Below are 69,967 nucleotides of genomic sequence, written 5' to 3'. Positions count from 1 at the left end.
TCACTCTCTCGCTCCCTGCTCGGTAGTCACTCTCTCGCTCCCTGCTCGGTACTCACTCTCTCGCTCCCTGCTCGGTAGCCACTCTCTCGCTCCCAGCTCGGAAGTCATTATCTCGCTCACTGCTCGGTAGTCACTCTTCCCCTCCCTGCTCGGTAGTCACTCTCTCTCCCAGCTGGATAGTCACTCTCTTTCTCCCTGCTCGGTAGTCACTGTCTCTGTGCTCGGTAGTCACTGTCTCTCGCTCCCTGCTCGGTAGTTACTCTCTTGCTCCCGGCTCAGTAGTCACACTCTCTCCCTGCTCAGTGGTCACTTTCTCTGCGCTCGGTAGTCACTCTCTCTCCCTGCACAGTGGTCACTCTCTCGCTCCCGTCTCAGTAATCACTCTCTCGCTTCCTGCACTGTAGTCACTCTCTCTCTCCCTGCTCGGTAGTCACTCTCTCTCACACTGCTCGGTAGTCACTCTCTCTCTCCCTGCTCGGTAGTCACTCTCTCGCTTCCTGCTCGGAAGTCACTCTCTCGCTCCCTGCTCGGTAGTCAATCTCTCGCTCCCTGCTCGGTAGTTACTCTCTTGCTCCCTGCTCGGTAGTAATTCTCTCGCTCCCGGCTCAGTAGTCAATCTCTTGCTCCCAGCTCGGTAGTCACTCTCTCGCTCCCTGCTCGGTAGTCACTCTACTCGCTCCCTGCTCGGTAGTCACTCTCTCGCTCCCGGCTCGGTAGTCACTCTCTCGCTTCCATCTCAGTAGTCACTCTCTCGCTTCGGTCTCGGTAGTCACTCTCTCACTCCCTGCTCGGTAGTCACTCTTTCTCTCCCTGCTCGTTAGTCACTCTCTCGCTCCCTGCTCGTTAGTCACTCTCTCGCTCCCTGCTCGGTAGTCACTCTCTCGAAACTTGCTCGGAAGTCACTCCCTTGCTCCCGGCTCAGTACAAACTCTCTCTCTCCCTGCTCGGTAGTCACTCTCTCGCTCCCTGCTCGGTAGTTACTCTCTCGCTCCCTGCTCGGTAGTCACTCTCTCTCCCTGTTCGGTAGTCACTCCCTCGCTCCCTGCTCGGTAGTCACTCTCTCGAAACTTCCTCGGAAGTCACTCTCTTGCTCCCGGCTCAGTAGAAACTCTCTCTCTCCCTGCTCGGTAGTCACTCTCTCGCTCCCTGCTCGGTAGTCACTATCTCGCTCCCTGCTCGGTAGTCACTCTCTCGAAACTTGCTCGGAAGACACTCTCTTGCTCCCGGCTCAGTAGAAACTCTCTCTCTCCCTGCTCGGTAGTCACTCTCTCGCTCCCTGCTCGGTAGTTACTCTCTCGCTCCCTGCTCGGTAGTCACTCTCTCTCCCTGTTCGGTAGTCACTCCCTCGCTCCCTGCTCGGTAGTCACTCTCTCGAAACTTGCTCGGAAGTCACTCTCTTGATCCCGGCTCAGTAGAAACTCTCTCTCTCCCTGCTTGGTAGTCACTCTCTCGCTCCCTTCTCGGCCGTCACTCTCTCGCTCCCTGCTCGGTACTCACTCTCTCGCTCCCTGCTCGGTAGTCACTCTCTCGATCCCAGCTCGGAAGTCACTATCTCGCTCCCTGCTCGGTAGTCACTCTTCCCCTCCCTGCTGGGTAGTCACTCTCTCTCCCAGCTGGATAGTCACTCTCTTTCTCCCTGCTCGGTAGTCACTGTCTCTGTGCTCGGTAGTCACTGTCTCTCGCTCCCTGCTCGGTAGTTACTCTCTTGCTCCCGGCTCAGTAGTCACACTCTCTCCCTGCTCAGTGGTCACTTTCTCTGCGCTCGGTAGTCACTCTCTCTCCCTGCACAGTGGTCACTCTCTCGCTCCCGTCTCAGTAATCACTCTCTCGCTTCCTGCACTGTAGTCACTCTCTCTCTCCCTGCTCGGTAGTCACTCTCTCTCACACTGCTCGGTAGTCACTCTCTCTCTCCCTGCTCGGTAGTCACTCTCTCGCTTCCTGCTCGGAAGTCACTCTCCCGCTCCCTGCTCGGTAGTCAATCTCTCGCTCCCTGCTCGGTAGTCACTCTCTCGCTCCCTGCTCGGTAGTCACTCTCTCGCTCCCTGCTCGGTCGCCACTCTCTCGCTCCCAGCTCGGAAGTCACTATCTCGCTCCCTGCTCGGTAGTCACTCTTCCCTCCCTGCTCGGTAGTCACTCTCTCTCCCCGCTCGGTAGTCACTCTCTCTCTCCCTGCTCGGTAGTCACTGTCTCTGTGCTCAGTAGTCACTGTCTCTCGCTCCCTGCTCGGTAGTCACACTCTCTCCCTGTTCGGTGGTCACTTGCTCTGCGCTCGGTAGTCATTCTCTCTCCCTGCTCGGTGGTCACTCTCTCTCCCTGCACGGTGGTCACTCTCTCTCTCCCTGCTCGGTAGTCACTCTCTCGCTTCCTGCTCGGTAGTCACTCTCTTGCTCCCTGTTCGGTAGTCATTCTCTCGCTCCCGGCTCAGTAGTCACTCTCTCACTCCCAGCTCGGTAGTCACTCACTTGCTCCCGGCTGGGGAGTCACTCTCTCGCTCCCTGCTCGTTAGTCACTCTCTCACTCCCTGCTCAGTAGTCACTCTCTCGCTCGCGGCTCTGTGGTCACTCCCTCGCTCCCTGCTCGTTAGTCACTCTCTCACTCCCGGCTCGGTAGTCACTCTCTCTCCCTGCTCGGTAGTCACTCTCTCTCCCTGCTGGTAGGTCACTCTCTCACTCCCTGCTCGGTAATCACTCTCTCGTTCCCTGCTCGGTAGTCACTCTCTCTCCCTGCTCGATTGTCACTGTCTCTGCACTCGGTACTCACTCTCTCTCCCTGCTGGTCGGTCACTCTCTCACTCCCTGCTCGGTTGTCACTCTCCCTCTCCCTGCTCGGTAGTCACTCTCTCGATCCTTGCTCAGTACTAACTCTCACGGTCCCTGCTCACTAGTCACTCTGTCTCCCTACTCGGTGGTCACTCTTTCTCCCTGCTCGGTAGTCACTCTCTCACTCCCTGCTCGGTGGTCACTCTCTCGCTCCCGCTCAGTAGTCACTCTCTCGCTCCCTGCTCGGTAGTTACTCTCTCGCTCCCTGCTCGGTAGCCACTCTCTCGCTCCCAGCTCGGAAGTCACTATCTCGCTCCCTGCTCGGTAGTCACTCTTCCCCTCCATGCTCGGTAGTCACTCTCACTCCCCGCTCGGTAGTCACTCTCTCTCTCCCTGCTCGGTAGTCACTGTCTCTGTGCTCGGTAGTCACTGTCTCTCGCTCCCTGCTCGGTAGTCACACTCTCTCCCTGTTCGGTGGTAACTTTCCCTGCACTCGGTAGTCATTCTCTCACCCTGCACGGTGGTCACTCTCTCGCTCCCGGCTCGGTAATCACTCTCTCGCTTCCTGCACTGTAGTCACTCTCTCGCTTCCTGCTCGGAAGTCACTCTCTCGCTCCCTGCTCGGTAGACATTCTCTCGCTCCCTGCTCGGTAGTTACTCTCTTGCTCCCGGCTCGGTAGTCATTCTCTCGCTCCCGGCTCAGTAGTCACTCTCTCGCTCCCTGCTCGGTAGTCATTTTCTCGCTCCCTGCTCGGTAGTTACTCTCTTGCTCCCAGCTCAGTAGTCACACTCTCTCCCTGCTCGGTGGTCACTCTCTCTCCCTGCACGGTGGTCACTCTCTCGCTCCCTGCTCGGTAGTCAATCTCTCGCTCCCTGCTCGGTAGTCACTCTCTCGATCCCGTCTCGGTAGTCACTCTCTCACTGCCTGCTCGGTAGTCACTCTCTCCCTCCCTGCTCGGTTGTCACTCTCTCGCTCGCGGCTCTTTAGTCACTCTCTCGCTCCCGGCTTGGTAGTCACTCTCTCGCTCCCGGCTGGGGAGTCACTCTCTCGCTCCCTGCTCGTTAGTCACTCTCTCACTCCCGGCTCGGTAGTCACTCTCTCTCCCTGCTCGGTGGTCACTCTCTCTCCCTGCTCGTTGGTCACTCTCTCACTCCCTGCTCGGTAGTCACTCTCTCGTTCCCTGCTCGGTAGTCACTCTCTCGCCCTGCTCGGTTGTCACTCTCTCGCTCCCTGCTCGGTACTCACACTCTCGCTCCCTGCTCGGTAGTCACTCTCGCGCTCCCTGCTCACTAGTCAATCTGTCTCCCTACTCGGTGGTCACTCTTTTTCCCTGCTTGGTAGTCACTCTCTCACTCCCTGCTCGGTGGTCACTCTCTCGCTCCCTGCTCGGTAGTCACACTTTCGCTCCCTGCTCGGTACTCACTCTATCGCTCCCTGCTCGGTAGCCACTCTCTCGCTCCCAGCTCGGAAGTCACTATCTCGCTCCCTGCTCGGTAGTCAATCTTCCCCTCTCTGCTCGGTAGTCACTCTCTCTCCCCGCTCGATAGTCACTCTCTCTCTCCCTGCTCGGTAGTCACTGTCTCTGTGCTCGGTAGTCACTGTCTCTCGCTCCCTGCTCGGTAGTTACTCTCTTGCTCCCGGCTCAGTAGTCACACTCTCTCCCTGCTCAGTGGACACATTCTCTGCGCTCGGTAGTCACTCTCTCTCCCTGCACGGTGGTCACTCTCTCGCTCCCGGCTCAGCAGTCACTCTCTCGCTCCCTGCTCGGTAGTCACTCTCTCGCTCCCTGCTCGGTAGTTACTCTCTTGCTCCCTGCTCAGTAGTCACACTCTCTCCCTGCTCGGTGGTCACTCTCTCTCCCTGCACGGTGGTCACTCTCTCGCTCCCTGCTCGGTAGTCAATCTCTCGCTCCCTGCTCGGTAGTCACTCTCTCGCTCCCTGCTCGGTTGTCACTCTCTCGCTCGCGGCTCTGTAGTCACTCTCTCGCTCCCGGCTTGGTAGTCACTCTCTCACTCCCGGCTCGGTAGTCACTCTCTATCCCTGCTCGGTGGTCACTCTCTCTCCCTGCTCGTGGGTCATTCTCTCACTCCCTGCTCGGTAGTCACTATCTCGTTCCCTGCTCGGTAGTCACTCTCTCTCCCTGCTCGGTTGTCACTGTCTCTGCACTCGGTAGTCACTGTCTCTCCCTTCTCGGTGGTCACTCTCTCGCTCCCTGCTCGGTACTCACACTCTCGCTCCCTGCTCGGTAGTCACTTTCGCACTCCCTGCTCACTAGTCACTCTGTCTCCCTACTCGGTGGTCACAATTTTTTCCTGCTTGGTAGTCACTCTCTCACTCCCTGCTCGGTGGTCACTCTCTCGCTCCCTGCTCGGTAGTCACTCTCTCGCTCCCTGCTCGGTACTCACTCTCTCGCTCCCTGCTCGGTAGCCACTCTCTCGCTCCCAGCTCGGAAGTCACTATCTCGGTCCCTGCTCGGTAGTCACTCTTCCCCTCCCTGCTCGGTAGTCACTCTCTCTCCCAGCTGGATAGTCACTCTCTCTCTCCCTGCTCGGTAGTCACTGTCTCTGCGCTCGGTAGTCACTGTCTCTCGCTCCCTGCTCGGTAGTTACTCTCTTGCTCCCGGCTCAGTAGTCACACTCTCTCCCTGCTCAGTGGTCACTTTCTCTGCGCTCGGTAGTCATTCTCTCTCCCTGCACGGTGGTCACTCTCTCGCTCCCGTCTCAGTAATCACTCTCTCGCTTCCTGCACTGTAGTCACTCTCTCTCTCCCTGCTCGGTAGTCACTCTCTCTCACACTGCTCGGTAGTCACTCTCTCTCTCCCTGCTCGGTAGTCACTCTCTCGCTTCCTGCTCGGAAGTCACTCTCTCGCTCCCTGCTCGGTAGTCAATCTCTCGCTCCCTGCTCGGTAGTTACTCTCTCGCTCCCTGCTCGGTAGTCATTCTCTCGCTCCCGGCTCAGTAGTCAATCTCTTGCTCCCAGCTCGGTAGTCACTCTCTCGCTCCCTGCTCGGTAGTCACTCTCTCGCTCCCTGCTCGGTAGTCACTCTCTCGCTCCCGGCTCGGTAGTTACTCTCTCGCTACCATCTCAGTAGTCACTCTCTCGCTTCGGTCTCGGTAGTCAGTCTCTCACTCCCTGCTCGGTAGTCACTCTTTCGCTCCCTGCTCGTTAGTCACTCTCTCGCTCCCTGCTCGGTAGTCACTCTCTCGCTCCCTGCTCGGTAGTTACTCTCTGGCTCCCTGCTCAGTAGTCACACTCGCTCCCTGCTCGGTGGTCACTCTCTCTCCCTGCACGGTGGTCACTCTCTTGCTCCCTGCTCGGTAGTCAATCTCTCGCTCCCTGCTCGGTTGTCACTCTCTCGTTCGCGGCTCTTTAGTCACTCTCTCGCTCCAGGCTTGGTAGTCACTCTCTCGCTCCCGGCTGGGGAGTCACTCTCTCGCTCCCTGCTCGTTAGTCACTCTCTCACTCCCGGCTCGGTAGTCACTCTCTCTCCCTGTTCGGTGGTCACTCTCTCTCCCTGCTCGTTGGTCACTCTCTCACTCCCTGCTCGGTAGTCACTCTCTCGTTCCCTGCTCGGTAGTAACTCTCTCACCCTGCTCGGTTGTCACTCTCTCGCTCCCTGCTCGGTACTCACACTCTCGCTCCCTGCTCGGTAGTCACTCTCGCGCTCCCTGCTCACTAGTCAATCTGTCTCCCTACTCGGTGGTCACTCTTTTTCCCTGCTTGGTAGTCACTCTCTCACGCCCTGCTCGGTGGTCACTCTCTCGCTCCCTGCTCGGTAGTCACACTTTCGCTCCCTGCTCGGTACTCACTCTATCGCTCCCTGCTCGGTAGCCACTCTCTCGCTCCCAGCTCGGAAGTCACTATCTCGCTCCCTGCTCGGTAGTCACTCTTCCCCTCCCTGCTCGGTAGTCACTCTCTCTCCCCGCTCGATAGTCACTTTCTCTCTCCCTGCTCGGTAGTCACTGTCTCTGTGCTCGGTAGTCACTGTCTCTCGCTCCCTGCTCGGTAGTTACTCTCTTGCTCCCGGCTCAGTTGTCACACTCTCTCCCTGCTCAGTGGTCACTTTCTCTGCGCTCGGTAGTCACTCTCTCTCCCTGCACGGTGGTCACACTCTCGCTCCCGGCTCAGCAGTCACTCTCTCGCTCCCTGCTCGGTAGTCACTCTCTCGCTCCCTGCTCGGTAGTTACTCTCTTGCTCCCTGCTCAGTAGTCACACTCTCTCCCTGCTCGGTGGTCACTCTCTCTCCCTGCACGGTGGTCACTCTCTCGCTCCCTGCTCGGTAGTCAATCTCTCGCTCCCTGCTCGGTAGTCACTCTCTCGATCCCGTCTCGGTAATCACTCTCTCACTCCCTTCTCGGTAGTCACTCTCTCGTTCCCTGCTCGGTTGTCACTCTCTCGCTCGCGGCTCTGTAGTCACTCTCTCGCTCCCGGCTTGGTAGTCACTCTCTCGCTCCCGGCTGGGGAGTCACTCTCTCGCTCCCTGCTCGTTAGTCACTCTCTCACTCCCGGCTCGGTAGTCACTCTCTATCCCTGCTCGGTGGTCACTCTCTCTCCCTGCTCGTGGGTCATTCTCTCACTCCCTGCTCGGTAGTCACTCTTTCGTTCCCTGCTCGGTAGTCACTCTCTCTCCCTGCTCGGTTGTCACTGTCTCTGCACTCGGTAGTCACTGTCTCTCCCTTCTCGGTGGTCACTCTCTCGCTCCCTGCTCGGTACTCACACTCTAGCTCCCTGCTCGGTAGTCACTCTCGCACTCCCTGCTCACTAGTCACTCTGTCTCCCTACTCGGTGGTCACTCTTTTCTCCTACTTGGTAGTCACTCTCTCACTCCCTGCTCGGTGGTCACTCTCTCGCTCCCTGCTCGGTAGTCACTCTCTCGCTCCCTGCTCGGTACTCACTCTCTCGCTCCCTGCTCTGTAGCCACTCTCTCGCTCCCAGCTCGGAAGTCATTATCTCGCTCACTGCTCGGTAGTCACTCTTCCCCTCCCTGCTCGGTAGTCACTCTCTCTCCCAGCTGGATAGTCACTCTCTTTCTCCCTGCTCGGTAGTCACTGTCTCTGTGCTCGGTAGTCACTGTCTCTCGCTCCCTGCTCGGTAGTTACTCTCTTGCTCCCGGCTCAGTAGTCACACTCTCTCCCTGCTCAGTGGTCACTTTCTCTGCGCTCGGTAGTCACTCTCTCTCCCTGCACAGTGGTCACTCTCTCGCTCCCGTCTCAGTAATCACTCTCTCGCTTCCTGCACTGTAGTCACTCTCTCTCTCCCTGCTCGGTAGTCACTCTCTCTCACACTGCTCGGTAGTCACTCTCTCTCTCCCTGCTCGGTAGTCACTCTCTCGCTTCCTGCTCGGAAGTCACTCTCTCGCTCCCTGCTCGGTAGTCAATCTCTCGCTCCCTGCTCGGTAGTTACTCTCTTGCTCCCTGCTCGGTAGTAATTCTCTCGCTCCCGGCTCAGTAGTCAATCTCTTGCTCCCAGCTCGGTAGTCACTCTCTCGCTCCCTGCTCGGTAGTCACTCTACTCGCTCCCTGCTCGGTAGTCACTCTCTCGCTCCCGGCTCGGTAGTCACTCTCTCGCTTCCATCTCAGTAGTCACTCTCTCGCTTCGGTCTCGGTAGTCACTCTCTCACTCCCTGCTCGGTAGTCACTCTTTCTCTCCCTGCTCGTTAGTCACTCTCTCGCTCCCTGCTCGTTAGTCACTCTCTCGCTCCCTGCTCGGTAGTCACTCTCTCGAAACTTGCTCGGAAGTCACTCCCTTGCTCCCGGCTCAGTACAAACTCTCTCTCTCCCTGCTCGGTAGTCACTCTCTCGCTCCCTGCTCGGTAGTTACTCTCTCGCTCCCTGCTCGGTAGTCACTCTCTCTCCCTGTTCGGTAGTCACTCCCTCGCTCCCTGCTCGGTAGTCACTCTCTCGAAACTTCCTCGGAAGTCACTCTCTTGCTCCCGGCTCAGTAGAAACTCTCTCTCTCCCTGCTCGGTAGTCACTCTCTCGCTCCCTGCTCGGTAGTCACTATCTCGCTCCCTGCTCGGTAGTCACTCTTCCCCTCCCTGCTCGGTAGTCACTCTCTCTCCCCGCTCAATAGTCACTCTCTCTCTTCCTGCTCGGTAGTCACTGTCTCTGTGCTCGGAAGTCACTGTCTCTCGCTCCCTGCTCGGTAGTCACACTCTCTCCCTGTTCGGTGGTCACTTTCCCTGCGCTCGGTAGTCATTCTCTCTCCCTGCACGGTGGTCACTCTCTCGCTCCCTGCTCGGTAGTTACTCTCTTGCTCCCTGCTCAGTAGACACACTCTCTCCCTGCTCGGTGCTCACTCTCTCTCCCTGCTCGTTGGTCACTCTCTCACTCCCTGCTCGGTAGTCACTCTCTCTCCCTGCTCGGTTGTCACTGTCTCTGCACTCTGTAGTCACTGTCTCTCCCTTCTCGGTGGTCACTCTCTCGCTCCCTGCTCGGTACTCACACTCTCGCTCCCTGCTCGGTAGTCACTCTCGCGCTCCCTGCTCACTAGTCACTCTGTCTCCCTACTCGGTGGTCACTCTTTTTCCCTGCTTGGTAGTCACTCTCTCAATCACTGCTCGGTGGTCACTCTCTCGCTCCCTGCTCGGTAGTCACTCTCTCGCTCCCTGCTCGGTACTCACTCTCTCGCTCCCTGCTCGGTAGTCACTCTCGCGCTCCCTGCTCACTAGTCACTCTGTCTCCCTACTCGGTGGTCACTCTTTTTCCCTGCTTGGTAGTCACTCTCTCAATCACTGCTCGGTGGTCACTCTCTCTCTTCCTGCTCGGTAGTCACTGTCTCTGTGCTCGGAAGTCACTGTCTCTCGCTCCCTGCTCGGTAGTCACACTCTCTCCCTGTTCGGTGGTCACTTTCCCTGCGCTCGGTAGTCATTCTCTCTCCCTGCACGGTGGTCACTCTCTCGCTCCCTGCTCGGTAGTTACTCTCTTGCTCCCTGCTCAGTAGACACACTCTCTCCCTGCTCGGTGCTCACTCTCTCTCCCTGCACGGTGGTCACTCTCTCTCTCCCTGCTCGGTAGTCACTCTCTCGCTTCCTGCTCGGAAGTCACTCTCTCGCTCCCTGCTCGGTAGTCACTCTCTCGCTTCCGGCTCGGAAGTCACTCTCTCGCTCCCTGCTCGGTAGTCACTCTCTCGCTCGTTGCTCGGTAGTCACTCTCTTGCTCCCTGTTCGGTAGTCATTCTCTCGCTCCCGGCTCAGTAGTCACTCTCTCGCTCCAAGATCGGTAGTCACTCTCTCGCTCCCGGCTGGGGAGTCACTCTCTCGCTCCCTGCTTGTTAGTCGCTCTCTCACTCCCTGCTCGGTAGTCACTCTCTCTCCCAGCTGGATAGTCACTCTCTTTCTCCCTGCTCGGTAGTCACTGTCTCTGTGCTCGGTAGTCACTGTCTCTCGCTCCCTGCTCGGTAGTTACTCTCTTGCTCCCGGCTCAGTAGTCACACTCTCTCCCTGCTCAGTGGTCACTTTCTCTGCGCTCGGTAGTCACTCTCTCTCCCTGCACAGTGGTCACTCTCTCGCTCCCGTCTCAGTAATCATTCTCTCGCTTCCTGCACTGTAGTCACTCTCTCTCTCCCTGCTCGGTAGTCACTCTCTCTCACACTGCTCGGTAGTCACTCTCTCTCTCCCTGCTCGGTAGTCACTCTCTCGCTTCCTGCTCGGAAGTCACTCTCTCGCTCCCTGCTCGGTAGTCAATCTCTCGCTCCCTGCTCGGTAGTTACTCTCTTGCTCCCTGCTCGGTAGTAATTCTCTCGCTCCCGGCTCAGTAGTCAATCTCTTGCTCCCAGCTCGGTAGTCACTCTCTCGCTCCCTGCTCGGTAGTCACTCTACTCGCTCCCTGCTCGGTAGTCACTCTCTCGCTCCCGGCTCGGTAGTCACTCTCTCGCTTCCATCTCAGTAGTCACTCTCTCGCTTCGGTCTCGGTAGTCACTCTCTCACTCCCTGCTCGGTAGTCACTCTTTCTCTCCCTGCTCGTTAGTCACTCTCTCGCTCCCTGCTCGTTAGTCACTCTCTCGCTCCCTGCTCGGTAGTCACTCTCTCGAAACTTGCTCGGAAGTCACTCCCTCGCTCCCGGCTCAGTACAAACTCTCTCTCTCCCTGCTCGGTAGTCACTCTCTCGCTCCCTGCTCGGTAGTTACTCTCTCGCTCCCTGCTCGGTAGTCACTCTCTCTCCCTGTTCGGTAGTCACTCCCTCGCTCCCTGCTCGGTAATCACTCTCGCGAAACTTCCTCGGAAGTCACTCTCTTGCTCCCGGCTCAGTAGAAACTCTCTCTCTCCCTGCTCGGTAGTCACTCTCTCGCTCCCTGCTCGGTAGTCACTATCTCGCTCCCTGCTCGGTAGTCACTCTTCCCCTCCCTGCTCGGTAGTCACTCTCTCTCCCCGCTCAATAGTCACTCTCTCTCTTCCTGCTCGGTAGTCACTGTCTCTGTGCTCGGAAGTCACTGTCTCTCGCTCCCTGCTCGGTAGTCACACTCTCTCCCTGTTCGGTGGTCACTTTCCCTGCGCTCGGTAGTCATTCTCTCTCCCTGCACGGTGGTCACTCTCTCGCTCCCTGCTCGGTAGTTACTCTCTTGCTCCCTGCTCAGTAGACACACTCTCTCCCTGCTCGGTGCTCACTCTCTCTCCCTGCACGGTGGTCACTCTCTCTCTCCCTGCTCGGTAGTCACTCTCTCGCTTCCTGCTCGGAAGTCACTCTCTCGCTCCCTGCTCGGTAGTCACTCTCTCGCTTCCGGCTCGGAAGTCACTCTCTCGCTCCCTGCTCGGTAGTCACTCTCTCGCTCGTTGCTCGGTAGTCACTCTCTTGCTCCCTGTTCGGTAGTCATTCTCTCGCTCCCTGCTCAGTAGTCACTCTCTCGCTCCAAGCTCGGTAGTCACTCTCTCGCTCCCGGCTGGGGAGTCACTCTCTCGCTCCCTGCTTGTTAGTCGCTCTCTCACTCCCTGCTCGGTAGTCACTCTCTCTCCCAGCTGGATAGTCACTCTCTTTCTCCCTGCTCGGTAGTCACTGTCTCTGTGCTCGGTAGTCACTGTCTCTCGCTCCCTGCTCGGTAGTTACTCTCTTGCTCCCGGCTCAGTAGTCACACTCTCTCCCTGCTCAGTGGTCACTTTCTCTGCGCTCGGTAGTCACTCTCTCTCCCTGCACAGTGGTCACTCTCTCGCTCCCGTCTCAGTAATCAGTCTCTCGCTTCCTGCACTGTAGTCACTCTCTCTCTCCCTGCTCGGTAGTCACTCTCTCTCACACTGCTCGGTAGTCACTCTCTCTCTCCCTGCTCGGTAGTCACTCTCTCGCTTCCTGCTCGGAAGTCACTCTCTCGCTCCCTGCTCGGTAGTCAATCTCTCGCTCCCTGCTCGGTAGTTACTCTCTTGCTCCCTGCTCGGTAGTAATTCTCTCGCTCCCGGCTCAGTAGTCAATCTCTTGCTCCCAGCTCGGTAGTCACTCTCTCGCTCCCTGCTCGGTAGTCACTCTACTCGCTCCCTGCTCGGTAGTCACTCTCTCGCTCCCGGCTCGGTAGTCACTCTCTCGCTTCCATCTCAGTAGTCACTCTCTCGCTTCGGTCTCGGTAGTCACTCTCTCACTCCCTGCTCGGTAGTCACTCTTTCTCTCCCTGCTCGTTAGTCACTCTCTCGCTCCCTGCTCGTTAGTCACTCTCTCGCTCCCTGCTCGGTAGTCACTCTCTCGAAACTTGCTCGGAAGTCACTCCCTTGCTCCCGGCTCAGTACAAACTCTCTCTCTCCCTGCTCGGTAGTCACTCTCTCGCTCCCTGCTCGGTAGTTACTCTCTCGCTCCCTGCTCGGTAGTCACTCTCTCTCCCTGTTCGGTAGTCACTCCCTCGCTCCCTGCTCGGTAGTCACTCTCGCGAAACTTCCTCGGAAGTCACTCTCTTGCTCCCGGCTCAGTAGAAACTCTCTCTCTCCCTGCTCGGTAGTCACTCTCGCGCTCCCTGCTCGGTAGTCACTATCTCGCTCCCTGCTCGGTAGTCACTCTTCCCCTCCCTGCTCGGTAGTCACTCTCTCTCCCCGCTCAATAGTCACTCTCTCTCTTCCTGCTCGGTAGTCACTGTCTCTGTGCTCGGAAGTCACTGTCTCTCGCTCCCTGCTCGGTAGTCACACTCTCTCCCTGTTCGGTGGTCACTTTCCCTGCGCTCGGTAGTCATTCTCTCTCCCTGCACGGTGGTCACTCTCTCGCTCCCTGCTCGGTAGTTACTCTCTTGCTCCCTGCTCAGTAGACACACTCTCTCCCTGCTCGGTGCTCACTCTCTCTCCCTGCACGGTGGTCACTCTCTCTCTCCCTGCTCGGTAGTCACTCTCTCGCTTCCTGCTCGGAAGTCACTCTCTCGCTCCCTGCTCGGTAGTCACTCTCTCGCTTCCGGCTCGGAAGTCACTCTCTCGCTCCCTGCTCGGTAGTCACTCTCTCGCTCGTTGCTCGGTAGTCACTCTCTTGCTCCCTGTTCGGTAGTCATTCTCTCGCTCCCGGCTCAGTAGTCACTCTCTCGCTCCAAGCTCGGTAGTCACTCTCTCGCTCCCGGCTGGGGAGTCACTCTCTCGCTCCCTGCTCGTTAGTCGCTCTCTCACTCCCTGCTCGGTAGTCACTCTCTCGCTCGCGGCTCTGTGGTCACTCTCTCGCTCCCTGCTCGTTAGTCACTCTCTCACTCCCTGCTCGGTAGTCACTCTCTCTCCCTGCTCCGTGGTCACTCTCTCTCCCTGCTCGGTAGTCACTCTCTCTCCCTGCTCGGTAGTCACTCTCTCTCCCTGCTGGTAGGTCACTCTCTCACTCCCCGCTCGGTAGTTACTCTCTCTCTCCCTGCTCGGTAGTCACTGTCTCTGTGCTCGGTAGTCACTGTCTCTCGCTCCCTGCTCGGTAGTCACACTCTCTCCCTGTTCGGTGGTCACTTTCCCTGCGCTCGGTAGTCATTCTCTCACCCTGCACGGTGGTCACTCTCTCGCTCCCGGCTCGGTAATCACTCTCTCGCTTCCTGCACTGTAGTCACTCTCTCGCTTCCTGCTCGGAAGTCACTCTCTCGCTCCCTGCTCGGTAGTCATTCTCTCGCTCCCTGCTCGGTAGTTACTCTCTTGCTCCCGGCTCGGTAGTCATTCTCTCGCTCCCGGCTCAGTAGTCACTCTCTCGCTCCCTGCTCGGTAGTCACTCTCTCGCTCCCTGCTCGGTAGTTACTCTCTTGCTCCCAGCTCAGTAGTCACACTCTCTCCCTGCTCGGTGGTCACTCTCTCTCCCTGCACAGTGGTCACTCTCTCGCTCCCTGCTCGGTAGTCAATCTCTCGCTCCCTGCTCGGTAGTCACTCTCTCGATCCCGTCTCGGTAGTCACTCTCTCACTACCTGCTCGGTAGTCACTCTCTCGCTCCCTGCTCGGTTGTCACTCTCTCGCTCGCGGCTCTTTAGTCACTCTCTCGCTCCCGGCTTGGTAGTCACTCTCTCTCTCCCGGCTGGGGAGTCACTCTCTCGCTCCCTGCTCGTTAGTCACTCTCTCACTCCCTGCTCGGTAGTCACTCTCTCGTTCCCTGCTCGGTAGTCACTCTCTCTCCCTGCTCGGTTGTCACTCTCTCGCTCCCTGCTCGGTACTCACACTCTCGCTCCCTGCTCGGTAGTCACTGTCTCTCGCTCCCTGCTCGGTAGTCACACTCTCTCCCTGTTCGGTGGTCACTTTCCCTGCGCTCGGTAGTCATTCTCTCTCCCTGCACGGTGGTCACTCTCTCGCTCCCGGCTCGGTAATCACTCTCTCTCTCCCAGCTCGGTAGTAACTCTCTCGCTCCCTGCTCGGTAGTTACTCTCTTGCTCCCTGCTCAGTAGTCACACTCTCTCCCTGCTCGGTGGTCACTCTCTCTCCCTGCACGGGGGTCACTCTCTCACTCCCTGCTCGGTAGTCACTCTCTCGTTCCCTGCTCGGTAGTCACTCTCTCTCCCTGCTCGGTAGTCAATCTCTCGCTCCCTGCTCGGTAGTCACTCTCTCGATCCCGTCTCGGTAGTCACTCTCTCACTCCCTGCTCGGTAGTCACTCTCTCGCTCCCTGCTCGGTTGTCACTCTCTCGCTCGCGGCTCTGTAGTCACTCTCTCACTCCCGGCTTGGTAGTCACTCTCTCGCTCCCGGCTGGGGAGTCACTCTCTCGCTCCCTGCTCGTTAGTCACTCTCTCACTCCCGGCTCGGTAGTCACTCTCTCTCCCTGCTCGGTGGTCACTCTCTCTCCCTGCTCGTTGGTCACTCTCTCACTCCCTGCTCGGTAGTCACTCTCTCTCCCTGCTCGGTTGTCACTGTCTCTGCACTCTGTAGTCACTGTCTCTCCCTTCTCGGTGGTCACTCTCTCGCTCCCTGCTCGGTACTCACACTCTCGCTCCCTGCTCGGTAGTCACTCTCGCGCTCCCTGCTCACTAGTCACTCTGTCTCCCTACTCGGTGGTCACTCTTTTTCCCTGCTTGGTAGTCACTCTCTCAATCACTGCTCGGTGGTCACTCTCTCGCTCCCTGCTCGGTAGTCACTCTCTCTCTCCCTGCTCGGTTGTCACTATCTCGCTCCCTGCTCGGTAGTCACACTCTCGTTCCCTGCTCGGTAGTCACTCTCGCGCTCCCTGCTCACTAGTCACTCTGTCTCCCTACTCGGTGGTAACTCTTTTTCCCTGCTTGGTAGTCACTCTCTCAATCACTGCTCGGTGGTCACTCTCTCTCTTCCTGCTCGGTAGTCACTGTCTCTGTGCTCGGAAGTCACTGTCTCTCGCTCCCTGCTCGGTAGTCACACTCTCTCCCTGTTCGGTGGTCACTTTCCCTGCGCTCGGTAGTCATTCTCTCTCCCTGCACGGTGGTCACTCTCTCGCTCCCTGCTCGGTAGTTACTCTCTTGCTCCCTGCTCAGTAGACACACTCTCTCCCTGCTCGGTGCTCACTCTCTCTCCCTGCACGGTGGTCACTCTCTCTCTCCCTGCTCGGTAGTCACTCTCTCGCTTCCTGCTCGGAAGTCACTCTCTCGCTCCCTGCTCGGTAGTCACTCTCTCGCTTCCGGCTCGGAAGTCACTCTCTCGCTCCCTGCTCGGTAGTCACTCTCTCGCTCGTTGCTCGGTAGTCACTCTCTTGCTCCCTGTTCGGTAGTCATTCTCTCGCTCCCGGCTCAGTAGTCACTCTCTCGCTCCCAGCTCGGTAGTCACTCTCTCGCTCCCGGCTGGGGAGTCACTCTCTCGCTCCCTGCTCGTTAGTCTCTCTCTCACTCCCTGCTCGGTAGTCACTCTCTCGCTCGCGGCTCTGTGGTCACTCTCTCGCTCCCTGCTCGTTAGTCACTCTCTCACTCCCTGCTCGGTAGTCACTCTCTCTCCCAGCTGGATAGTCACTCTCTTTCTCCCTGCTCGGTAGTCACTGTCTCTGTGCTCGGTAGTCACTGTCTCTCGCTCCCTGCTCGGTAGTTACTCTCTTGCTCCCGGCTCAGTAGTCACACTCTCTCCCTGCTCAGTGGTCACTTTCTCTGCGCTCGGTAGTCACTCTCTCTCCCTGCACAGTGGTCACTCTCTCGCTCCCGTCTCAGTAATCATTCTCTCGCTTCCTGCACTGTAGTCACTCTCTCTCTCCCTGCTCGGTAGTCACTCTCTCTCACACTGCTCGGTAGTCACTCTCTCTCTCCCTGCTCGGTAGTCACTCTCTCGCTTCCTGCTCGGAAGTCACTCTCTCGCTCCCTGCTCGGTAGTCAATCTCTCGCTCCCTGCTCGGTAGTTACTCTCTTGCTCCCTGCTCGGTAGTAATTCTCTCGCTCCCGGCTCAGTAGTCAATCTCTTGCTCCCAGCTCGGTAGTCACTCTCTCGCTCCCTGCTCGGTAGTCACTCTACTCGCTCCCTGCTCGGTAGTCACTCTCTCGCTCCCGGCTCGGTAGTCACTCTCTCGCTTCCATCTCAGTAGTCACTCTCTCGCTTCGGTCTCGGTAGTCACTCTCTCACTCCCTGCTCGGTAGTCACTCTTTCTCTCCCTGCTCGTTAGTCACTCTCTCGCTCCCTGCTCGTTAGTCACTCTCTCGCTCCCTGCTCGGTAGTCACTCTCTCGAAACTTGCTCGGAAGTCACTCCCTTGCTCCCGGCTCAGTACAAACTCTCTCTCTCCCTGCTCGGTAGTCACTCTCTCGCTCCCTGCACGGTAGTTACTCTCTCGCTCCCTGCTCGGTAGTCACTCTCTCTCCCTGTTCGGTAGTCACTCCCTCGCTCCCTGCTCGGTAGTCACTCTCTCGAAACTTCCTCGGAAGTCACTCTCTTGCTCCCGGCTCAGTAGAAACTCTCTCTCTCCCTGCTCGGTAGTCACTCTCTCTCTCCCTGCTCGGTAGTCACTATCTCGCTCCCTGCTCGGTAGTCACTCTTCCCCTCCCTGCTCGGTAGTCACTCTCTCTCCCCGCTCAATAGTCACTCTCTCTCTTCCTGCTCGGTAGTCACTGTCTCTGTGCTCGGAAGTCACTGTCTCTCGCTCCCTGCTCGGTAGTCACACTCTCTCCCTGTTCGGTGGTCACTTTCCCTGCGCTCGGTAGTCATTCTCTCTCCCTGCACGGTGGTCACTCTCTCGCTCCCTGCTCGGTAGTTACTCTCTTGCTCCCTGCTCAGTAGACACACTCTCTCCCTGCTCGGTGCTCACTCTCTCTCCCTGCACGGTGGTCACTCTCTCTCTCCCTGCTCGGTAGTCACTCTCTCGCTTCCTGCTCGGAAGTCACTCTCTCGCTCCCTGCTCGGTAGTCACTCTCTCGCTTCCGGCTCGGAAGTCACTCTCTCGCTCCCTGCTCGGTAGTCACTCTCTCGCTCGTTGCTCGGTAGTCACTCTCTTGCTCCCTGTTCGGTAGTCATTCTCTCGCTCCCGGCTCAGTAGTCACTCTCTCGCTCCAAGCTCGGTAGTCACTCTCTCGCTCCCGGCTGGGGAGTCACTCTCTCGCTCCCTGCTTGTTAGTCGCTCTCTCACTCCCTGCTCGGTAGTCACTCTCTCGCTCGCGGCTCTGTGGTCACTCTCTCGCTCCCTGCTCGTTAGTCACTCTCTCACTCCCTGCTCGGTAGTCACTCTCTTTCCCTGCTCCGTGGTCACTCTCTCTCCCTGCTCGGTAGTCACTCTCTCTCCCTGCTCGGTAGTCACTCTCTCTCCCTGCTGGTAGGTCACTCTCTCACTCCCCGCTCGGTAGTTACTCTCTCTCTCCCTGCTCGGTAGTCACTGTCTCTGTGCTCGGTAGTCACTGTCTCTCGCTCCCTGCTCGGTAGTCACACTCTCTCCCTGTTCGGTGGTCACTTTCCCTGCGCTCGGTAGTCATTCTCTCACCCTGCACGGTGGTCACTCTCTCGCTCCCGGCTCGGTAATCACTCTCTCGCTTCCTGCACTGTAGTCACTCTCTCGCTTCCTGCTCGGAAGTCACTCTCTCGCTCCCTGCTCGGTAGTCATTCTCTCGCTCCCTGCTCGGTAGTTACTCTCTTGCTCCCGGCTCGGTAGTCATTCTCTCGCTCCCGGCTCAGTAGTCACTCTCTCGCTCCCTGCTCGGTAGTCACTCTCTCGCTCCCTGCTCGGTAGTTACTCTCTTGCTCCCTGCTCAGTAGTCACACTCTCTCCCTGCTCGGTGGTCACTCTCTCTCCCTGCACGGTGGTCACTCTCTCGCTCCCTGCTCGGTAGTCAATCTCTCGCTCCCTGCTCGGTAGTCACTCTCTCGATCCCGTCTCGGTAGTCACTCTCTCACTACCTGCTCGGTAGTCACTCTCTCGCTCCCTGCTCGGTTGTCACTCTCTCGCTCGCGGCTCTTTAGTCACTCTCTCGCTCCCGGCTTGGTAGTCACTCTCTCTCTCCCGGCTGGGGAGTCACTCTCTCGCTCCCTGCTCGTTAGTCACTCTCTCACTCCCTGCTCGGTAGTCACTCTCTCGTTCCCTGCTCGGTAGTCACTCTCTCTCCCTGCTCGGTTGTCTCTCTCTCGCTCCCTGCTCGGTACTCACACTCTCGCTACCTGCTCGGTAGTAACTGTCTCTCGCTCCCTGCTCGGTAGTCACACTCGCTCCCGGCTCGGTAGTCACTCTCTCGCTTCCATCTCAGTAGTCACTCTCTCGCTTCGGTCTCGGTAGTCACTCTCTCGAAACTTGCTCGGAAGTCACTCTCTTGCTCCCAGCTCAGTAGAAACTCTCTCTCTCCCTGCTCGGTAGTCACTCTCTCGCTCCCTGCTCGGTAGTTACTCTCTCGCTCCCTGCTCGGTAGTCACTCTCTCTCCCTGTTCGGTAGTCACTCCCTCGCTCCCTGCTCGGTAGTCACTCTCTCGAAACTTGCTCGGAAGTCACTGTCTTGCTCCCGGCTCAGTAGAAACTCTCTCTCTCCCTGCTCGGTAGTCACTCTCTCGCTCCCTACTCGGCAGTCACTCTCTCGCTCCCTGCTCGGTACTCACTCTCTCGCTCCCTGCTCGGTAGCCACTCTCTCGCTCCCAGCTCGGTAGTCACTCTTCCCCTCTCTGCTCAGTAGTCACTGTCTCTCCCCGCTCAATAGTCACTCTCTCTCTCCCTGCTCGGTAGTCACTGTCTCTGTGCTCGGTAGACACTGTCTCTCGCTCCCTGCTCGGTAGTTACTCTCTTGCTCCCGGCTCAGTAGTCACACTCGCTCCCTGCTCAGTGGTCACTTTCTCTGCGCTCGGTAGTCACTCTCTCTCCCTGCACGGTGGTCACTCTCTCGCTCCCGGCTCAGTAATCACACTCTCGCTTCCTGCACTGTAATCACTCTCTCTCTCCCTGCTCGGCAATCACTCTATCTCTCCCTGCTCGGTAGTCATTCTCTCGCTTCCTGCTCGGAAGTCACTCTCTCGCTCCCTGCTCGGTAGTCACTCTCTCGCTCCCTGCTTGGTAGTTACTCTCTTGCTCCGTGCTCGGTAGTCATTCTCTCGCTCCCGGCTCAGTAGTCACTCTCTCGCTCCCAGCTCGGTAGTCACTTTCTCGCTCACTGCTCGGTAGTCACTCTCTCGCTCCCTGCTCGGTAGTCACTATCTCGCTCCTGGCTCGGTAGTCACTCTCTCACTTCCATCTCAGTAGTCACTCTCTCGCTTCGGTCTCGGTAGTCACACTCTCGCTCCCTGCTCGGTAGTCACTCTCTCGAAATTTGCTCGGAAGTCACTCTCTGGCTCCCGGCTCAGTAGAAACTCTCTCTCTCCCTGCTCAGTAGTCATTCTCTCGCTCCCTGCTCGGTAGTTACTCTCTCGCTCCCTGCTCGGTAGTCACTCTCGCTCCCTGCTCGGTAGCCACTCTCTCACTCCCTGCTCGGTAGCCACTCTCCAGCTCCCAGCTCGGAAGTCACTATCTCGCTCCCTGCTCGGTAGTCACTCTTCCCCTCCCTGTTCGGTAGTCACTCTCTCTCCCCGCTCAATAGTCACTCTCTCTCTCCCTGCTCGTTAGTCACTGTCTCTGTGCTCGGTAGTCACTGTCTCTCGCACTCTGCTCAGTAGATACTCTCTTGCTCCCGGCTCAGTAGTCACACTCTCTCCCTGCTCAGTGGTCTCTTTCTCTGCGCTCGGTAGTCACTCTCTCTCCCTGCACGGTGGTCACTCTCTCGCTCCCGTCTCAGTAATCACTCTCTCGCTTCCTGCACTGTAGTCACTCTCTCTCTCCCTGCTCAGTAGTCACTCTCTCTCTCCCTACTCGGTAGTCACTCTCTCGCTTCCTGCTCGGAAGTCACTCTCTCGCTCCCTGCTCGGTAGTCACTCTCTCGCTCCCTGCTCGGTAGTTACTCTCTTGCTCCCTGCTCGGTAGTCATTCTCTCGCTCCCGGCTCAGTAGTCACTCTCTCGCTCCCAGCTCGGTAGTCACTCTCTCGCTCCCTGCTCGGTAGTCACTCTCTCGCTCCCTGCTCGGTAGTCACTCTCTCGCTCCCGGCTCGGTAGTCACTCTCTCGCTTCCAATTCAGTAGTCACTCTCTCGCTCCCTGCTCGGTAGTCACTCTCTCGCTCCCTGCTCGGTAGTCACTCTCTCGCTCCCGGCTCGGTAGTCACTCTCTCGCCTCCATCTCAGTAGTCACTCTCTCGCTTCGGTCTCGGTAGTCACTCTCTCACTCCCTGCTCGGTAGTCACTCTTTCGCTCCCTGCTCGGTAGTTACTCTCTCGCTCCTTGCTCGGTAGTCACTCTCTCTCCCTGTTCGGTAGTCACTCTCGCGCTCCCTGCTCGGTAGTCACTCTCGCACTCCATGCTCGGTAGTCACTCTCCCTCCCTGCTCGGTAGTCACTCTCCCTCCCTGCTCGGTAGTCACTCTCTCTCCCTGCTCGGTAGTCACTCTCTCTCCCTGCTCGGTAGTCACACTCTCTCCCTTTTCGGTGGTCACTATCTCTGCGCTCGGTAGTCATTCTCTATCCCTGCACGGTGGTCACTCTCTCGCTCCCGGCTCAGTAATCACTCTCTGGCTTCCTGCACTGTAGTCACTCTCTCTCTCCCTGCTCGGTAGTCACTCTCTCGTTCCCTGCTCGGAACTCCCTCTCTTGCTCCCTGCACGGAAGTCACTCTCTCGCTCCCTGCTCGGTAGTCACTCTTTCGCTCCCTGCTCGTTAGTCACTCTCTCGCTCCCTGCTCGTTAGTCACTCTCTCGAAACTTGCTCGGAAGTCACTCTCTTGCTCCCGGCTCAGTAGAAACTCTCTCTCTCCGTGCTCGGTGGTCACTCTCTCTCCCTGCTCGGTAGTCACACTCTCTCCCTTTTCGGTGGTCACTATCTCTGCGCTCGGTAGTCATTCTCTCTCCCTGCACGGTGGTCACTCTCTCGCTCCCGGCTCGGTAATCACTCTCTCGCTTCCTGCACTGTAGTCACTCTCTCTCTCCCTGCTCGGTAGTCACTGTCTCGTTCCCTGCTCGGTAGTTACTCTCTCGCTCCCTGCTCGGTAGTCACTCTCTCGCTCCCTGTTCGGTAGTCACTCTCGCGCTCCCTGCTCGGTAGTCACTCTCGCACTCCCTGCTCGGTAGTCACTCTCCCTCCCTGCTCGGTAGTCACTCTCCCTCCCTGCTCGGTAGTCACTCTCTCTCCCTGCTCGGTAGTCACTCTCTCTCCCTGCTCGGTAGTCACACTCTCTCCCTTTTCGGTGGTCACTATCTCTGCGCTCGGTAGTCATTCTCTCTCCCTGCACGGTGGTCACTCTCTCGCTCCCGGCTCGGTAATCACTCTCTCGCTTCCTGCACTGTAGTCACTCTCTCTCTCCCTGCTCGGTAGTCACTCTCTCGTTCCCTGCTCGGAAGTCACTCTCTCGCTCCCTGCACGGAAGTCACTCTCTCGCTCCCTGCTCGGTAGTCACTCTCTCGCTCCCAGCTCGGAAGTCACTATCTCGCTCCCTGCTCAGTAGTCACTCTTCCCCTCCCTGCTCGGTAGTCACTCTCTCTCCCCGCTCAATAGTCACTCTCTCTCTCCCTGCTCGGTAGTCACTGTCTCTGTGCTCGGTAGTCACTGTCTCTCGCTCCCTGTTCGGTAGTTACTCTCTTGCTCCCGGCTCAGTAGTCACACTCGCTCCCTGCTCAGTGGTCACTTTCTCTGCGCTCGGTAGTCACTCTCTCTCCCTGCACGGTGGTCACTCTCTCGCTCCTGGCTCAGTAATCACTCTCTCGCTTCCTGCACTGTAGTCACTCTCTCTCTCCCTGCTCGGTAGTCACTCTCTCTCTCCCTGCTCGGTAGTCATTCTCTCGCTTCCTGCTCGTTAGTCACTCTCTCGCTCCCTGTTCGGTAGTCACTCTCTCGAAACTTGCTCGGAAGTCACTCTCTTGCTCCCGGCTCAGTAGAAACTCTCTCTCTCCCTGCTCAGTAGTCATTCTCTCGCTCCCTGCTCGGTAGTTACTCTCTCTCTCCCTGCTCGGTAGTCACTCTCTCTCCCTGTTCGGTAGTCACTCTGCGCTTCCTGCACTGTAGTCACTCTCTCTCACCCTGCTCGGTAGTCACTATCTCTCTCCCTGCTCGGTAGTCACTCTCTCGCTTCCTGCTCGGAAGTCACTCTCTCGCTCCCTGCTCGGTAGTCACTCTTTCGCTCCCTGCTCGTTAGTCACTCTCTCGCTCCCTGCTCGTTAGTCACTCTCTCGCTCCCTGCTCGGTAGTCACTCTCTTGAAACTTGCTCGGAAGTCACTCTCTTGCTCCCGGCTCAGTAGAAACTCTCTCTCTCCCTGCTCGGTAGTCACTCTCTCTCTCCCTGTCGGTAGTCACTCTCTCTCTCCCTGCTCGGTAGTCACTCTCTCGCTTCCTGCTCGGAAGTCACTCTCTCGCTCCCTGCTTGGTAGTCACTCTCTCGCTCCCTGCTCGGTAGTTACTCTCTTGCTCCCTGCTCGGTAGTCATTCTCTCGCTCCCGGTTCACTAGTCACTCTCTCGCTCCCAGCTCTGTAGTCACTTTCTCGCTCCCTGCTCGGTAGTCACTCTCTCGCTCCCTGCTCGGTAGTCACTCTCTCGCTCCCGGCTTGGTAGTCACTCTCTCGCTTCCATCTCAGTAGTCACTCTCTCGCTTCGGTCTTGGTAGCCACTCTCTCACTCCCTGCTCGGTAGTCACTCTTTCGCTCCCTGCTCGTTAGTCACTCTCTCGCTCCCTGCTCGGTAGTCACTCTCTCGAAACTTGCTCGGAAGTCACTCTCTTGCTCCCGGCTCAGTACAAACACTCTCTCTCCCTGCTCGGTAGTCACTCTCTCGCTCCCTGCTCGGTAGTCACTCCCTCGCTCCCTGCTCGGTAGTCACTCTCTCGAAACTTCCTCGGAAGTCACTCTCTTACTCCCGGCTCTGTAGAAACTCTCTCTCTCGCTGCTCGGTAGTCACTCTCTCGCTCCCTACTCGGCCGTCACTCTCTCGCTCCCTGCTCGGTAGCCACTCTCTCGCTCCCAGCTAGGAAGTCACTATCTCGCTCCCTGCTCGGTAGTCACTCTTCCCCTCCCTGCTCGGTAGTCACTCTCTCTCCCCGCTCAATAGTCACTCTCTCTCTCCCTGCTCGGTAGTCACTGTCTCTGTGCTCGGTAGTCACGGTCTCTCGCTCCCTGCTCGGTAGTTACTCTCTTGCTCCCGGCTCAGTAGTCACACTCGCTCCCTGCTCATTGGTCACTTTCTCTGCGCTCGGTAGTCACTCTCTCTCCCTGCACGGTGGTCACTCTCTCGCTCCCGGCTCAGTAATCACTCTCTCGCTTCCTGCACTGTAGTCACTCTCTCTCTCCCTGCTCGGTAGTCACTCTCTCTCTCCCTGCTCGGTAGTCATTCTCTCGCTTCCTGCTCGGAAGTCACTCTCTCGCTCCCTGCTCGGTAGTCACTCTCTCGCTCCCTGCTCGGTAGTTACTCTCTTGCTCCCTGCTTGGTAGTCATTCTCTCGCTCCCGGCTCAGTAGTCACTCTCTCGCTCCCAGCTCGGTAGTCACTTTCTCGCTCCCTGCTCGGTAGTCACTCTCTCGCTCCCTGCTCGGTAGTCACTCTCTCGCTCCCGGCTCGGTATTCACTCTCTCTCTTCCATCTCAGTAGTCACTCTCTCGCTTCGGTCTTGGTAGTCACTCTCTCACTCCCTGCTCGGTAGTCACTCTTTCGCTCCTAGCTCGTTAGTCACTCTCTCGCTCCCTGCTAGGTAGTCACTCTCTCGAAACTTGCTCGGAAGTCACTCTCTTGCTCCCGGCTCAGTAGAAACTCTCTCTCTCCCTGCTCTGTAGTCACTCTCTCGCTCCCTGCTCGGTAGTTACTCTCTCGCTCCCTGCTCGGTAGTCACTCTCTCTCCCTGTTCTGTAGTCACTCTCGCGCACCCTGCTCGGTAGTCACTCTCGCACTCCCTGCTCGGTAGTCTCTCTCCCTCCCTGCTCGGTAGTCACTCTCCCTCCCTGCTCGGTAGTCACTCTCTCTCCCTGCTAGGTAGTCACTCTCTCTCCCTGCTCGGTAGTCACACTCTCTCCCTTTTCGGTGGTCACTATCTCTGCGCTCAGTAGTCATTCTCTCTCCCTGCACGGTGGTCACTCTCTCACTCCCGGATCGGTAATCACTCTCACGCTTCCTGCAATGTAGTCACTCTCTCTCTCCCTGCTCGGTAGTCACTCTCTCGTTCCCTGCTCGGAAGTCACTCTCTCACTCCCTGCACGGAAGTCACTCTCTCGTTCCCTGCTCGGTAGTCACTCTTTCGCTCCCTGCTCGTTAGTCACTCTCTCGCTCCCTGCTCGGTAGTCACTCTCTCGAAACTTGCTCGGAAGTCACTCTCTTGCTCCCGGCTCAGTAGAAAATCTCTCTCTCCCTGCTCGGTAGTCACGCTCTCAATCCCTGCTCGGCAGTCACTCTCTCGCTCCCTGCTCGGTACTCACTCTCTCCCTCCCTGCTCGGTAGCCACTCTCTCGCTCCCAGCTCGGTAGTCACTCTTCCCCTCCCTGCTCAGTAGTCACTCTCTCTCCCCGCTCAATATTCACTCTCTCTCTCCCTGCTCGTTAGTCACTGTCTCTGTGCTCGGTAGTCACTGTCCCTCGCTCCCTGCTCGGTAGTTACTCTCTTGCTCCCGGCTCAATAGTCACACTCTCTCCCTGCTCAGTGGTCACTTTCTCTGCACTCGGTAGTCACTCTCTCTCCCTGCACGGTGGTCACTCTCTCGCTCCCGGCTCAGTAATCACTCTCTCGCTTCCTGCACTGTAGTCACTCTCTCTCTCCCTGCTCGGTAGTCACTCTCTCTCTCCCTGCTCGGTAGTCACTCTCTCGCTTCCTGCTCGGAAGTCACTCTCTCGCTCCCTGCTCGGTAGTCACTCTCTCGCTCCCTGCTCGGTAGTTACTCTCTTGCTCCCTGCTCGGTAGTCATTCTCTCGCTCCCGGCTCAGTAGTCACTCCTCGCTCCCAGCTCGGTAGTCACTCTCTCGCTCCCTGCTCGGTAGTCACTCTCTCGCTCCCTGCTCGGTAGTCACTCTCTCGCTCCCTGCTCGGTAGTCACTCTCTCGCTCCCGGCTCGGTAGTCACTCTCCCGCTTCCAATTCAGTAGTCACTCTCTCGCTTCGGTCTCGGTAGTCACTCTCTCACTCCCGGCTCGGTAGTCACTCTTTCGCTCCCTGCTCGTTAGTCACTCTCTCGCTCCCTGCTCATTAGTCACTCTCTCGCTCCCTGCTCGGTAGTCACTCTCTCAAAACTTGCTCGGAAGTCACTCTCTTGCTCCCGGCTCAGTAGAAACTCTCTCTCTCCCTGCTCGGTCGTCACTTTCTCTCTCCCTGCTCGGTAGTCACTCTCTCTCTCCCTGCTTGGTAGTCACTCTCTCGCTTCCTGCTCGGAAGTCACTCTCTCGCTCCCTGCTCGGTAGTCACTCTCTCGCTCCCTGCTCGGTAGTTACTCTCTTGCTCCCTGCTCGGTAGTCATTCTCTCGCTCCCGGCTCAGTACTCACTCTCTCGCTCCCAGCTCGGTAGTCACTCTCTCTCTCCCTGCTCGGTAGTCACTCTCTTCCTTCCTGCTCGGAAGTCACTCTCTCGCTCCCTGCTCGGTAGTCACTCTCTTGCTCCCTGCTCGGTTGTTACTCTCTTGCTCCCTGCTCGGTAGTCATTCTCTCGCTCCCGGCTCAGTAGTCACTCTCTCGCTCCCAGCTCGGTAGTCAGTCTCTCGCTCCCTGCTCGGTAGTCACTCTCTCGCTGCCATCTCAGTAGTCACTCTCTCGCTTCGGACTCGGTAGTCACTCTCTCACTCCCTGCTCGGTAGTCACTCTTTCGCTCCCTACTCGGTAGTCACTCTCTCGCTCCCTGCTTGGTAGTCACTCTCTCGAAACTTGCTCGGAAGTCACTCTCTTCCTCCCGGCTCAGTAGAAACTCTCTCTCTCCCTGCTCGGTAGTCACTGTCTCGCTCCCTGCTCGGTAGTTACTCTCTCTCTCCTTGCTCGGTAGTCACTCTCTCGCTCCCTGTTCGGTAGTCACTCTCGCGCTCCCTGCTCGGTAGTCACTCTCGCACTCCCTGCTCGGTAGTCACTCTCCCTCCCTGCTCGGTAGTCACTCTCCCTCCCTGCTCGGTAGTCACTCTCTCTCCCTGCTCGGTAGTCACTCTCTCTCCCTGCTCGGTAGTCACACTCTCTCCCTTTTCGGTGGTCACTATCTCTGCGCTCGGTAGTCATTCTCTCTCCCTGCACGGTGGTCACTCTCTCGCTCCCGGCTCGGTAATCACTCTCTCGCTTCCTGCACTGTAGTCACTCGCTCTCTCCCTGCTCGGTAGTCACTCTCTCGTTCCCTGCTCGGTAGTCACTCTCTCGCTCCCTGTTCGGTAGTCACTCTCGCACTCCCTGCTCGGTAGTCACACTCGCACTCCCTGCTCGGTAGTCACTCTCCCTCCCTGCTCGGTAGTCACTCTCCCTCCCTGCTCGGTAGTCACTCTCTCTCCCTGCTCGGTAGTCACTCTCTCTCCCTGCTCGGTAGTCACACTCTCTCCCTTTTCGGTGGTCACTATCTCTGCGCTCGGTAGTCATTCTCTCTCCCTGCACGGTGGTCACTCTCTCGCTCCCGGCTCGGTAATCACTCTCTCGCTTCCTGCACTGTAGTCACTCTCTCTCTCCGTGCTCGGTAGTCACTCTCTCGCTCCCTGCTCGGTAGCCACTCTCTCGCTCCCAGATCGGAAGTCACTATCTCGCTCCCAGCTCAGTAGTCACTCTTCCCCTCCCTGCTTGGTAGTCACTGTCTCTGTGCTCGGTAGTCACTGTCTCTCGCTCCCTGCTCGGTAGTTACTCTCTTGCTCCCAGCTCAGTAGTCACTCTCTCGCTTCCTGCACTGTAGTCACTCTCTCTCTCCCTGCTCGGTAGTCACTCACTCGCTCCCTGCTCGGTAGTCACTCTCTCGCTTCCTGCTCGGAAGTCACTCTCTCGCTCCGTGCTCGGTAGTCACTCTCTCGCTCCCTGCTCGGTAGTTACTCTCTTGCTCCCTGCTCGGTAATCATTCTCTCGCTCCCGGCTCAGTACTCACTCTCTCGCTCCCAGCTCGGTGGTCACTCTCTCTCTCCCTGCTCGGTAGTCACTCTCTTGCTTCCTGCTCGGAAGTCACTCTCTCGCTCCCTGCTCGGTAGTCACTCTCTCGCTCCCTGTTCGGTAGTTACTCTCTTGCTCCCTGCTCGGTAGTCATTCTCTCGCTCCCGGCTCAGTAGTCACTCTCTCGCTCCCAGCTCGGTAGTCACTTTCTCGCTCCCTGCTCAGTAGTCACTCTCTCGCTCCCTGCTCGGTAGTTACTCTCTTGCTCCCTGCTCGGTAGTCATTCTCTCGCTCCCGGCTCAGTAGTCACTCTCTCGCTTCCATCTCAGTAGTCACTCTCTCGCTTCGGTCTCGGTAGTCACTCTCTCACTCCCTGCTCGGTAGTCACTCTTTCGCTCCCTGCTCGGTAGTCACTCTCTCGAAACTTGCTCGGAAGTCACTCTCTTGCTCCCGGCTCAGTAGAAACTCTCTCTCTCCCTGCTCGGTAGTCACTGTCTCGCTCCCTGCTCGGTAGTTACTCTCTCGCTCCCTGCTCGGTAGTCACTCTCTCGCTCCCTGTTCGGTAGTCACTCTCGAACTCCCTGCTCGGTAGTCACTCTCGCACTCCCTGCTCGGTAGTCACTCTCCCTCCCTGCTCGGTAGTCACTCTCCCTCCCTGCTCAGTAGTCACTCTCTCTCCCTGCTCGGTAGTCACTCTCTCTCCCTGCTCGGTAGTCACACTCTCTCCCTTTTCGGTGGTCACTATCTCTGCGCTCGGTAGTCATTCTCTCTCCCTGCACGGTGGTCACTCTCTCGCTCCCGGCTCGGTAATCACTCTCTCGCTTCCTGCACTGTAGTCACTCTCTCTCTCCCTGCTCGGTAATCACTCTCTCGTTCCCTGCTCGGAAGTCACTCTCTCGCTCCCTGCCCGGAAGTCACTCTCTCGCTCCCTGCTCGGTAGTCACTCTCTCGAAACTTGCTCGGAAGTCACTCTCCTGCTCCCGGCTCAGTAGAAACTCTCTCTCTCCGTGCTCGGTAGTCACTCTCTCGCTCCCTGCTCGGCAGTCACTCTCTCGCTCCCTGCTCGGTACTCACTCTCTCGCTCCCTGCTCGGTAGCAACTCTCTCGCTCCCAGCTCGTAAGTCACTATCTCGCTCCCTGCTCAGTAGTCACTCTTCCCCTCCCTGCTCGGTAGTCACTGTCTCTGTGCTCGGTAGACACTGTCTCTCGCTCCCTTCTCGATAGTTACTCTCTTACTCCCGGCTCAGTAGTCACACTCTCTCCCTGCTCAGTGGTCACTTGCTCTGCGCTCGGTAGTCACTCTCTCTCCCTGCACGGTGGTCACTCTCTCGCTCCCGGCTCAGTAATCACTCTCTCGCTTCCTGCACTGTAGTCACTCTCTCTCTCCCTGCTCGGTAGTCACTCTCTCTCTCCCTGCTCGGTAGTCATTCTCTCGCTTCCTGCTCGGAAGTCACTCTCTCGCTCCCTGCTCGGTAGTCACTCTCTCGCTCCCTGCTTGGAAGTTACTCTTTTGCTCCCTGCTCGGTAGTCATTCTCTCGCTACCGGCTCAGTAGTCACTCTCTCGCTCCCAGCTCGGTAGTCACTTTCTCGCTCCCTGCTCGGTAGTCACTCTCTCGCTCCCTGCTCAGTAGTCACTCTCTCGCTCCCTGCTCAGTAGTCACTCTCTCGCTTCCATCTCAGTAGTCACTCTCTCGCTTCGGTCTCGGTAGTCACTCTCTCAGTCCCTGCTCGGTAGTCACTCTCTCGCTCCCTGCTCGTTAGTCACTCTCTCGCTCCCTGCTCGGTAGTCACTCTCTCGAAACTTGCTCGGAAGTCACTCTCTTGCTCCCGGCTCAGTAGAAACTCTCTCTCTCCCTGTTCGGTAGTCACTCTCGCGCTCCCTGCTCGGTAGTCACTCTCGCGCTCCCTGCTCGGTAGTCACTCTCCCTCCCTGCTTGGTAGTCACTCTCTCTCCCCGCTCGGTAGTCACTCTCTCGCTCCCTGCTCGGTAGTCACTCTCTCGCTCGCTTCTCGGTAGTCACACTCTCTCTCCCTGCTCGGTGGTCACACTCTCTCCCCGCTCGGTACTCGCTGTCTCTCTGCGGTCAGTCATCACTCTCTCTATCCGGGCATTAGTCAGTGTCTCTTCTCACTTGTTGGCAACGCTCTGTCATCCCCACACACGTTAGTCACTCTCTCTCCCCGCTAGGTAGTCACTCTCTCTCCCTGCTTGGTAGTCACTCTCTCTCCCTGCTTGGTAGTCACTCTCCCTCCCTGCTCGGTAGTCACTCTCTCTCCCTGCTCGGTAGTCACGCTCTCTCCCTGCTCGGTAGTCACACTCTCTCCCTTTTCGGTGGTCACTATCTCTGCGCTCGGTAGTCATTCTCTCTCCCTGCACGGTGGTCACTCTCTCGCTCCCGGCTCGGTAATCACTCTCTCGCTTCCTGCACTGTAGTCACTCTCTCTCTCCCAGCTCGGTAGTCTCTCTCTCGTTCCCTGCTCGGAAGTCACTCTCTCGCTCCCTGCTCGGCAGTCACTCTCTCGCTCCCTGCTCGTTACTCACTCTCTCGCTCCCTGCTCGGTAGCCACTCTCTCGCTCCCAGCTCGGAAGTCACTATCTCGCTCCCTGCTCAGTAGTCACTCTTCCCCTCCCTGCTCGGTAGTCACTGTCTCTGTGCTCGGTAGTCACTGTCTCTCGCTCCCTGCTCGATAGTTACTCTCTTGCACCCGGCTCAGTAGTCACACTCTCTCCCTGCTCAGTGGTCACTTTCTCTGCGCTCGGTAGTCACTCTCTCTCCCTGCACGGTGGTCACTCTCTCGCTCCCGGCTCAGTAATCACTCTCTCGCTTCCTGCACTGTAGTCACTCTATCGCTCCCTGCACGGAAGTCACTCTCTCGCTCCCTGCTCGGTAGTCACTCTCTCGCTCCCTGCTCGGTAGTCACTCTCTCGAAACTTGCTCAGAAGTCACTCTCTTGCTCCCGGCTCAGTAGAAAATCTCTCTCTCCCTGCTCGGTAGTCACTCTCTCAATCCCTGCTCGGCAGTCACTCTCTAGCTCCCTGCTCGGTAGCCACTCTCTCGCTCCCAGCTCGGAAGTCACTATCTCGCTCCCTGCTCGGTAGTCACTCTCTCTCCCCGCTCAATCGTCACTCTCTCTCTCCCTGCTCGTTAGTCACTGTCTCTGTGCTCGGTAGTCACTGTCTCTCGCTCTCTGCTCGGTAGTTACTCTCTTCCTCCCGGCTCAGTAGTCACACACTCTCCCTGCTCAGTGGTCACTTTCTCTGCGCTCGTTAGTCACTCTCTCTCCCTGCACGGTGGTCACTCTCTCGCTCCCGGCTCAGTAATCACTCTCTCGCTTCCTGCACTGTAGTCACTCTCTCTCTCCCTGCTTGGTAGTCACTCTCTCTCTCCCTGCTCGGTAGTCACTCTCTCGCTTCCTGCTCGGAAGTCACTCTCTCGCTCCCTGCTCGGTAGTCACTCTCTCGCTCCCTGCTCGGTAGTTACTCTCTTGCTCCCTGCTCGGTAGTCATTCTCTCGCTCCCGGCTCAGTAGTCACTCTCTCGCTCCCAGCTCGGTAGTCACTCTCTCGCTCCCTGCTCGGTAGTCACTTTCTCGCTCCCTGCTCGGTAGTCACTCTCTCGCTCCCGGCTCGGTCGTCACTCTCTCGCTTCCAATTCAGTAGTCACTCTCTCGCTTCGGTCTCAGTAGTCACTCTCTCACTCCCTGCTCGGTAGTCACTCTTTCGCTCCCTGCTCGTTAGTCACTCTCTCGCTCCCTGCTCATTAGTCACTCTCTCGCTCCCTGCTCGGTAGTCACTCTCTTGAAACTTGCTCGGAAGTCACTCTCTTGCTCCCGGCTCAGTAGAAACTCTCTCTCTCCCTGCTCGGTAGTCACTCTCTCTCTCCCTGTCGGTAGTCACTCTCTCTCTCCCTGCTCGGTAGTCACTCTCTCGCTTCCTGCTCGGAAGTCACTCTCTCGCTCCCTGCTTGGTAGTCACTCTCTCGCTCCCTGCTCGGTAGTTACTCTCTTGCTCCCTGCTCGGTAGTCATTCTCTCGCTCCCGGCTCAGTAGTCACTCTCTCGCTCCCAGCTCGGTAGTCACTCTCTCGCTCCCTGCACGGTAGTTACTCTCTTGCTCCCTGCTCGGTAGTCATTCTCTCGCTCCCGGCTCAGTAGTCACTCTCTCGCTCCCAGTTCGGTAGTCACTCTCTCGCTCCCTGCTCGGTAGTCACTCTCTCGCTTCCTGCTCGGAAGTCACTCTCTCGCTCCCTGCTCGGTAGTCACTCTCTCGCTCCCTGCTCGGTAGTTACTCTCTTGCTCCCTGCTCGGTAGTCATTCTCTCGCTCCCGGCTCAGTAGTCACTCTCTCGTTCCCAGCTCGGTAGTCACTCTCTCTCTCCCTGCTCGGTAGTCACTCTCTCGCTTCCTGCTCGGAAGTCACTCTCTCGCTCCCTGCTCGGTAGTCACTCTCTCGCTCCCTGCTCGGTAGTTACTCTCTTGCTCCCTGCTCGGTAGTCATTCTCTCGCTCCCGGCTCAGTACTCACACTCTCGCTCCCAGCTCGGTAGTCACTCTCTCGCTCCCTGCTCGGTAGTCACTCTCTCGCTCCCTGCTCGGTAGTCACTCTCTCGCTCCCGGCTCGGTAGTCACTCTCTCGCTTCCATCTCAGTAGTCACTCTCTCGCTTCGGTCTCGGTAGTCACTCTCTCGCTCCCTGCCCGGAAGTCACTCTCTCGCTCCCTGCTCGGTAGTCACTCTCTCGAAACTTGCTCGGAAGTCACTCTCCTGCTCCCGGCTCAGTAGAAACTCTCTCTCTCCGTGCTCGGTAGTCACTCTCTCGCTCCCTGCTCGGCAGTCACTCTCTCGCTCCCTGCTCGGTACTCACTCTCTCGCTCCCTGCTCGGTAGCAACTCTCTCGCTCCCAGCTCGTAAGTCACTATCTCGCTCCCTGCTCAGTAGTCACTCTTCCCCTCCCTGCTCGGTAGTCACTGTCTCTGTGCTCGGTAGACACTGTCTCTCGCTCCCTTCTCGATAGTTACTCTCTTACTCCCGGCTCAGTAGTCACACTCTCTCCCTGCTCAGTGGTCACTTGCTCTGCGCTCGGTAGTCACTCTCTCTCCCTGCACGGTGGTCACTCTCTCGCTCCCGGCTCAGTAATCACTCTCTCGCTTCCTGCACTGTAGTCACTCTCTCTCTCCCTGCTCGGTAGTCACTCTCTCTCTCCCTGCTCGGTAGTCATTCTCTCGCTTCCTGCTCGGAAGTCACTCTCTCGCTCCCTGCTCGGTAGTCACTCTCTCGCTCCCTGCTTGGAAGTTACTCTTTTGCTCCCTGCTCGGTAGTCATTCTCTCGCTACCGGCTCAATAGTCACTCTCTCGCTCCCAGCTCGGTAGTCACTTTCTCGCTCCCTGCTCGGTAGTCACTCTCTCGCTCCCTGCTCAGTAGTCACTCTTTCGCTCCCTGCTCAGTAGTCACTCTCTCGCTTCCATCTCAGTAGTCACTCTCTCGCTTCGGTCTCGGTAGTCACTCTCTCAGTCCCTGCTCGGTAGTCACTCTCTCGCTCCCTGCTCGTTAGTCACTCTCTCGCTCCCTGCTCGGTAGTCACTCTCTCGAAACTTGCTCGGAAGTCACTCTCTTGCTCCCGGCTCAGTAGAAACTCTCTCTCTCCCTGTTCGGTAGTCACTCTCGCGCTCCCTGCTCGGTAGTCACTCTCGCGCTCCCTGCTCGGTAGTCACTCTCCCTCCCTGCTTGGTAGTCACTCTCTCTCCCCGCTCGGTAGTCACTCTCTCGCTCCCTGCTCGGTAGTCACTCTCTCGCTCGCTTCTCGGTAGTCACACTCTCTCTCCCTGCTCGGTGGTCACACTCTCTCCCCGCTCGGTACTCGCTGTCTCTCTGCGGTCAGTCATCACTCTCTCTATCCGGGCATTAGTCAGTGTCTCTTCTCACTTGTTGGCAACGCTCTGTCATCCCCACACACGTTAGTCACTCTCTCTCCCCGCTAGGTAGTCACTCTCTCTCCCTGCTTGGTAGTCACTCTCTCTCCCTGCTTGGTAGTCACTCTCCCTCCCTGCTCGGTAGTCACTCTCTCTCCCTGCTCGGTAGTCACGCTCTCTCCCTGCTCGGTAGTCACACTCTCTCCCTTTTCGGTGGTCACTATCTCTGCGCTCGGTAGTCATTCTCTCTCCCTGCACGGTGGTCACTCTCTCGCTCCCGGCTCGGTAATCACTCTCTCGCTTCCTGCACTGTAGTCACTCTCTCTCTCCCAGCTCGGTAGTCTCTCTCTCGTTCCCTGCTCGGAAGTCACTCTCTCGCTCCCTGCTCGGAAGTCACTCTCTCGCTCCCTGCTCGGTAGTCACTCTTTCGCTCCCTGCTCGTTAGTCACGCTCTCACTCCCTGCTCGGTAGTCACTCTCTCGAAACTTGCTCGGAAGTCACTCTCTTGCTCCCGGCTCAGTAGGAACTATCTCTCTCCGTGCTCGGTAGTCACTCTCTCGCTCCCTGCTCGGCAGTCACTCTCTCGCTCCCTGCTCGTTACTCACTCTCTCGCTCCCTGCTCGGTAGCCACTCTCTCGCTCCCAGCTCGGAAGTCACTATCTCGCTCCCTGCTCAGTAGTCACTCTTCCCCTCCCTGCTCGGTAGTCACTGTCTCTGTGCTCGGTAGTCACTGTCTCTCGCTCCCTGCTCGATAGTTACTCTCTTGCACCCGGCTCAGTAGTCACACTCTCTCCCTGCTCAGTGGTCACTTTCTCTGCGCTCGGTAGTCACTCTCTCTCCCTGCACGGTGGTCACTCTCTCGCTCCCGGCTCAGTAATCACTCTCTCGCTTCCTGCACTGTAGTCACTCTATCGCTCCCTGCACGGAAGTCACTCTCTCGCTCCCTGCTCGGTAGTCACTCTCTCGCTCCCTGCTCGGTAGTCACTCTCTCGAAACTTGCTCAGAAGTCACTCTCTTGCTCCCGGCTCAGTAGAAAATCTCTCTCTCCCTGCTCGGTAGTCACTCTCTCAATCCCTGCTCGGCAGTCACTCTCTAGCTCCCTGCTCGGTAGCCACTCTCTCGCTCCCAGCTCGGAAGTCACTATCTCGCTCCCTGCTCGGTAGTCACTCTCTCTCCCCGCTCAATCGTCACTCTCTCTCTCCCTGCTCGTTAGTCACTGTCTCTGTGCTCGGTAGTCACTGTCTCTCGCTCTCTGCTCGGTAGTTACTCTCTTCCTCCCGGCTCAGTAGTCACACACTCTCCCTGCTCAGTGGTCACTTTCTCTGCGCTCGTTAGTCACTCTCTCTCCCTGCACGGTGGTCACTCTCTCGCTCCCGGCTCAGTAATCACTCTCTCGCTTCCTGCACTGTAGTCACTCTCTCGCTTCCTGCTCGGAAGTCACTCTCTCGCTCCCTGCTCGGTAGTCACTCTCTCGCTCCCTGCTCGGTAGTTACTCTCTTGCTCCCTGCTCGGTAGTCATTCTCTCGCTCCCGGCTCAGTAGTCACTCTCTCGCTCCCAGCTCGGTAGTCACTCTCTCGCTCCCTGCTCGGTAGTCACTTTCTCGCTCCCTGCTCGGTAGTCACTCTCTCGCTCCCGGCTCGGTCGTCACTCTCTCGCTTCCAATTCAGTAGTCACTCTCTCGCTTCGGTCTCAGTAGTCACTCTCTCACTCCCTGCTCGGTAGTCACTCTTTCGCTCCCTGCTCGTTAGTCACTCTCTCGCTCCCTGCTCATTAGTCACTCTCTCGCTCCCTGCTCGGTAGTCACTCTCTCGAAACTTGCTCGGAAGTCACTCTCTTGCTCCCGGCTCAGTAGAAACTCTCTCTCTCCCTGCTCGGTAGTCACTCTCTCTCTCCCTGTCGGTAGTCACTCTCTCTCTCCCTGCTCGGTAGTCACTCTCTCGCTTCCTGCTCGGAAGTCACTCTCTCGCTCCCTGCTTGGTAGTCACTCTCTCGCTCCCTGCTCGGTAGTTACTCTCTTGCTCCCTGCTCGGTAGTCATTCTCTCGCTCCCGGCTCAGTAGTCACACTCTCGCTCCCAGCTCGGTAGTCACTCTCTCGCTCCCTGCACGGTAGTTACTCTCTTGCTCCCTGCTCGGTAGTCATTCTCTCGCTCCCGGCTCAGTAGTCACTCTCTCGCTCCCAGTTCGGTAGTCACTCTCTCGCTCCCTGCTCGGTAGTCACTCTCTCGCTCCCTGCTCGGAAGTCACTCTCTCGCTCCCTGCTCGGTAGTCACTCTCTCGCTCCCTGCTCGGTAGTTACTCTCTTGCTCCCTGCTCGGTAGTCATTCTCTCGCTCCCGGCTCAGTAGTCACTCTCTCGTTCCCAGCTCGGTAGTCACTCTCTCTCTCCCTGCTCGGTAGTCACTCTCTCGCTTCCTGCTCGGAAGTCACTCTCTCGCTCCCTGCTCGGTAGTCACTCTCTCGCTCCCTGCTCGGTAGTTACTCTCTTGCTCCCTGCTCGGTAGTCATTCTCTCGCTCCCGGCTCAGTACTCACACTCTCGCTCCCAGCTCGGTAGTCACTCTCTCGCTCCCTGCTCGGAAGTCACTCTCTCGCTCCCTGCTCGGTAGTTACTCTCTTGCTCCCTGCTCGGTAGTCATTCTCTCGCTCCCGGCTCAGTAGTCACTCTCTCGCTCCCAGCTCGGTAGTCACTCTCTCGCTCCCTGCTCGGTAGTCACTTTCTCGCTCCCTGCTCGGTAGTCACTCTCTCGCTCCCGGCTCGGTCGTCACTCTCTCGCTTCCAATTCAGTAGTCACTCTCTCGCTTCGGTCTCAGTAGTCACTCTCTCACTCCCTGCTCGGTAGTCACTCTTTCGCTCCCTGCTCGTTAGTCACTCTCTCGCTCCCTGCTCATTAGTCACTCTCTCGCTCCCTGCTCGGTAGTCACTCTCTTGAAACTTGCTCGGAAGTCACTCTCTTGCTCCCGGCTCAGTAGAAACTCTCTCTCTCCCTGCTCGGTAGTCACTCTCTCTCTCCCTGTCGGTAGTCACTCTCTCTCTCCCTGCTCGGTAGTCAATCTCTCGCTCCCTGCTCGGTAGTTACTCTCTTGCTCCCTGCTCGGTAGTCATTCTCTCGCTCCCGGCTCAGTAGTCACTCTCTCGCTCCCAGCTCGGTAGTCACTCTCTCGCTCCCTGCTCGGTAGTTACTCTCTTGCTCCCTGCTCGGTAGTCATTCTCTCGCTCCCGGCTCAGTAGTCACTCTCTCGCTCCCAGCTCGGTAGTCACTCTCTCGCTCCCTGCTCGGTAGTCACTTTCTCGCTCCCTGCTCGGTAGTCACTCTCTCGCTCCCGGCTCGGTCGTCACTCTCTCGCTTCCAATTCAGTAGTCACTCTCTCGCTTCGGTCTCAGTAGTCACTCTCTCACTCCCTGCTCGGTAGTCACTCTTTCGCTCCCTGCTCGTTAGTCACTCTCTCGCTCCCTGCTCATTAGTCACTCTCTCGCTCCCTGCTCGGTAGTCACTCTCTTGAAACTTGCTCGGAAGTCACTCTCTTGCTCCCGGCTCAGTAGAAACTCTCTCTCTCCCTGCTCGGTAGTCACTCTCTCTCTCCCTGTCGGTAGTCACTCTCTCTCTCCCTGCTCGGTAGTCACTCTCTCGCTTCCTGCTCGGAAGTCACTCTCTCGCTCCCTGCTTGGTAGTCACTCTCTCGCTCCCTGCTCGGTAGTTACTCTCTTGCTCCCTGCTCGGTAGTCATTCTCTCGCTCCCGGCTCAGTAGTCACTCTCTCGCTCCCAGCTCGGTAGTCACTCTCTCGCTCCCTGCACGGTAGTTACTCTCTTGCTCCCTGCTCGGTAGTCATTCTCTCGCTCCCGGCTCAGTAGTCACTCTCTCGCTCCCAGTTCGGTAGTCACTCTCTCGCTCCCTGCTCGGTAGTCACTCTCTCGCTTCCTGCTCGGAAGTCACTCTCTCGCTCCCTGCTCGGTAGTCACTCTCTCGCTCCCTGCTCGGTAGTTACTCTCTTGCTCCCTGCTCGGTAGTCATTCTCTCGCTCCCGGCTCAGTAGTCACTCTCTCGTTCCCAGCTCGGTAGTCACTCTCTCTCTCCCTGCTCGGTAGTCACTCTCTCGCTTCCTGCTCGGAAGTCACTCTCTCGCTCCCTGCTCGGTAGTCACTCTCTCGCTCCCTGCTCGGTAGTTACTCTCTTGCTCCCTGCTCGGTAGTCATTCTCTCGCTCCCGGCTCAGTACTCACACTCTCGCTCCCAGCTCGGTAGTCACTCTCTCGCTCCCTGCTCGGTAGTCACTCTCTCGCTCCCTGCTCGGTAGTCACTCTCTCGCTCCCGGCTCGGTAGTCACTCTCTCGCTTCCATCTCAGTAGTCACTCTCTCGCTTCGGTCTCGGTAGTCATTCTCTCGCTCCCTGCTCGTTAGTCACTCTCTCGCTCCCTGCTCGGTAGTCACTCTCTCGAAACTTGCTCGGAAGTCACTCTCCTGCTCCCGGCTCAGTAGAAACTCTCTCTCTCTGTGCTCGGTAGTCACTCTCTCGCTCCCTGCTCGGCAGTCACTCTCTCGCTCCCTGCTCGGTACTCACTCTCTCGCTCCCTGCTCGGTAGCCACTCTCTCGCTCCCAGCTCGGAAGTCACTATCTCGCTCCCTGCTCAGTAGTCACTCTTCCCCTCCCTGCTCGGTAGTCACTGTCTCTTTGCTCGGTAGTCACTGTCTCTCGCTCCCTGCTCGATAGTTACTCTCTTGCTCCCGGCTCAGTAGTCACACTCTCTCCCTGCTCAGTGGTCACTTTCTCTGCACTCGGTAGTCACTCTCTCTCCCTGCACGGTGGTCACTCTCTCGCTCCCGGCTCAGTAATCACTCTCTCGCTTCCTGCACTGTAGTCACTCTCTCTCTCCCTGCTCGGTAGTCACTCTCTCTCTACCTGCTCGGTAGTCACTCTCTCGCTTCCTGCTCGGAAGTCACTCTCTCGCTCCCTGCTCGGTAGTCACTCTCTCGCTCCCTGCTCGGTAGTTACTCTCTTGCTCCCTGCTTGGTAGTCATTCTCTCGCTCCCGGCTCAGTAGTCACTCTCTCGCTCCCAGCTCGGTAGTCACTTTCTCGCTCCCTGCTCGGTAGTCACTCTCTCGCTCCCTGTTCAGTAGTCACTCTCTCGCTCCCGGCTCAGTAGTCACTCTCTCGCTTCCATCTCAGTAGTCACTCTCTCGCTCCCTGCTCGTTAGTCACTCTCTCGCTCCCTGCTCGGTAGTCACTCTCTCGATACTTGCTCGGAAGTCACTCTCTTGCTCCCGGATCAGTAGAAACTCTCTCTCTCCCTGCTCAGTAGTCACTCTCTCGCTCCCTGCTCGGTAGTTACTCTCTCGCTCCCTTCTCGGTAGTCACTCTCTCTCCCTGTTCGGTAGTCACTCTCGCGCTCCCTGCTCGGTTGTCACTCTCGCGCTCCCTGCTCGGTAGTCACTCTCCCTCCCTGCTTGGTAGTCACTCTCTCTCCCTGCTCGGTAGTCACTCTCTCTCCCCGCTCGGTAGTCACTCTCTCGCTCCCTGCTCGGTAGTCACTCTCTCGCTCGCTTCTCGGTAGTCACACTCTCTCTCCCTGCTCGGTGGTCACTCTCTCTCCCCGCTCGGTACTCGCTGTCTCTCTGCGGTCAGTCACCACTCTCTCTATCCGGGCATTAGTCAGTGTCTCTTCTCACTTGTTGGCAACACTCTCTCATCCCCATACTCGTTAGTCACTCTCTCTCCCCGCTAGGTAGTCACTCTCTCTCCCTGCTTGGTAGTCACTCTCTCTCCCCGCTCGGTAGTCACTCTCTCACTCGCTGCTCGGTAGTCACTCTCTCTCCCTGCTCGGTAGTCACTCTCTCTCCCTGCTTGGTAGTCACTCTCTCTCCCCGCTCGGTAGTCACTCTCTCTCTCCCTGCTCAGTAGTCACTCTCTCACTTGCTGCTCGGTAGTCACTCTCTCTCCCCGCTCGGTAGTCACTCTCTCTCCCTGCTCGGTAGTTACTCTCTCTCCCTGCTTGGTAGTTACTCTCTCTCCCTGCTTGGAGTCACTCTCTCTCCCTGCTTGGTAGTCACTCTCTTTCTCCCTGCTCGGTAGTTACACTCTCTCCCTGCTTGGTAGTCACTCTCTCTCTCCCTGCTCGGTAGTCACTCTCTCATTCCCTGCCCGTTGGTCACTCTCTCACTCCCTGCTTGGTAGTCACTGTCTCTGCACTCGGTAGTCTCTGTCTCTCGCTCCCTGCTCGGTAGTCACTCTCTCTCCCTGCTCGGTAGTCACTCTCTCGCTCCCTGCTCAGTAGTCACACTCCCTCCCTGCTCGGTGGTCACTTTCTCTGCGCTCGGTAGTCACTCTCTCTCCCTGCACGTTGGTCACTCTCTTGCTTCCTGCTCGGTAGTCTCTCTCTCGCTCACTGCTCGGTAGTCACTCTCTCGCTCCCTGCTCGGTAGTCACTCTCTCGATCCCGTCTCGGTAGTCACTCTCTCGCTCCCTGCTCGATAGTCACTCTCTCTCCCTGCTCGGTTGTCACTCTCTCTCCCTGCTCGGTAGTCACTCTCTCTCCCTGCTCGGTAATCACTCTCTCGTTCCCTGCTCGGTAGTCACTCTCTCTCCCTGCTCGGTTGTCACTGTCTCTGCACTCGGTATTCACTCTCTCTCCCTTCTCGGTGGTCACTCTCTCGCTCCCTGCTCGATAGTCACTCTCCCTCTCCCTGCTCGGTAGTCACTCTCTCGCTCCTTGCTCAGTAGTCACTCTCGCGCTCCCTGCTCACTAGTCACTCTGTCTCCCTACTCGGTGGTCACTCTTTCTCCCTGCTCGGTAGGCACTCTCTCACTCCCTGCTCGGTGGTCACTCTCTCGCTCCCGCTCGGTAGTCATTCTCTCGCTCCCTGCTCGGTAGTCACTCTCTCTCCCTGCTCGGAGGTCACCCTCTCTCCCTGCATGGTGGTCACTCTCTCGCTCCCTGCTCGGTAGTCACTCTCTCGTTCCCTGCTCGGTAGTCACTCTCTCTCCCTGCTCGATTGTCACTGTCTCTGCACTCGGTAATCACTCTCTCTCCCTGCTTGGTGGTCACTCTCTCGCTCCCTGCTCGGTAGTCATTCTCTCTCCCTGCTCGTTGGTCACTCTCTCGCTCCCTGCTCGGTAGTCACTCTCTCGCTCCCTGCTCGGTAGTTACTCTCTTGCTCCCTGCTCGGTAGTCATTCTCTCGCTCCCAGCTCAGTAGTCACTCTCTCGCTCCCAGCTCGGTAGTCACTTTCTCGCTCCCTGCTCCGTAGTCACTCTCTCGCTCCCTGCTCAGTAGTCACTCTCTCGCTCCCGGCTCAGTAGTCACTCTCTCGCTTCCATCTGAGTAGTCACTCTCTCGCTTCGGTCTCGGTAGTCACTCTCTCACTCCCTGCTCGGTAGTCACTCTCTCGCTCCCTGCTCGTTAGTCACTCTCTCACTCCCTGCTCGGTACTCACTCTCTCGAAACTTGCTCGGAAGTCACTCTCTTGCTCCCGGCTCAGTAGAAACTCTCTCTCTCCCTGCTCGGTAGTCACTCTCTCGCTCCCTGCTCGGTAGTTACTCTCTCGCTCCCTTCTCGGTAGTCACTCTCTCTCCCTGTTCGGTAGTCACTCTCGCGCTCCCTTCTCGGTGGTCACTCTCGTGCTCCCTGCTCGGTAGTCACTCTCCCTCCCTGCTTGGTAGTCACTCTCTCTCCCTGCTCGGTAGTCACTCTCTCTCCCCGCTCGGTAGTCACTCTCTCGCTCCCTGCTCGGTAGTCACTCTCTCGCTCGCTTCTCGGTAGTCACACTCTCTCTCCCTGCTCGGTGGTCACTCTCTCTCCCCACTCGGTACTCGCTGTCTCTCTGCGGTCAGTCATCACTCTCTCTATCCGGGCATTAGTCAGTGTCTCTTCTCACTTGTTGGCAACGCTCTCTCATCCCCATACTCGTTAGTCACTCTCTCTCCCCGCTAGGTAGTCACTCTCTCTCCCTGCTTGGTAGTCACTCTCTCTCCCCGCTCGGTAGTCACTCTCTCACTCGCTGCTCGGTAGTCACTCTCTCTCCCCGCTCGGTAGTCACTCTCTCGCTCCCTGCTCGGTAGTCACTCTCTCGCTCGCTTCTCGGTAGTCACACTCTCTCTCCCTGCTCGGTGGTCACTCTCTCTCCCCACTCGGTACTCGCTGTCTCTCTGCGGTCAGTCATCACTCTCTCTATCCGGGCATTAGTCAGTGTCTCTTCTCACTTGTTGGCAACGCTCTCTCATCCCCATACTCGTTAGTCACTCTCTCTCCCCGCTAGGTAGTCACTCTCTCCCCCTGCTTGGTAGTCACTCTCTCTCCCCGCTCGGTAGTCACTCTCTCACTCGCTGCTCGGTAGTCACTCTGTCTCCCTGCTCGGTAGTCACTCTCTCTCCCTGCTCGGTAGTTACTCTCTCTCCCTGCTTGGTAGTTACTCTCTCTCCCTGCTTGGTAGTCACTCTCTCTCCCTGCTTGGTAGTCACTCTCTCTCTCCCTGCTCGGTAGTTACTCTCTCTCCCTGCTTGGTAGTCACTCTCTCTCTCCCTGCCCCTTGGTCACTCTCTCACTCCCTGCTTGGTAGTCACTGTCTCTGCACTCGGTAGTCTCTGTCTCTCGCTCCCTGCTCGGTAGTCACTCTCTCTCCCTGCTCGGTAGTCACTCTCTCGCTCCCTGCTCAGTAGTCACACTCCCTCCCTGCTCGGTGGTCACTTTCTCTGCGCTCGGTAGTCACTCTCTCTCCCTGCACGGTGGTCACTCTCTCGCTTCCTGCTCGGTAGTCTCTCTCTCGCTCACTGCTCGGTAGTCACTCTCTCGCTCCCTGCTCGGTAGTCACTCTCTCGCTCCCTGCTCAGTTGTCACTCTCTCGCTCCCTGCTCGGTAGTCAATCTCTCGCTCCCTGCTCGGTAGTCACTCTCTCGATCCCGTCTCGGTAGTCACTCTCTCGCCCCCTGCTCGACAGTCACTCTCTCGCTCCCTGCTCGGTTGTCACTCTCTCGCTCGCGGCTCTGTAGTCACTCTCTCGCTCCCTGCTCGTTAGTCACTCTCTCACTCCCGGCTCGGTAGTCACTCTCTCTCCCTGCTCGGTAGTCACTCTCTCTCCCTGCTGGTAGGTCACTCTCTCACTCCCTGCTCGGTAATCACTCTCTCGTTCCCTGCTCGGTAGTCACTCTCTCTCCCTGCTCGGTTGTCACTGTCTCTGCACTCGGTAGTCACTCTCTCTCCCTTCTCGGTGGTCACTCTCTCGCTCCTTGCTCAGTAGTCACTCTCGCACTCCCTGCTCACTAGTCACTCTGTCTCCCTACTCAGTGGTCACTCTTTCTCCCTGCTCGGTAGTCACTCTCTCACTCCCTGCTCGGTGGTCACTCTCTCGCTCCCGCTCGGTAGTCACTCTCTCGCTCCCTGCTCGGTATTCACTCTCTCTCCCTGCTCGGTGGTCACTCTCTCTCCCTGCTTGGTGGTCACTCTCTCGCTCCCTGCTCGGTAGTCACTCTCTCTCCCTGCTCGTTGGTCACTCTCTCACTCCCTGCTCAGTAGTCACTCTCTCGTTCCCTGCTCGGTAGTCACTCTCTCTCCCTGCTCGGTTGTCACTGTCTCTGCACTCGGTAATCACTCTCTCTCCCTGCTCGGTAGTCACTCTCTCTCCCTGCTCCTTGGTCACTCTCTCACTCCCTGCTCGGTATTCACTCTCTCGTTCCCTGCTCGGTCGTCACTCTCTCTCCCTGCTCGGTTGTCACTGTCTCTGCACTCGGTAATCACTCTCTCTCCCTTCTCGGTGGTCACTCTCTCGCTCCCTGCTCGGTAGTCACTCTCTCGCTCCCTGCTCGGTAGTCACTCTCTCACTCCCTGCTCGGTAGTCACTCTCGCGCTCCCTGCTCGGTAGTCACTCTCTCTCCCTGCTTGGTAGTCACTCTCTCTCCCCGCTCGGTAGTCACTCCCTCTCTCCCTACTCGGTGGTCACTCTCTCGCTCGCTTCTCGGTGGTCACTGTCTCTACGCTCGTTAGTCACTGTCTCTGCGCACGGTAGTCACTCTCTCTCCCCACTCGGTAGTCGCTTACTCTCTGGGCTCAGTCATCACTCTCTCTATCTGGGCATTAGTCAGTGTCTCTTCTCACTTGTTGGCAATGCTCTCTCATCCCCATATTCGTTAGTCACTCTCTCTCCCCGCTTCATAGTCACTCTCACGCTCCCTGCTCGGTAGTCACTCTCTCACTCGCTGCTCGGTAGTCACTCTCTCTCCCTGCTCGGTAGTTACTCTCTCTCCCTGCTTGGTAGTCACTCTCTCTCCCCGCTCGGTAGTCACTCTCTCTCTCCCTGCTCGGTAGTCACTCTCTCACTCCCTGCCCGTTGGTCACTCTCCCGCTCCCTGCTCGGTAGTCACTCTCTCACTCCCTGATCGGTATTCACTGTCTCTGCACTCAGTAGTCTCTGTCTCTCGCTCCCTGCTCGGTAGTCACTCTCTCGCTCCCTGCTCAGTAGTCACTCTCTCGCTCCCTGCTCAGTAGTCACACTCTCTCCCTGCTCGGTCGTCACTTTCTCTGCGCTCGGTAGTCACTCTCTCTCCCTGCTCGGTAGTCACCCTCTCGCTCCCTGCTCGGTAATCACTCTCTCGCTCCCTGCGCCGTACTCATTCTCTCGCTCCCAGCTCAGTAGTCACTCTCTCGCTCCCGGCTCGGTAGTCAATATCTCGCTCCCTGCTCGGTAGTCACTCTCTCGCTCCCTGCTCGGTAGTCACTCTCTCGCTCCCTGCTCGGTTGTCACTCTCTCTCCCTGCTCGTTGGTCACTCTCTCTCCCAGCTTAGTGGTCACTCTCACTCCCTGCTCGGTAGTCACTCTCTCGTTCCCTGCTCGGTAGTCACTCTCTAGCTCTCTGCTCGGTAGTCACTCTCTCGCTCCCTACTCGGTAGTCACTCTCGCGCTCCCTGCTCACTAGTCACTCTCTCTCCCTGCTCGATGGTCACTCTCTCTCCCTGCTCGGTAGTCACTCTCTCTCCCTGCTCGTTAGTCACTCTCTCTTCCCGCTCGGTAGTCACTGTCTCTCTGCGCTCAGTCATCACTCTCTCTCCCTGCTCGGTGGTCACTTTCTCTGCCTGCTCAGTAGTCACTGTCTCTGCGCTCGGTAGTCACTCTCTCTCCCTGATTGGTGGTCACTCTCTCTCCCTGCTCGGTGGTCACTCTCTCTCCCCGCTCGGTAGTCGCTGTCTCTCTGCCCTCAATCATCACTCTCTCTATCAGGTCGTTAGTCACTGTCTCTTCCCACTTGTTGGTCACGCTCTCTCTCCCTGCTCGGTAGTCACTCTCTCTCCCTGCTCGGTAGTCACTCTCGCTCCCTGCTCGGTAGTCACTCTCTCTCTCCCCGCTCAGTAGTCGCTCTCTGTCCCTGGTCAGCAGCCACTCTGACTCTTCCCCATTCCCACCCTCCCCAACAGACTCACGCCATTCTTTCAGGCCTCAAACTGAAGGAAGCTGCTCCTCCAATCAGAGACTGGTTCTCTCCCAGCTTAACTGCTGATTGGCTCACCTGTGATCCTATCAACGGCAAATGCGGGAGAGGAGTAGCCTGTGATTGTAGGAGCAGAAACTCGCAGAATCTTTGAATTTACTTACCGGCATTTTAAACACGGGGCCCTCAGGCTGGATAAAAAGGCCTGCCAGGCTGCGTAGTGGCCCACAGGCCGCAGGCTGGACAAGGGCCATAAGAACGCAAACCAGGCACTGGGTTCATTTCTAGAGGAATAGAATTGAAAAACAGAGTTATGTTAAACTTTGGTTAGACCACATTTGGCATATTGCTCACAGATCTAGTCTCCATTATTACAAAAAGGATATAGAGGCATCGGGGAAAGTGCAAAAAGGATTTACAAGGATGATATGAGAACTGAAAGAATATACTTATCAGAAAAATGAGACAGATTGAGGCTGATGGGGTTCTTCTGGAAAGAAGAAGGCTGAAGATTGACCTGATAGGGTCTTTAAGATAATGAAAGGATCTGATAGGATAGATTTTGGAAATGTTTCCAATTGTATGGGAGTCCAAAACGGGAGATCATAAATTTAAGAAGGTCAGAATATTGAATTCAGGAGCAGCTTCCTTACTCAAGGAGTGGTAAGAATTGTTGGGATGGTGTTGATTGCAGAACATGTCTATTAAAGGAGTCTTTATAGTCTTCTGTATGCTAACAGCAAGTCTTTATTAACTACTTGTAACAATATACAAATATACAGTAAAGGGTACAGGCAAGGAGCTAACTCCATCCTAGATCTTAACATGTCTCTGGCCAACACCACGCTGATCCTACGTCTAAGTCATGTGCCCTCTCACATCACTGTGTGGGCGGTACTGTACTCAGTCCCACATTAACCCTGTATGTGCCAGACCCTTATACTACACCTCCTCCCGAATCTTTATCCCGTGGTTACTTGAGTTTACTTCAAGTCTTACATTGTTATAAGTTTATGCATTTACCTTATTGTTACAACATTAACGCTATTCCAACATTATTGCTATTACAGTGTTAGCATTAACAACATCCTCAGTACCCCATCTCACCCCTTCAAGCTCTTGAAGCTAGAGGTTCAGGCAGCCTGGAGGCCTTATAACCCTTCCGCATCCTTTCCGCATCTTGTTTGCCATTCTGTCAGGCAGCCTAAAGTCTGAGTTTATCTGAGAAAGAATCATGAAGGGTGTTGCAGATGATTCACTCTCTGAGCTCCTATAAGCTAAAGGTGATCCCACCCTAGACAAGACAATCCAGCTAGTTAACAGGCATCCCTTCTCAGAAGAAAGAAAGGCTGACTCCGGACATTTGAGCTATCTGTGCAGTTCTGGGGTTTTGACTTGCACAGTTTACCAAAGTGTCCCTGTCTGTTCGAATGGAAGCATTGGGCTGTACTTGCACAATACTGATCTTTCCTATGAGGGCACTTCGCAACGCAACACTGGCAAGGTCACTCTGCAGGGCAGTTTGGGAATTGCTTTCCCTGATTTGGATTGTCCCTGCGTCTTGGTGACCTGATAAGCTGGACTGAGGCTTAGCTTCTGCCTCATGTTGTATTCTCTCACCTTAGGATTGTCCTGTGTTGTGTACATAGCTCAGACAGTCTAACTAGCTGGATTATCTTGTCTAGGGTGAGATTGCTTTTAGCTTGTAGGAGCTCAGAGAGTGATCATCTGCAACACCCGCCACAATTCTGTCTCAGATAAACTCAGGCTTTAAATTCTCATATTCACACCCTTCTACCATCCTGTAGAAATCACTTATGAAGGAATCAACAGGTTCCCCAGGCATTGGACTCTCTTATTGAACTGAGCACTTTCCAATATTTTGTTGGACCTCCAGTTGAAATAAACGTCAAAGGATATTAAAACCTCATCAAATTCGGCAGGTGACAAATCAATATCCTGTCATGCAATGATGTTGTCTGCAGTTGGCCCTATTGAGTAAAGAAGTAAGTTTATTTGTTCTACTTCTGATTTTTTATTTAAACCTGAAGCAATGCTGTATCTTAAAAATCTTTTCCTCCAAAGAGTCCAATGTTGTGACTGGTCTGGGCCATGGGTGAGTCCCAGTTCCACAGTTCCACAGTTGGAAGTGTGGAATTGTGACCCATGTTGAAGATTTTAAAAGTGCAGGTACAGCTTTAAGAGCTTACAGGCTTCCAAGATGGAGTCGCCATTCACTGCAGAACAATGGATTTCCCGGGCGTGCCCGGTTTGGCAGACTGTGCAAAATAGTGGCCACGTGCTTTGGGAAGAAGAATTTTCAACAATGGCTGTGTGGGTTGGCGGTCTGCCAACTTGATTTAATCAGCAAAGTAGTGTCGCGAGTAGCAAGATGTTTGAATGAACTGCAGGCTTGCTGTTTAAGAAATTGGATGGTTGCGAGGTTCCCGAGAGTTGAAAAAGTTAATTATTCATTTGTTTTTCTCTGTTCAACTTGCAGGCCACATGTTGAGGTTTGGAGTCGGGGAATTGGGATTAGAGACGGGTTTCATTCAAATGGCGCTTCTAATTGAATTTATAAAAGGTGCTTCTCAGGACTGGCTACAGCCTGGAAGTGAAAAGGATTTAGCTCACCCTTGCAGGCTACGAACTCTGCATGCTGAATCTGACTTCCCTGGGAGATTGTGTGGAGTCTTCTGATGCAGGAAAACTTCTGCCCTTAGCTTCCAGGCTCTTTTCCCTGGAGCTTTTTCTAGTGAATTTTCTCAGTATTTGTAGCTTCAGCTAGAAGCTTCTTTGGGTTCAGAATCTGTTGAGGATGACCTTTTCACAGTCTTTCAGCGTTCCTGTGAGGATGAGGGTTTTTGATATGATGTTGGGATGGTGTTGGTTGCAGAACATATTTGTTAAAGATGTCTTTGTATTCTTCTGTATGTTAATAGCAAGTCTTTATTAACTACTTGTAACTATGTACAAATATACAGCAAAAGGTACAGGCAAGGAGCTATCTCTATCTTAGGTCTTAACACGTCTCTGGCCAACACCATACCGATACTAGCACTAGGTCATGTGCCTTCATACATCCCTGTGTGAGTGGTACTGTACTCAGTCCCACATTAACCCTGTATGTGCCAGGCCCTGCTACTACAAGAATGTGGGGCCTGCTGCCATGAGGAGTAGCTGAGGTAAATAACAGACGCATTTAAGAGAAAGATGATAAATGCATAAGGGAGAAAGAAATAGAAGGATATGCTAATAGGATTAGATGGAGGGAGGGTAAGAGGAAATTTTAATGATGCATAAATACCAGCATAGACAGTTGAGCTGAATGGCCTGTTTCTGTGTAGAGAACTTAGTAAAATTCTGACTCGTGCATTTCCAATTTCTTCATCTTTCTCTTAATAACCTGGGGTAGAAACCATCCAGTCTTGAGATTTGTTCACCCTAACTTCCATTATTTTCTTCAATGCTATTTTATTACTCACATTAAATCCAATAACTTCCTCCCCTTGACCTTTTTTTAAGGTTCTTTTGAATTGTTGGTACTTTGCCCTTTCCCACTATTGTGTAAAAGGATACAAACATTAATTTAATCAGAAATCCATTTCCTTATTCTCCTTTATTGTATTGGCTGCATCATACATATTTCTTCGTTATCATTCTCGTTCTCCTTATATGTTTATAAAGTCTGTTAGCAGTGATGTCAAGTTGCAAGTCTCTTGTAAGCCATCCCATCAAAGTCCTCACCAGTGTGCCTTGCACAGAACTTGCCTGCAATCTCACCTTCCTGGGAGTTTGCACATGAGGCCACTCTTTATACCTGAACCTGGCTGCAGCCCACTCACATCTGGTGACTCACCATGTGCTAACCCCAACTACAGGCTATTCATTACTTTGTGCCAAGGTCTAAGCTGGGGGCCATGATTGTGAGATTAAATCATTGTGCTTTCTCATCACTGGCGTGAGGTTACTCTTACTCTTTCTCCGTGTGGTGTTGAGGCTTTCTGGGCAGCTGTTCTTGGGTATGTGAAAGCATAAAAGCAGAAGCGAGAATTGGGATGAGGGAGGGGGGGTTGGGAAGAAAGCAACAGGTCCATGATTGCACCATCTGCAGCTTTCACATCATGTCACATCTCAGGATGAGGGTGAAGCGGGAGTTGAGAAGCAGCATAAGGCTGTTAATTACTGTCAACCTGGATGGCCTAAGCAGCACCAGATGTCCTGGACTCTGCTACTGCTGGACCCATGATTCTAAGCATCATCTCCTCAAGGGGGTCCAGGGAATGGAGTTGTGTCAGTTCCCCCACCGCCACCCCACCCCCGGCCGCTTCTCTGGTTCTTCCTGATGTTATGGGTGACCTTCTCCTGCAAAAGAGAGGCAGAATGTCAGGGCTTGTGTTGCACTGTCTTTGGGTGATGTACATGCCAGAGCTGAATAGCTTGAGATATCAGGAAGCAAGAAGAGGTGGTGAGGCTGGCATCATGTCTGAGAGTGAGATGGGGCGTGTGAATGTTAAGTGTAAGTCTTGGGAACTAGCGAGTACTGATGGGTAAAAGTTGAGGCTGTGATGCACTGAGAAGTCTGAGAGGTTGGTGAAATGGGCCAGGATTTTACAGCACCCCCATCTCCCATCCTGCTGGTAGTGACATAATGGGTAGATGTATAACTATTGAGATCAAGGATAAATACAGCTGAGCCAATGTGGTTATAATTGGACATATCAGGATGTAAATTGGCTTTCCCTATCCATGCTAGTTCTGTGAGAGGTAGCCAGCACATAAATTTCATGCTGGCACCTCATTACTATCATTAGAGTGTGGAGCTGAGGGTCTGCTGTGCTGCACATGAGGGTGGAAGCTAATAGTATGCCAGGTTAGCATATAATGCAGCTAGCCTCCAACTTTTAAAGAAAGACTGCCTCTCTTAAAGGGAAGCTATGCTACTGAACTGAAGGCTAACAGAACACTGAAAATCAGGAAAAATAGCATGCAGTGCAAGTGAAAGGGCTCCAAGATTTAGCCACGTTGAAGGCAGTAGTGATCCAGGTAGAGACCAGGAGAGAGGCCATGTTTCTGCAGAAGGCCAGGAAGCCCTTACATCCTCGCCATGGTGATTAGGAAATGTCATTTGAGGATGTATTCATTGACCTTGACCGCTTGTGAGGTCATTAAACTTTTTGTGGCACTGCTACCAGGTCCTTGGGTTTACACTGCTGGCATTCATCTCCCTTACCACATACTCCCACTCCCTTCGGAAGCTGCAATATAAGAGCCTCCTGGACTCCTGCAGAAACATGGCCTCTCTTCTGGTCTCCACCTGGGTCACTACTGCCTTCACCGTTGCTAAATCTTGGAGCCCTTTCACTTGCACTGCGTGCCATTTTCCCTGATTTTCAGTGTTCTGTCAGCCTTTAGTTCAGTAGCATAGCTTCCCTTTAAGAAAGGCAGCCTTTCTTTAGGAGTTGGAGGCCAGCTGCACCATGTGCTAACCTCACTTACTATTAGCTTCCACCCTCATTTGCAGCACAGCAGACCCTCAGCTCCACACTACGATAGTAATGAGATGCCAGCATGAAATTTATTGCTGGCTACCTCTCACAGAATTGGCGTGGACAATCCTGATATGTCCACATTGGCTCAGCTGTATTTATCCTTGATCTCAATAGTTATACATCTACCCACTATGTCACTACCAGCAGGATGTCTACAGACAACTTACAACCAGAGTCTTGCACCCTTTATTGGTCCTTAATTCATCTCAAAATGCTTCCATTATCTGTTCACACACATTCTTCCCATTGCTGTAATTGTATCTTCCATCAATATTATGCCTCATTGTCCTTTCTCAATTTCCCTGTCCTTTCTAAAGATCCTGTACTGTCTGGAATATTTAGCTGTCATTTTTTTTAGGTTAAATGGCCCTTAAACTACTATTTAGTTGAATATTAAAGCATGAATAATTAATTGGACACATATTTTACTCCACGGGCTCCTTTCCCTGATTTAGTTATGATGTTACTTTTTCAAATTCTTCATTCCATTTATTTCACTGCACAGATTTCCCTCCACACTATTTCTAAACGCATTCTCTAGACTTTTCCCACAAAACTGCACTGTAAAACAGTGCAAATTGCCCCCACACTGTTTCTAAAAGCTCTCTCTTGGTCTTTCCCACAATGCTGTGCTCTAACACAATGCAAATTTACCCCACACTATTCCACAATGCTCTCTCTGGCCCTTTCCTGCCAAACCCTGCTTTAATTGTCATTCTTTGAGAAGGTGACATTTAAAATGAGCAGTGCCACCTGAATACCTTTGGAGATGTGGCACAAATGTACAGATTTGAACAGAATGGAGAAAGTTTACATCATTAGGAAAATTGAAGAACCGACAAAGTGGGTTAATCCAATTGTAATTGTAGAAAAATTAGATGGGAATCTGTGAGTCTGTCTGGATCCCAGACACCCAAACCAGACAGGACAAAGAGAGCATTACCAGCTGCCCAAAGTAGAAGAGATCACGTGTAAGCTAGCTGATGCTAAATACTATTCAGTCTTGGATGCGAGTTCAGACTTCTGATGGGTAAACGCAACTCCTATCTTTGTACCTTCAACGCACCATATGGGCGATACAGGTTTTTACGCTTACTTTTTGGTATTAATTCAGCTCCGGAGATGTTTCACAGAACAGTGAAGCAGCTGTCTGAAGGGTTAGAGGGCGCACGAACCTGTAATGACGATGTGCTGGTCTACGGAGCCTCACGAGAAGGACACGACCACAGACTGAGGCAGGTGCTGGTCAGAGTTAGAGAAAGGAACCTCAAGTTGAAGAAGGAAAAGTGCAAAATAGATCTTCATGAAGTCAAATACTTGGGACAAGTGCTAAATCACTTGCTGTCAGCCTTCAGTTCAGTAGCATAGCTTCCTTTTAAGAGAGGCAGTCTTTCTTTAAGAGTTGGAGGCAATCTGCACCATGTGCTAACCTGGCATACTATTAGCTGCCACCCTCATGTGCAGCACAACAGACCCTCAGCTGCACACTACAATGATAGTAATGAGGTGCCAGCATGAAATTTATGTGCTGGCTACCTCTCACAGAATTGGCGTGGACAGGGAAAGCCAATTTACATCCTGATATGTGAAGGACTGAAGCCGGACCCGAGTAAAATTGAAGCAGTTGTGAACATGCCACCCCCAGAATGTGAGAAAGACTTGAAGAGGTTTTTGGGAATGGTGACTTATCTTGGGAAATTCTGAACGTGTCAGACCTGACAGCACCTCTCAGAGAACCTCGACAAAACGATGTGCACTAGGAACAAAGTCACCGTGACGCTTTGAGCAGTCTGAAGAGAACAGTGACCCAGGCACCAGTGTTAAAGTATTACAATGTCAGTTAGCTGGTCAAGATCTCAATGGATGCTTCAAAGACTGGCCTGGGAGCTGTCCTCTTGTGAAATGAGGCACTAGTGGCATAAGCTTCAAAGGCAATAACTGAAACACAGCAGTGGTATGCCCAAATAGAGAAAGAAATGCTAGCAATTGTGTTTGTCCTAGAACTTTTCCACCAGTTTGTCTATGACAGAGTCATGGCAATAGAGTCTTAGCATAAGCCTTTGGAAGCTATACTTAAAAAGCCCCTGAACTGTGCACCACCAAGAATCCAAAGATTACTAATGTATCTGCAGAAGTACCAGGTCAAGGTTAAATATAAATCTGCCAAGGAAATGTGCATCACAGACGCTCTGTCATGTGCATACCTACCCATCACAGAAGAAAAGGATAAAGAAACAAAAGCACAGGTTCACATGCTGACAAAGAACTTCTCTGTGGCTGTAACCAAACCGGGTGAGATCAGGAAAAGACCAAGAACGATGCCACCCTGAGAAAACTGCAGCAGATTGTGCAAACTGGCTGGCCCAGACATCAAAGCGGAGCCCCTTCTGCTGTACAAGAGTACTGGAACTTTCATGAGGAACTTCATGTAGCAGAAGGAATACTTTTCAAGGGAGAAAAGGATGTAATTTCTGCAACACTGAGGAAAGAAATGCTGCAGTGCGTACATGAAAATCATCTCAGTATAGAAATATGTAGGAGAAGAGCTTGAGATGTAATGGCCTGGAACGGGAGCACAAATTGGTGAAATGGTGAATGCATGTGCAACAAAAAGAGCCACTTTATCCACACTGTGTTCCAGAGAGGCCCTGGCAGAAAATTGGAGTAGACTTATTCAAGTTTGACAACAGGGAGCACTTGTTATTAGTAGATTATTACTCAAAGTTTTTCGAGCCTGTGCTGGTGAGAAATGATAATAAGAGCATCACTGTAATAAATCATTTAAAATCAAGTTTTGCTCGCCACAGCATACCTGAAGTGCTCATCTCAGATAACAGTCCACAATTTTCAGGCATTGAGTTTCGCAAATTTGCACAGGACTGGGAGTTTTGCCACACTACGTCAAGTCCCAAATATCCACAATCCAAAAGAATGATGGATCGTCCCGTGCAGACCTTAAAACACATGTTGAAGAAGCAAAGGCGGACGGAAGAGACCCTACTTGGCTCTGCTGGATTTCAGGAATACTCCATTAGAGTGCATTGGATCATCTCCAGCACAGCCCCTGATGGGGAGAAGACTAAGAACTAAGCTTCACTACACCCCAACTGTTATTTCCACAGCCAGTGAGCTACAGCATGCAGGATCTTCTCAAACTGAGACAGCAGAAGCAGAAACAGTACTTTGATTGAGGCATCCAACTGCTGCCTGACCTGAACATGGGAGAGACAGTGAGGATTCAGCATGAAGGGATTTGGAATCCTGCAGTTGTCACAGGAATCACAGAAGAACCAAGGTCTTACATAGTGCAGACTCCAAATGGACAACAGCACAGGAGAAACCAAACATTCTTATGGAAAACAAATGAATCGCCACCCTGCTCTGAACCAGAAATTGTAGCTGAAGATCAAAAACCAGAATGCACCAGTGAAGCAACAGATAACCAGACAAAGCCTGGGAGTACTGAAAACTATCCAGGGGCTGAAAATTACAAATTGCTGGAGAAGGCCCCTTGTCTTTCAAAATCGCCTCTGTCACCATTCAGAACATCTAGTGGAAGAATTGTGAAAAAAAACAGAGATACAGAGATGACAAAACAGATTGATCAAAATCAAGTGAGAAAGAATAGATAAGAGACTTTGTGTACTTGAATTGTATAACAGTTTGTTTTTTTTTTAAAGGGAAATGCCATGATAATAGTTGATTGTGGCAATGGACTCCAGTATTAGATACTTAACAGTACTCTGTACTAGCTATGGGGTCACCTGACCTGGGAGTTGAAGGTCAGATAGCACACGTTGGAACCGGTTTTGATAGAATTCAGTTAGTGCAGTTATGTGTTCATGTTAGGAAAGTGTGTTATCAATAAAGTTAGCTCAGCTACAATGTCGAAGGCCTGTGTGCATCATTGAAAGAAAAAAGACAAAGGGGCCTTCAGACTTAACCAAGAGAGGTTCTTAGAACACCCAAGCTCTCACATGCCTCTCTCTTTCATCCTGCAGGTGTACATCAGGAGCATGGAGCCTGGTGAATTAGTTGTATGCCTTTGGCATACAGAGACCAAAGATGATGGAGAAGAGAGCGACCAAGGTGCCTGGCTGTGCAGAAGGAGAAGCAGCACCCTCAGGAAGAGGATGATGACTTGGGCTCCCGCACACACAGCTGATGAGCCATGGTGAGCTATTGTTTGTCAGCGCCTAGCTAGATCCAGGGTCTATAGACGCTGCCTTTCCTTCCTGCAGATGACCAACAACCAGTGTTGCACAGGTCTAGGGAACTGGTCGGTCACATCTACCAGCTATGGCAGGATTTGGTGCCATGAGGACATGGAGGGCATCCATTGCCAGAGGCCGTGAAAATGACCATGGCACTCATTTTTTACACCAGTGGCTCCTTTCAGAGTTCCACAGGTGACCTCTGTGCAATATCACAAACCCCCGCCCACAATTCATCCATGAGGTCACGAATGCCATCTAGCATACAAGGCTACAGGCCAAGTGCTAGAAAATGGGATTAGAGTATATAGAAGCTTGATGACTGGCGCAGACACGATGAGCTGAAGGGCCTCTTTCCATGCTGTAAAACTCTATGACTCCATGACTCTGGCACACAACTTTGTTAAATACACAAACATTGTGTATTTCGTCCAGGACCAGTAGAGCCAGGATGCAAGAGCAATTGGATTTGTCCAGATCTTGGGTTTCCCACAGGTACAGGGTCAACTATATCAACCACAAGGGCTTCCATTTGCTGAATGTGCAGCTGGTGTGCGCCCACCACAAACGCATCCTGCAGGTCTGCGCACGGTTTCCAGTAAGTGTCCACGACTCCTACATTCTCAGTCGGTCACAGATCCCTGATGTATTCCAGGGTCCACAGAAACTGCAGGGATGACTCCTCGGGGACAAGGGCTACCCGCAGAGGACGTGGCTGATGACACCTGTGCAGCGGCCTCAGACTGCAGCAGACTGACAGTATAATGAGGCTCATGCTACAACTCGCAACCTGGTGAACAAATAATCAAGATGTTGAAAATGAGGCTCCAGTGCCTGGACCAATCTGGTGGAGCCCTGCAATATAGTCCACAGAGGGTGTCACACATCGTTGTCACCTGCTGCGCCCTTCACAATCTGGCGCTGCAAAGAGGAGAGGAGCTGGCTGAGGAGGAGGTGGAGGTCTCTGCCTTCAGCACCTGAGCCCTTCACTGGTCACAGATGCTGAAGAGATGGGGGACAGACCCACCATCAAGGTGCTGAGATCTCAGAGAGAGAGTGACAGAACTCTGTGGCACCTGCCCATGACATTCTGGCAGCAATGACAAGCACCATTGAGGTGCAGGCATCAGTAATGTGTCCAGGGAGTGTGAGGCCGGACTGTGGTCTGTAGGCTTCACAGAGCACAGGGAAGAGGCCCTGGACTGAGTCAACTGCCTTTATCTTGTGCAGAAAGGTTTCACATCTGAGTGACATGAACACTGCTCATCAGAACAAGGAGCCATTGGCAGGGAGACATTCTTATATAAAAACAAAAAAACTGCAGATGCTGGAAATCCAAAACAAAAAATAAAAAATACCTGGAAAAACTCAGCAGGTCTGGCAGCATCAGCGGAGAAGAGTACAGTTAACGTTTCGAGTCCTCGTGACCCTTCAACAGAACTAAGTAAAAATAGGAGAGGGGTGAAATATAAGCTGGTTTAAGGGGGGGGAGAGAGAAGGTGGGGGGTGGTTGTTGGGACAATCAAGCAGCAATAGAAGGAGATAACCAAAAGATGTTACAGACAAAAGAACAAAGAGGTGTTGAAGGTGGTGATATTATCTAAAAGAATGTGCTAATTAAGAATGGATGGCAGGACAAGCAAGGTAGCTCTAGTGGGGATGGGGTGAAATAAGACTAAAAGGGCATAAAAGGTATAGATAAATGATCAGTGGAATACGTTAAAAATAATGGAAATAGGTGGGAAAAGAAAAATCTATATAAATTATTGGAAAAAACAAGGAGGAGGGGGAAGAAATGGAAAGGGGGTGGGGATGGAGGAGGGAGTTCAAGATCTAAAATTGTTGAACTCAATATTCAGTCCAGAAGGCTGTAAAGTGCCTAGTCGGAAGATGAGGTGCTGTTCCTCCAGTTTGCGTTGAGCTTCACTGGAACAATGCAGCAAGCCAAGGACAGACATGTGGACAAGAGAGCAGGGTGGAGTGTTAAAATGTCAAGCAACAGGGAGGTCTGGTTATGCTTGCGGACAGACCGAAGGTGTTCTGCAAAGCGGTCACCCAGTCTGCGTTTGGTCTCTCCAATGTAGAGGAAACCGCATTGGGAGCAACGAATGCAGTAGACTAAGTTGAAGGAAATGCAAGTGAAATGCTGCTTCACTTGAAAGGAGTGTTTGGGCCCTTGGACAGCGAGGAGAGAGGAAGTGAAGGGGCAGGATATCTTGCGTTCGCATGGGGGCGTGCCATAGGAGGGGGTTGAGGAGTAGGGGGTGATGGAGGAGTGGACCAGGGTGTCACGGAGGGAACGATCCCTAGGGAATGCCGCCAGGGAAGGGAAGATGTGTTTGGTGGTGGCATCATGCTGGAGTTGGCGGAAATGGTGGAGGATGATCCTTTGAATGCGGAGGCTGATGGGCTGATAAGTGAGGACAAGGGGGACCCTATCATGTTTCTGGGAGGGAGGAGAAGGCGTGAGGGCGGATGCGCGTGAGATGGGCTGGACACGGTTGAGGGCCCTGTCAACGACCATTGGTGGAAAACCTCGGTTAAGGAAGAATGAGGACATGTCAGAGGAACTGTTTTTGAAGGTAGCATCATCAGAACAGATGCGACGGAGGTGAATGAACTGAGAGAATGGGATGGAGTCCTTACAGGAAGCAGGGTGTGAGGAGCTGTAGTCGAGGTAGCTGTGGGAGTTGGTAGGCTTGTAATGGATATTAGTGGACAGTCTATCACCAGAAATTGAGACAGAGAGGTCAAGGAAGGGAAGGGAAGTGTCAGAGATGGACCACGTGAAAATGATGGAGGGGTGGAAATTGGAAGCAAAATTAATAAATTTTTCCAGGTCCCGACGAGAACATGAAGCAGCACCGAAGTAATCATCAATGTACCGGAGAAAGAGTTGTGGAAGGGGGGCCGGAGAAGGACTGGAACAAGGAATGTTCCACATACCCCATAAAGAGACAGGCATAGCTGGGGCCCATGTGGGTACCCATAGCCACACCTTTACTTTGGAGGAAGTGAGAGGAGTTAAAGGAGAAATTGTTCAGTGTGAGAACAAGTTCAGCCAGACGGAGGAGAGTAGTGGTGGATGGGGATTGTTTGGGCCTCTGTTCGAGGAAGAAGCTAAGGGCCCTCAGACCATCCTGGTGGGGGATGGAGGTGTAGAGGGATTGGACATCCATGGTGAAGAGGAGGCGGTTGGGGCCTGGGAACTGGAAATTGCTGATGTGACGTAAGGTGTCAGAGGAATCACGGATGTAGATGGGAAGGGACTGGACAAGGGGAGAGAGAAGGGAGTCAAGATAGCGAGAAATGAGTTCCGTGGGGCAGGAACAGGGTGACACGATCGGTCTGCCGGGACAGTCCTGTTTGTGGATTTTGGGTAGGAGGTAGAAGCCGGCCGTCCGAGGTTGGGAGACTATGAGGTTGGATGGAAGGAAGATCTCCAGAGGAGATGAGGTTAGTGACAGTCCTAGAAACAATGGCTTGATGTTCAGTGGTGGGGTCATGGTCCAGGGAGAGGTAGAGGAAGTGTCTGCGAGTTAACACTCAGCCTCCGCGAGGTAGAGGTCAGTGCACCAGACAACAACAGCACCACCCTTGTCAGCGGGTTTGATGACAATGTTAGGGTTGGACCTGAGAGAACGGAGTGCAATAAGTTCAGAGAGAGACAGGTTAGAATGGGTGAGAGAAGCAGAGAAATTGAGATGATTAATGTCACGCCGACAGTTCTCAATGAAAAGATCAAGTGAAGGTAAGAATCCAGAGGGAGGGGTCCAGGTGGAGGGAGAATATTGGAGGTGGATAAAAGGATCCGTTGAATGGGGAGAGGACTCCTGCCCAAAGAAGTGAGCATGAAGAAGAAGGCGGTGGAAGAAGAGTTCAGCATCGTGCCGAGCCTGAAATTCATTGAGATGAGGGCGTAAGGGTATGAAGCCAAATCCTTTGCTGAGCACTGAACGTTCAGCGTCGGAGAGGGGAAGGTCAGGGGATATAGTGAATATAATTATTTCTAATAATTTATATATATTTTTCTTTTCCCACCTATTTCCATTATTTTTAATGTATTCCACCGATCATTTATCTATACCTTTTATGCCCTTTTAGTCTTATTTCACCCCATCCCCACTGGAGCTATTTGGCTTGTCCTGCCATCCATTCTTAATTAGCACATTCTTTTAGATAACATCACCACCTTCAACACCTCTTTGTTCTTTTGTCTGTGACATCTTTTGGTTATCTCCTTCTATCACTGCTTGCTTGTCCCAACAACCACCCCCCCCAGTTCTTTCTCTCCCCACCCACCCCCTTAAACCAGCTTTTATTTCACCCATCTCCTATTTTTACTTAGTTCTGTTGAATGGACTCGAAACGTCATCTGTACTTTTCTCCGCCGATGCTGCCAGACCTGCTGAGTTTTTCCAGGGAGACATTCTTGGAAGTTTACTTACAACAGTGAACATTATATACAAGTGATTAACGCCCATGCCCAGGCTGTGAATCTACATTTTCTTAACCTTCCTAACCCTACCACTACTTGGTGCTCCCCCGGCATCCACAGTGGAGATGGAGGCAGCCTGCTGACTGCTATGCCCTGTCTGTGAAGACCTTGGCCGGCGTCCTCTGGAGGTCTGAGACTTGGAGGGCCCCAGCCTGCTTCCGGGGTCCCGCTGTGTGGCAGTAACACCCTCTTTGACCTGCGGAACTGCAGCTGCTGGTGTCACAGGAAGAGGGGATTCGGATGGGCCGGGTACTCCTGGAGTCACCTGGGTGGATGGCCCTGGGGTGTGCATCTGTTGATCTTCCTCCCTATGGGTGCCCGACGGTCCCTGGCTGACTCTATAAGGAGAAGGGATAGCTGGAGTGAGATCAAGCTGCCTGGCACCCTTCTCGTGTGCACACTGTTGGAGGCCAATTATGGTGTCCGCGATGGAGTTAAGCCAGCGCAGCAATGCAGGAGCAACATCCTGGACCAAGGTCTCCATGACAGTCGCCATCCTACCAGTGGTGATCTCGGTGCATTGGCTTGCTGGCGCTATCACCTCAGCCTGAAGGCGGACACACTCCTCCATCATGCCTTACAATCTGAGGAGTGCAGCAGACATCCTTTCCTGATGTTCCCGAACTTGCCTTTGCAGCTCCAGCAACTTGACATGACCGAGTCCAGAAGCTTATCATCTGACTCAGGCTCAGCAGATTTCTGGCCTCCAGCAGTCTTCTGAGTGCCGGAGACCTGGGAAGTCCCTGCCTCCGCCTGCTGTGGATCAGGCAGTGCAATGTGCTCACCAGATTGTGATCCCTAGGCTACTCTAAAGCTCGGTCCCACCAAGGTGTGTGTCTCTGCACAGGTGGAGGGTGTGGGCGAGCGCTGTGATGGGACTTCAAGGAGGGTGCCTTCTGATTCCTCTTTAGCCATTTCTTCAGGGCTTGACTGGAGGCCCTGGGTCATGGACTCCATTGGCTATTTCCCAGGTGTGCCTGTGGAAGCAAGAGGAGATAATTAGCACATGGCAGTGGCTTGTGAAAGAGGACACATCAGTCACAGCATGGTTGTCTGATGGATGTTGCACTACCGGACACTCACTTGGTAGAGCATCACTGATCTCACCGTCAGCACAGGAACAGTCCAGATCCTCGCCGGCCAGCTGGATGGAGTGTTTTTGAAGTTTGTGAGGACCTTGATTTCAGGCATTCCTTCACCAGCCTGCAACCTCTCCCTCTTGTTGTGTGCCAGCTTGTCCTGCATAGAGATGGAGAGAATGTAAGCAGGATGCCTGTCTGGCATGTGTGGGTGGTGAGTGGTCCCATGGATGGGATGAGGACAATGAATGTGTGTGTGTGAGAGAGTGAATGGCAATGTTCCTTGAACTGGCAGCACATAGGGGCCCTGTGGATGTGTGATGGGTTTGTGAGTGTGTGAGTTGAGAGTGATGAGAAGGGTGACCTACCTTGGTGGAACAAAGGAGATCATTCATCCTTTTGTGACACTGGGTATCTGTCCTCTTTTGAAGGGCATTGGCGCTGACCACCGCTGCTACTGCCATCCAAGCCTGATTGGTGAATTTGCTGCCCATCCTGCGGCCAGAGCAGGGGTAGAGGACATTACGGTGAGCCTCCACTGCATCCACAAGGCACTTGAGGGACATGTTATTGAACCTGGGGGCTGCAGGCCATGCCTTTAACGCAGCAGTCGTGGGCTGGAAGCACTGAAATATGTGCGTGCCGTCTGCACTTTAAATGGGGCGCCTGGCGTGATGAAGCGGCGAGGTGATGGCAGGCGGGCGAATGAGAGCCCACCTGCCATCAAAACGGCATGTTTCCTGGGAATGTATAATTAATGTGGCAAGATTGGGATGATATGGCATGAGAAGCCAATATTGCAGCCAGCGGGTCAAACGCCACTTTTCTTGCCCACTACTGTGCTTAGTGCAAATCTGGGGGGCTTTCGCCCAGTGTCTTTAGCTTCCATTTTTTTCTAATCTTCCCTTACCTACTACTTCTGATTCCTGGGATGGCAGGATTGTCGTATAGGGAGAGATATGGCCGACTAGGCCTGTATTGACTGGAGTTTAGAAGAATAAGAGGAGATCTCATTGAAACATATAAAATTCTGACAGGGATATTCAGACCAGCTGCAAGGATGATATTTCCTCTGGCTGGAGTGGTCTAAAACAAGGGGTCACAGTCTCAGGATACAGGATCGACCATTTAGGACTGAGATGAGGAGAAACTTCTTCACTTAGAGCGAGATGAACCTATGGAATTCTCTACCACAGAAGGCTGTGGAGGCCAAGCCATTGAATATATTTAAGAAGGAAATAGATAGATTTCTGGACTCTAAGGTCGTCAAAGGGTATGGGGAGAGAATGGGAGGACGGTGTTGAGATAGAGGATCAGCCACGATCATATTACATAGTGCAGCAGGCTCAAATGGCTGAATGACCAACTCCTGCTCCAATTTTCTATGTTTCTATGTTTCCAATATCCTATTACCTTTGTTACTCTCTCAATACCTTCCTGACCTACAATGCTTATTGTTACCCAAAAACACTGCTCAGCCCTAGAGCCTTGACATTTCTCTTGTTGCTTTTGAATTTACCCTTTCCTGAATCCTCCCACCCTTACTTTATTAGCCCTGTCTACAGCCCTAGCTATTTGATTTGCCAAGCCCAGTTTAAGTGGTCTGTCCCAACAGAACATCTCCATCTCTCCCCAGTACTAGTGCTATTGGCCCATGAAGTGAAACCCCTGCCTCCCACACCACTCCTCTAACCTTCATTTAACCTTCTAATCTGATGGAATTTATGCTATCTCATGTTTCCATCCCTTGGCAGGATTCCCAAAAGTGCAAAGTGTCGCTGATGGCCGTCATAAGACTTTGGTTACTTTATGAAGGATGCTAAATGTGCAACAGCACAAAACCTTTCTAAGGCGGTGGCACATGTTTCCAAATGAGCAGCTGGTGTATGCCACTTTCCCACCTCTTCCCATTTCATCTGCTGGGTACCCACTGTGGCGCAGGCACACATTGGCATTAGTGCAATGATACCACCTCTCCCTGACCTTCATACTTTTGCAGTGTTAAGAGAAACAGTCTTACTGCCTATTCTGTCACACTCCTCTCTGGTAGATAAGGTTAGTTTAATTTCCAACCCCTTATATTTAGCACATACTGAGGGTAAGTAAAATGTCAGACTGAAAAGAAATTAAGAAGTATTTTGATAGATTTGTTCCCTTCACTTTCTGTTTGCTAAAAAATTTACATATGTCTGAAATCTAATTAATAAAGTTGAATCCTAATTAACAAATTTGCATATCAGGCAGTCAGCTGGACAAATTTGCATTGAGCTGAATATTTTAACTGGAATGATTGAATCTCAGCCAACTTGCACTGCAAAAGTTTGAATAATTTTAATATGAGAAATTAGCACATAAGAAATGTCGATCTAAGGTGTTGCAAGGATGTGTGACCCAAAAAGTGTTACAAAATCATGCACTAGATGTACCATCTTCCCAATATTACTGGCCAGCACACCTTAATGTTACTCACAATGAGTCAGAAGATAACAATAACCGTGTTTTGCCTCATGGTGCACTGTGTTTATCAGGTTCATTGACTTATGATGAGTAAATAAATGAGCCTTTTGGAGGCTCAAAAGGTACGCAGTGAGAGCTCTGTGATCAGCAGCCTGAAGGAAGAAGGTGGCTCAGTAATGTCATCGCAGTCTGACATTTTGAGAATCAGCAAATCCTTTTATGCCAGATTGTATGGCACAAAGCCCACAGACAGCATGGCCTCCCAGCCCTTCCTGTCCTCCATCAAGGAGGTCTTAGACAACAGTACACGGGAGAATCTGGACAACTGTTAACTCCTGACGAACTGACTAAGGCCCTTGAGTCCTTCAAGAAGAGTAAAACTCTGGGAAGTGACGGCTTACCGGCTGAGTTATATTTGGCTCTGTGGGACTGGATCAGCCCAGACCTGCTGCAAGTGTACGAGAGTATGCTCCTGGCCGGCAGCATGTCAGAATCCATGAAGAAAGGCATCATCACCCTCATCTACAAGCGAAAGGGGGAAATTAGAAATTGGCGACCCATTTCATTGTTGAATGTGGACTATAAAATCCTGTCCAAGGTCATCGCCAACTGGGTCAAGTCTGCTCTGGAGTTGATGATCCACCCTGACCAGACCTGTGCTGTACCCGGCAGGGAGATCACTGACAGCCTTGCACTACTCAGGGATACGATTGCCTATGTGCAGGGCAGAGGTGTGGACACTGGCCTCATCAGCCTGGATCAGGAGAAGGCCTTTGACAGAGAATCGCACACCTACATGGAGGATGCGCTCTCCAAAATGGGGTTTGGGGAGGGAATACACAGTTGGATCCAACTGCTCTACACCAACCTCTGTAGCGCAGTTTCAATCAATGGGTGGGAATCAGAAAGCTTTCCAAATTAAATCTGGAGTCAGACAGAGCTGCCCTCTCTCCCCTGTTCTGTTCTGAGTTGCATAGAACCCTTTGCTGAGTCCATCAGGAAGGATCCGGGCATAAGAGGAGTGATGATCCCAGGCAGTGAAGGCACTCAGGTCAAAGCCTCCCTGTACATGGCCGATGTCACCATCTTCTGTTCTGATCCACTGTCGGTGCGCAGACTGATCCACATCTGCGACCAGTTCAAACTGGCCTCGGGAGCCAAGGTAAATTGTGGGCAGAGCGAGACCATGTTCTGTGGGAACTGGGCTGACTGACCCTTTGTCCCCTTCAGCGTCAGGTCAGACAGCCTGAAGGTGCTGGTGATATGGTTCGGAGGGACCAGGGCATGCGTTAGAAACTGGAAGGAGTGAGTGACAATGGTGAAGAGGAAACTGCGCATGTGGAAGTGATGCTCCCTCTCCATTGTGTATAAGAACCTGGTCCTCAGGTATGAGGCACTTTCGGTGTTGCTGTCTTGGCCCATTTCTCACTCCTGCGCTGTGGTGATCACCTGAGCCATCTCTCGCTTTATCTGGAGGTCGAAAATGGACCATGTTCGCAGGAACACGATGTACAAACCTCTGGATAAAGGGCAATAAAATGTGCCCAAAATCAACCTCATCCTGATGGCCACCTTTGTGTGTGGCTGCATCAAGCTGTGCATAGACCCTTTGTACACAGACAACAAACTTCACTACGTGCTGAGGTTCTATCTGTCCTAGTGTTGTGAAGGATGGGTCTGGCCACGCTGCCGCGGAACGCTCCAAGTACCACCTGTCCTTCGTGGAAAACATTTATGCAGAGAAACGCCTTTGACCACAAGCCCATCAGGCAGTGAATATATGTGGTGAATATTATAGGTATCAGAATTGTATTGAAGTGCCTCAGAGCGCAACATAATCTATGTAGACAATCTAAATACCATTGCACTGTCTGACTGTCTGTTATGACCATTTTGAAATGTCTGTAATGTTCCTTGATTGTATTGAAGCACCTCACGATGCAACATGATCTATGTGGAAAACTTGAAATATGATTGCACGTTTTGTGATGGCTGTTTTAAAATGTTTTGAAATGTTCTTTCAGATATTTTATGAATAAAGAATATTTTTGCAAAAAAAATGATGACTAAATAAATGAGATTCTATTTCTATTGCATAATATTCTGGGATTTCTGTCTTGCCACTCCAGAACAGTAAGTAAACATATGGCTGCTTTAATGTTTATTTTTACTTTTGAATGAGGTAATTCTGTCAGAAAGTGGGTGGGGTGGGGCTCGCAAACTGCGCACTCTGTGAATACATGAACACCCAGTCTTGTTGTCAGTCATAAATACATTCAGAATTTATCACAGGAGATACTATTCATTATTAAATGTCAGCTGTGGCTCAGCGGTAGCACTGTCACCTCTGAGTCAGAAGGTTCAAGTACCACTCCAGAGACTTGAGCACAAAATCTAGATTGACACTCCAGTGCAGCATGGTGTTAAAACTGGATTTACAATTAAGTGAGTTGCAAATAAATGGGTGATTATTTTGAAGTTCAAAGATAGACTAAAGCAATCAATAGTCTGTCACATTGGAAATGCTCTTTGCCTGCTTGTAATTTTTTTTGTCTCACAAAATCCCTATTAGCTGTACCTGAATAAAGCTTTTCAAATTCTTCCTCTAATTTATTATCAATTAATTTAGAAAAGGGGCTAAAGATACCGTAGAGGCTGATGAGAAACATTCTTCCATTGGACTGACAAAGCCTACTGATGAATGATGGGGAATTGTACACATGGCTTACAATTAAACTGTGGCTTCTCCCTTTAACTGAATTGTTTACTGGATCTGGATAAAAATATCAAGTCCACAATCAGTGAAAACTTATTCAAAGTTACAGAAGGCAACATTATAGTCATGTTTAGTCATGTATTCTGAAATATATAATTATTTATGTTTTTATTATATCACAAACTTTCTTTTAAATTGGTAACTGCTTGCTTGAAGGGAAAATAACAGACAAGAAGTGCAAAAAGTGGTTTAAATGATTTGATTGGTTTGCTTTGCTCACTTGCTACTTGTAAAGACATTTTCGTATGATTGAATGACACTAAATTTGAATCATAGCAAGTCAACTTACTTATTAACCAATCAGGGATTTACACTGATCTGAAATAAATTAACATTGAGCTGTACTAGCAATAGAAATATCAGCCTTCCACTACAAGGGATTTTCGTTTAAGAAAGTGTGAAGCTGACGTGTGACAAAAAATTGTGATGCCAAGGTCTAACACTGAGATGTGACGGGGAAGGGTGACACCTGAAATGTGACATAGAAGATAGAAATAATATAGAAATAATTTATTATAAGAAAAAAGTATTATGGTGTATATGTTCCATACAGCTTTCTATTGTCCTTTATGCAGTCCATTGCTGATTGTCCAATTTCCCCACTAATGGATGGCATGCTTGACTGTAATTTTTAGAACTCAAAATTCTGAAAAGTTCAGATCTGTATGAACAAATGGGAGTCACTCTAGGTGTTAATTTGTAGCACTGTCATTTCTGCGCAGTTCAGGTATGTCGTTGGACTGTACCTCACTTTCCAGTCTGTCGAGGATTCAAATTTCTCAGCTTTATATAGATGGTGTAGAACAGTGTTTCCATGGTCTTCCTCTATCATTCAGCAACTCCAGGTCTCAGATTCATTCCCCAGTCTATACCGCACTGATTGATTTCAGTCAGGTCAGCAGATTGAATGCTGCAACTGGGCTGCAACATCCCAGGCTTAGGGAGGCAGAACTATATTTCCAAGTTTGGTTGACATGTTCAGGTGAGATTCCTCACTTAAAACAATTATTAATTAAATCATTTAAAATAAATGGTTAACAATTAGAGAAGAGAGCAATTTCATAGAACACATTAACTAATTTTCAGCTCTGATGGAAGGACATTGATCTCAAGTGTTAGCCAATTCTCTCTTCACAGATGCTGCTAGTAAGTGTTTCCATCATTTGCTGCTTTCATTTCACCTTAACCAATTTATTGTAAGTATCATGTAGAGGAGCTTCACTCCACTGACTGACATCCTCTGCTGGAAAGGGGGTGTTGAGTGAAAACATCTTTGCCTGTGACTAAGCTCACTTTCCATACAGTCAGGTACCCTGCTGGGCACTCACTGGTCACACACATGAAGAATCATCACTTGGACAAAGTACATGAAAGCTGTCTGTGCCCATGGAAAAGTACCTAGCATTGAGACACCAGATTCAGGGGCAGGAGGAGAGATCAAAGGATTCACCATCTGCCTATGGCCAACACTCCTCTGTGTTAATATGGTATACAGTTCCCAAATTGGCTCTCAGACTAATTTTAGAAATGAAATGTGTATAGAGCTTATAGAGTCAACACAGAAGAAGAGCCCTTGATTAACACATATCTCACATTCTTGCTTTAGTCAAAATTATTTAAAGAGTGGATTGATTTCATGCCAACAGCTGACCTTGCACTCCCAGATGTCAATCATTGGTGCACAACAGTCCATAACAGAGCTCCAGTCTCCAGTGGCTCCCTGAAGCTGCTTATCAATGCTACTGCACTCAATCACAATGACCACCCAGGAGCTGGTTATCAATACAAGTGAACCCAACTGCACTGACCTCTCCACACTACTATGCATCCACACCTACCAACCCCCACCCCCACACCCTCCCCAACTCCACCACCTCAAAGGAGATAGTTCTCCATCTCTTCTTCTTGTCCCTTGGGATCAAGGATGACTTGATTCTTGCTTCCACTCTGGTTCAATGGCTTCTGAGATAGCTGATAAGTCCAATGCACAATCTGCAGACTTTGCCACATGCGGGGCAGGTGCTGCTTGGAGGGTTGGGGAGATGGGTTGTTTGGAGGTTCATGCGCTTCTTCTGATGTCTCAACTTTGCCTTTGCACGTTTCCAACAAAGTTTCTCAACATATTCAGCACCTTCCCAAATGAACCTTCTCCATTTTGGTCGTTCGGAAGCCAGTGACTCCGGTGAATCAGAAGGAACGTTTGACCTCTCCCTGAGGACATCCATAAAGTGTTTCCGCTATCCTCCTGGTAGTGTCCCGCCATGACTGAGTTCCAAGTGGAGCAGTTGCTTCAGGCATCTGGGTCTGTTGCTTGTGTGTGCACTCAGAAACTGAGCTCCAGGTCATTGTCAACTCCCTCTCCGAAGCATATGAAAAAATGGGCCTTTCAATAAACTCACACAAAACTAAGGTTTTCGTTCAACCAGCTGCCACAGCAAAACATTCCCTCCCCCATCGATTAAGGTCTGTGGCGAGATCCTAGAAAATGTGGACCATTTTCCGTATCTTGGGAGCCTCCTAATGACGCAGACAGACATAGACAACAAAATTCATCATCACTCCCAACATGCCAGCTCAGCCTTCACCCGACTGAGGAGAAGAGTATTTGAGGGCCAAGGTCTCAAACCAGAGACTAAGATCATGGTTTACTGGGCAGCAGTGATTTTCATGCTCCTGTATGCTTGGACAACCTGCAACAGTTACCTCAAAACACTGGAGAAGTACCACCCGTGGTGCTCTCACAAGATCCTCCAAATCTGCTGGCAAGAAAGGCGGTCCAACAACAACGTCCTCTCCCAAGCCAACTTGTCCAGCATCGAGTGGCTAATCACTCGAAACCAGCTTCACTGGGCAGGACATGTCATTTGCTTGCCTGACACCAGACTCTAGTTCACCATACTGCAGGCCTCAGCTACAGTGAGCCCACAGGAGCTGGTCATTGATAATACAGGATTCAGTTTAAAGTGAACTCCCTGGAGTTTGATTATTAACACTACTGGGCTGAAGCCAGAATAAATTCCAGAGAGTTAGTTATTCACACTACAGCACTCAGTCAACCAGGGAGGGGGAGCTGGTTCTCTATTATTACTGCCCTTAGTAATTGGCTTACTTTGTATTTTGAATTGAATTTTGGTGAGTATTTACCATGCTAAGTATATGGTGAAAGGGCAGACCATCAGTAATTCTGTTAAAAATAGCCTTGCTGTTTATTATGTTCTTTCAGATCATTCATAGAATGATAGAAAAATTGGCAAACTGAAAATAATTACTCCAGTCCTACAGGCTGATAACCCCATCTGCTGTTCATTTCCCAAAGTACAACTAATTTTTGGGTGACTGATTCCCAATAACAAATTTACAATTGTCCCAACCAAAGAGGGATGTTCATATTCATAGTTACATTTTAAAAGTTACAGGACCAGTTATCTCATCTCTGGAAAATACTCTCTATGCAGAGTAGCATGAATTGATGTAATGAGCAACTTGCTGCACAGTACTGCACAAAAAGAGGAGTAGATTGTTTGATAGAAACATTTAAAGAGTTTCACTGGCACTCCCTCACCCAGAATTAGAAACCAATGTAGGAATAAACTCAATGATCTCAACAGAGCAGTTAAGGTAAGACAAATGCCACTGGTCCTTTTCTTTCTTGGGCGCCATTTGAAACATTGATCACTAGTATTACAAGGACCATATTCATGCTTACATATTTCCCATAACCTTCAATTTGCAATATGTATTGACATCTTCCTTTACAAGACTGGCTTGCATGTAAAAGCTCCAGGTTAGTTTCTGTCTTATGCTGAGTCTGTGTCCAGCAAGAACTGGCTGAGACTGTCCAAATGCATTTCACATTATCAGTAGAGAGAGGAGATCTTCATTCCCCCTTGGTTGGATTTAAACCCATTTTATACAAGTGAAAGGGCAGCATTCAACTCATCATATCTCAGATTTGACTTACTGAGGTATATTACATCAGATTTTAAATGATGGAGCAATTTACAACAAAACACAGAACAACATACTTACTAGAAACAAAGCACTCTCTCTCTGAATGATGCACCATAGAATCTCCAAAGGTTTCACTTACAGGCTCACCTCATACAGCTGCTCACTTAAGAGTAGCAACATAAACCCTGCATTTGGTTCAAGGATTAAATCCCAGTTTTTACGTCATGTGCCCCGCGTTTGGTTTAGCAATTTGGGAACAGAGACAAGAACAGCTGTATTATTAATATAGTCCTACATTAAATTTCCATAACATTAGGTTACTACAGAGCTTATTCACTGATTGTGACCTGGATCTTCCCATAGCCCATTTAGTCCCCTCTTGAGTTCACACAGTTTAAGCAGATGGAGTTTATTTCAACAGGTATTTGTGGGGTTCTATTTCTACAGACACATCTGAGGGAGAATTTTCTCCCTGTCAGGTGGGCCGTTCGGGAGTGGGCGCAAAGCCGATCGCCGCTCCATGCCGCCATTTTATGTGG

This window comes from Carcharodon carcharias, chromosome 10, assembly GCF_017639515.1.
Source record: "Carcharodon carcharias isolate sCarCar2 chromosome 10, sCarCar2.pri, whole genome shotgun sequence".
Classification (NCBI taxonomy): Eukaryota; Metazoa; Chordata; class Chondrichthyes; order Lamniformes; family Lamnidae; genus Carcharodon; species Carcharodon carcharias.
The sequence above is the reverse complement of the archived record's forward strand: the minus strand, read 5'-3'. Positions refer to the sequence as shown.